General features: G+C 33.8%; 8 protein-coding genes and 1 pseudogene across 9 annotated transcripts; 7 read left to right on the top strand and 2 right to left on the bottom strand.

The window, feature by feature from the left end:
* Positions 1 to 4392: 4392 nt before the first annotated feature.
* Positions 4393 to 5073, bottom strand: LOC122597330. Its single transcript, XM_043769936.1, has 2 exons — positions 4921 to 5073; positions 4393 to 4674 (listed from the first exon to the last, which is right to left on the bottom strand). Exons 1-2 carry the CDS (start codon positions 5071 to 5073, stop codon positions 4393 to 4395), a joined length of 435 nt encoding a protein of 144 aa, XP_043625871.1.
* Positions 5074 to 15102: 10029 nt separating this feature from the next.
* LOC122598351 lies at positions 15103 to 16482 on the top strand (annotated as a pseudogene).
* A 2868-nt stretch (positions 16483 to 19350) lies between these two features.
* Positions 19351 to 20771, top strand: LOC122597329 (F-box/FBD/LRR-repeat protein At1g13570-like). Its single transcript, XM_043769934.1, has 3 exons — positions 19351 to 20115; positions 20231 to 20392; positions 20490 to 20771. Exons 1-3 carry the CDS (start codon positions 19351 to 19353, stop codon positions 20769 to 20771), a joined length of 1209 nt encoding a protein of 402 aa, XP_043625869.1.
* Positions 20772 to 28291: 7520 nt separating this feature from the next.
* Positions 28292 to 31578, top strand: LOC122597750 (F-box/FBD/LRR-repeat protein At1g13570-like). Its single transcript, XM_043770319.1, has 4 exons — positions 28292 to 28484; positions 30020 to 30785; positions 30893 to 31054; positions 31143 to 31578. The coding sequence occupies exons 2-4, from the start codon at positions 30021 to 30023 to the stop codon at positions 31422 to 31424; spliced, it is 1209 nt and encodes a 402-aa protein (XP_043626254.1). The 5' UTR covers positions 28292 to 28484; position 30020; the 3' UTR covers positions 31425 to 31578.
* Positions 31579 to 38193: 6615 nt separating this feature from the next.
* On the top strand, positions 38194 to 43714 carry LOC122597328. The gene is made up of 10 exons (XM_043769933.1): positions 38194 to 38228; positions 38728 to 39499; positions 39623 to 39781; positions 39879 to 40178; positions 41472 to 41565; positions 41756 to 42078; positions 42127 to 42212; positions 42319 to 42383; positions 42927 to 43099; positions 43281 to 43714. Exons 2-10 carry the CDS (start codon positions 38732 to 38734, stop codon positions 43566 to 43568), a joined length of 2256 nt encoding a protein of 751 aa, XP_043625868.1. The 5' UTR covers positions 38194 to 38228; positions 38728 to 38731; the 3' UTR covers positions 43569 to 43714.
* A 1654-nt stretch (positions 43715 to 45368) lies between these two features.
* Positions 45369 to 47742, top strand: LOC122598066 (F-box/FBD/LRR-repeat protein At1g13570-like). 2 transcript variants are annotated; one of them, XM_043770679.1, is made up of 4 exons: positions 45369 to 45759; positions 46213 to 46286; positions 46383 to 46945; positions 47218 to 47742. In XM_043770679.1, the coding sequence occupies exons 1-4, from the start codon at positions 45752 to 45754 to the stop codon at positions 47485 to 47487; spliced, it is 915 nt and encodes a 304-aa protein (XP_043626614.1). In that variant the 5' UTR covers positions 45369 to 45751; the 3' UTR covers positions 47488 to 47742. The 2 variants fall into 2 exon arrangements, with proteins under 2 accessions (XP_043626614.1, XP_043626613.1); XM_043770678.1 differs by having other exon boundaries at positions 46213 to 46945.
* A 755-nt stretch (positions 47743 to 48497) lies between these two features.
* LOC122597326 (protein ALP1-like) lies at positions 48498 to 51901 on the bottom strand. The gene is made up of 2 exons (XM_043769932.1): positions 51822 to 51901; positions 48498 to 49095 (listed from the first exon to the last, which is right to left on the bottom strand). The coding sequence occupies exons 1-2, from the start codon at positions 51899 to 51901 to the stop codon at positions 48498 to 48500; spliced, it is 678 nt and encodes a 225-aa protein (XP_043625867.1).
* A 1559-nt stretch (positions 51902 to 53460) lies between these two features.
* Positions 53461 to 54918, top strand: LOC122597325 (F-box/FBD/LRR-repeat protein At1g13570-like). The gene is made up of 3 exons (XM_043769931.1): positions 53461 to 54243; positions 54355 to 54513; positions 54604 to 54918. The coding sequence occupies exons 1-3, from the start codon at positions 53461 to 53463 to the stop codon at positions 54916 to 54918; spliced, it is 1257 nt and encodes a 418-aa protein (XP_043625866.1).
* A 4547-nt stretch (positions 54919 to 59465) lies between these two features.
* Positions 59466 to 61074, top strand: LOC122596081 (probable carboxylesterase 18). Its single transcript, XM_043768596.1, has 2 exons — positions 59466 to 60097; positions 60477 to 61074. The coding sequence occupies exons 1-2, from the start codon at positions 59519 to 59521 to the stop codon at positions 60915 to 60917; spliced, it is 1020 nt and encodes a 339-aa protein (XP_043624531.1). The 5' UTR covers positions 59466 to 59518; the 3' UTR covers positions 60918 to 61074.
* Positions 61075 to 71624: the final 10550 nt, after the last annotated feature.

Genomic DNA, 71624 nt, shown 5'->3' with positions numbered 1-71624 from the left:
ATCACCGTGTTCTTACTCTTTTTATGCATTTTACTTTATATATATATTTTATATAGCGTTTTTCTTACGATTATCGCTCATAACTTTACGTTTTCCTTACTTTAGATCAACTTTTACAAAGTAATCATTTTATCTATGTTCAAGTACATTAATTACTCATATTTTATGCTTTTATACTGTTTCTTAACGAATTTGTTAAATATCATCATGTTTTAACGTTTTTTATTCAAGATCTTGGCACTTTATATGTTCATTTATTAGATTTTACAAGTAGATCTTTACTTTTACAGTCTTATCTTGATAAAAACATTCATTTTAGCATTATTTTACGTGATTATTCAATATTTAGCAAATACGTTACATTTTCGCAATTATTTTAACATCTCAGTAAACTAACCTTTCAAGATCTTTAGGCAGACAACCTCACGAACGAAAGTTTGGTTACATTATTGATCTAAGTCTTCAACGTAGATTATCTTAGGTAATTTTTGACCAAAACACTTCTTCTCTAAGTTAATGTGTAGTCTTTGGTTATTTGCAGATATCGTAGAACCTTTAGCCACTTTCCAGTATGCTAATATGGGATTCGATAGTTAACTCCCAAGCATATCGGCTATATAAGCGATATCTGGACGAGTACAGACCTGAGTGTACATAATGCTCTTAACTAATTGTGAGTAATGTATCATCCTCATTTGCTCCCTTTTAATCTCAATGTTTTGGACTTCAGAAACAATCACATATGTTTTCTTTTACTACTAGATCTATAGTGGGTGTGTAGTGCTGCATGTTATAGCGTTCTAAGATGTGTTCATTATAAGTCTTTTGAGAAAGACTCAGAACATCATTACGCATGTCCTGATGTATTTCGATACCTATGACATTAGGGGCATCATCGAGATCTTTGATGTCGATATTATGCGAAAGTAAACGCTTCGACTCACGCAACATATCCAAGTTGTTACTTGCAAGTATAATATCATCTACGTGCAAAACAAGGATTGAAAATTTACTCCCATTGATCTTAAGATAGGTGCATTAATCCACTCGATTTACTTAGGAAGTCTTGTCCTTTTATGACTTCATTAAACTTAAGGTACCATTTTAGTGATGCTTGCTTCAACCCGTACATGGACTTATTCGACTTGCAGACCATGTGCTATATACCTACTGTAACTTCAGGTTCACATGTATACGTCTTATCGCAAGTTACCATTTAGGAAAGTGGTCTTAACATCCATCTAATGTAACTCTTAATCATAATACGAATGCCATGATAATACTTAAGGATTCTTTAACAGAGACAAAAGATAAGGTCTCTTGATAATCGATTCGTTCCTTTTGAGTAACGCCCTTCGCAACCAGTTTTGCCTTATAGCGTTCGACGTTTTCATTCGGGTCAAATTTGGTTTTGAAGATCCATTTACAACCTACGGGTTTGGATTCTTCAAGACAAGTCTCAAACGTCATTATGCTACATGGAATTAAGTTCTTAAATAATGACTTCATTCCACTAAGCGGCTCGATTGCTATTAATGGCTTCTTAATAAGAGGTAGGATCAGTAAGCTTTCCAATGTTTCAACTTCAGTAAATTAAGTTATGAAATCATCAAAGTGATGGCCTTGCGTGACCTAGATGATCTCCTAAGTTGACTTTCAGGTTTAGTAAGGAAGATGCTTTAGCATTATTAGTATCCTGATTAGGAGGGTTAGGATTTTGATTAGGAGAAAGTAAGTCAGTGTAATTAGGAGCAGCGTTAGGTACAAGAGGATTTATCGGAGGTTTAATAATAACTGACAAGTCGTTTCCCCCGCTTCTTGTTCTTCTTGCAAATCTTAAGTTATGATTCATCGTGCTCCCACTGATCTCTTAGTTCTTGAGAAATGTGGCATGCTACGTGTCAATAATGCTAGGAGTGTAGGAAAAACAGTAAAACAATAACCTTTTATGATAAGTTATCAAGTTAACCAATAAAGAAACATGTAAGGGATTTTGGATCCAGTTTCTTTAAGATAGAATTATGCTTTGGCAAAACAACCTCACACTTTCATATATTTTAGACTCGGTTTCATTTCTGTCCAGGAGTCTTAGGTACAGATTATAATGGAACTCTTATTGAGTATATGAAAAGTTGTTTTAAGGCCTATGTTCAAAAGAAAGTAGGTAAGTTCGTGTTGGCAAACATATTTTTCACCATGTCTACAACTAAGGTTCCATTTATCCTTTTCGAAACATTATTTCGTTGAGGAGAACCAATCATGGTGTATTGGTTAATTTATGTCATGTTCTTTTCAACCGTTATGGAAAGGATCAGGAGCTAATTAACCAATATTAGTATGTCTACCATAATTCTTACCTTCTCTATTTGATCTCGCAACTTTTATTTTTCGATCAAGTTGGTTTAAAACCAAAGTTTTAAGATCAATAAAAGTCTCTAAGGGTTTAGATCAAATATAGGTGCATATAACACGAATAATTGTTAATGATTGTAATAAATGATGTATGTCTTGAGATGGATGCGGGATAGGAGCTACGAATTTCAGAGTAAACTATCTCCAACAGGTTGGAACTTCTAGTGGCTCCTTTCTTATTCCTTTTAGCCATTTCATTTTTTAGATATTGAATACATGTTTCAAAATCACTAAAGTTATTTAGCAAAAACCCTCACATATTCTCAACAAAACAAAACCTACCACAAAAGAAACCTACGATCGACTATCAAAAGGGCTTTTTTATTTATATACTTTGTCCATATTTAATCATTATTATTATTTAACATTTAATTCTTATGTTATTGTTATTATTATCCCTTTTAATTTAGTTTGTTTTGCATTATTGGTTCGTTATAGTTTCTTCTTCAACAACAAAAGATAAGACCACATTAGTTAATCTTGAAGATGTTAAGCCAACACATGTTAACCATCATTTAAAACTCTGTGTTGTGCATCTACAACAAATATGTCATTTTTTTCACACTTGTTTTTTAATACTTTTAAAAAGTGTGAAAAAATGTGTTAACTTAATCACATTTATAAGTGTATAGAAATAATTTACGTTTAAAAGTGTGAAAAAATTTAAAAAATCACAATATTTACATACTTATACATATGAGAAAGAAAAGTTCACACTTTCAAGTGTGTAAAAATATGTCAATTGTTCACACTTAAAAATGTGAATGTTAACGCCTATTTTCTTCACACATGAGGAGTGTAAAGAAACCATGTATTACAAATTGGCTTTCACATTTTTAAGTGTGAAAATATTTGACAATTGTTCACACTCTTAAGTGTTATTTTGTTTACACATTTATAAGTATGAAAAAATTATAATTTTTAAAATTTGTTCACACTTTTAAATGTAATTTTTTTCTACACATTTTTATATGTGATTAAATTTATAAATTTTTTACACTTTTTATAACCAAATATGAACAAATGAATTTTTTTTTTTTAATGTATAAACTGTTTTGAAGTAGATAACCCAAAAAAAATCAAAGCTCTTCAGATCCAAAGCTCCATCAAAATCCTCGCGCAAGTTAAACTTGAGTAGTTTTAGAACCTATAATTCTATTCCCCCACATTTTTGGTAATTTGGCCAAATTATTGCCTTAAAAACACTATTATACCTTATACGTGACGATGATAAATACACTTTCAGGAGAATAAGCCAACTCAATATAAACTCATTAAAAAGCCCAAATATAGTTTCAAAAACCCTGCGTTTATCAGGCCCCAAGGCCCCAGACATATTTTTTTTTTAGGTGAGTATCGATAATTCGATATGATATTATACTACTATACTAGTCAGTAGTCACACAAATCAATTAGTGAAGCATTAATCTCCAAATTCCTCACACAGGTACCAGGTGCGTTTATTATTATTAAACAATAATCTAATTAAATTTGCATGTTTTCAATCTATTATTGTTAGTTAATTGATACCTTATTATAAATTTAGCTAATTAGGGTTTGTTTTGGACTCTTGATTAAGATACTTTCGTTCTATATTTGGGGCTTCTGATTCGATGATTTTTGGGATAGTTTATATATAAGTGCTTTATACTATACATAGGCAGCGAATTATTGTCCGGTTTGAGTGGCCGGTTATCGATCGACCACAAATATACCCATGTGTTACTTTCAATACTGCATAAATAATACACTAAAATGCGGGGGTGGGAAAGATCACTGCATTATTATTTATTAAAAACAATCAAAAGACGTACACGCGATAGAGTCATTAAGACTACTCGATTACAGCATGTATCAATGAACTTAATTCATTGATATATACCGATACAGCAATATAATGCAGTTTTTTATTAAACACTACGTACAACAAAAAGACAACTGATGATGATCTTGTCATTATATAGCTAGCTAGCTAGATAGCTACACACATTGTCCATACTTGAGTGCATTGCACCTATAGGGATAACAACATGGTTCGGTGAGTCCGCCACACCCAGATTTGGCAGGAAGGCAATCTGCGTCGCGTTTGCACCTTCCGTCAAAGTACCCGTCACATGTAAGGCCTTCACAGCACCAATCAAGCGCGCCACACGGATCGTCAGGAGGAACGCAGCTATTCTCTTTTCCGTTCACATGCCGCGATAGTGTCACTAACCTCCCATCTTTTAAACTGAATCGTCCAAGTTGAACCGGATTCTGATCCTGGATAGATCGAGAAATTGTAGTAGAAAAAAAAAAACATAATTAATACATATGTCAATACATATTACTGTATATTTTCCATCAAATTAAAGATATATAACGCGAGAGGAAGTGTTAAGAATATACAATAATAGTAACATATGCATATTGTTGTATCTATATATAGTAAGCTAACTAACATGCATATATGTTATTGTAAAAGATGTATAGGTAATTAATGAAATATATATATACACACGTACTGACCATAATCCCTGATGGCTGCATGTAAGGTGTTTTTTCTTCCACGACCATGGAAATCACCTCATCATTGTTGGAAGAAGAACACAATACCAAACTGATCGTATTTGATATAACAAGTAGAAAAATCACCATTGCATACATATTATTGTTATTCATGATTATATAATTCCTTTTTAGTAATATTATATATATTTCTATTTAAGGAAAGTGTTTGTATTGTGAGGTAGTATGGTAACTCAACTATCTATTTATAGCCGTCATTATTTTCTAATGATTCATAGATAGACCCGAATATTTTGAAATTTCACCCGATTACCCGATACTCATTTTGATGTAATGAGACTACTAATAATTAATTGCTCGTAGTAATTACCATCACATGCATGCTCCCAAAACGAGGTACACGTAAATCATCGATAAATGTACGTGGATCTCAAAAAATGAAAATTGGAAATGATTTTGTTGACTGCCACACCTGACCGGCTCCACACTGGGTGTATTAATTTGATTTTTCCGGACATTACCAGTGACGGATCCAGGATTTCAAATTACGTAGATCCTTAATTTTGACTCGACGACTTAGTTCTGGGATGGAAAATAAATTAAATGGGTCAGGTCACAAATGAAAGAAAAAAAGTAATGGAGAGAACCCTAACCCCAATACCTCGTATAAGTTATATGATACCAATATAATACTTCATACTAATCTTCACATGATAAATTATCGGTTCACAAATGCATATATATATATATATATATATATAAACATGAATTCTATACAAAGGCAGTTTTAGATTATTAATAATGCATAATACCAAAACCATTATAAATTTCATATAAAATACGTAAATATATATGAAAACTACTAAAATTAACATAATGTTATCATGTTTGTTTTCAAATATAAATTGGCCCTTCAAAACGCACAACAATTTTTTATATGTTTTTTACTTTAAAATTAATTTATGTTCAATACAAATCCATGTTTTGAAAAATTTATATAATTGGGGCCTTAAATTAATAAATGATAATAGTAATTAATAAATCTCAGCAGTTATCCAAGATTAAAAGAAAACATCAGATCTTGTTTTGAACGATTTTATATAATTTCAGGCTTAAATTAATAAATGTAATATTAAATTAATAATTGCTACATGTTAACAAAGATAAAAGAAAAAAAACATCAAATCTTGTTTCATTCTTTATACCTTAGCTCTTATAGCTTGTACTTTTAGCTAAGAAAAATATACATCATAAGTTGGTAAGCAACTACTCGTAGACAAAAAAAAAAAAAAAAAACCGTTGGGGCACTTCTAAGTTTTAATAAATTTATTAAAAGAAAAGGAAAAAATAGCACTCTGTTGGTTTTTGTAGTCACACGTGCTTCACCATATTTCTAGTCAGGGAGTATTAAATAATAACTACTGCATCTTCTTTCTTTCATTTTCTTAAACGGCATGCCATCTTCATCCCTTTTCTTAGTTTCTTCTTTTACAGTCGCCGGAGAAAAACATTTCACCCAGGGAGGGAGGGAGAGGGGGGCTCGGGGGTGCTTGGTCCCCCTCAATGACTCATATTTTTCTTTACAATATTCCTTCATGGCTGATAGATGAAAATGAAATTCTCTCTTTTAGGTATGAAATGCTTTTTTTTTCTTTTCAAATTGGAGTTGTATATGCTAATGGAAGAAAAGAACTAGCTCAGTGAAGAAGACGACATTTTTTTATACTTTATTAGTAAGACCCTTAAATATGAATAAAAATACATTTTAAACCTTATACTTTATATTACACTACTTTGATCTCAAATTTAAGCAGCCAAAAACACCTTTCGCATCACAAGTTAAAAATACCTATTAGACCTTAAACTCTACATATTATATTAATTATAATATTATCTATTATGTTTAAATATTACTTGCATTTGTCTTGGGAGAAAAAAAACTAAGAATTATATGTTTAGCTTTATAAATATAATTAAGAAAATATTTTATGTTAGAAACAATTACTTTCTCAAATAAAAAGTGTTGTTCTAATTGTAGTTTTTAATAACAAGTTAGATATTTGTTAATGTCAAACAATTAAACATAGATTTATTTGGGGTTTTTTCGTTTTATTTTTCACAGGAAAAGTTTGTCAATAAAACGTTATATATTTTGTCATAAAATTTTATTTATATAATAATTTTTACGATATTAGTCTAGATTAAAAATTTTACAAAACGATTTAACATATGAGTCACAACTAACAACTATTCACACGACTATAGTGATATATGTACCGGACATGTAGATGCGTAGGTTGAAGAGACAAAAAAATGTCACATTCTTCAACCATAAACCAACTACGTTAAAAATGTTAGGAGTATATATGTCGTCACTCGGTTCCCGCCAACTCCAAATCCTGGCTCCGTCCCTGATTTCACCACCAAACCTGAATGTTTATACAACAATAAGATGCCAAGGTAGGTCCTAATCAGATTTTTAGGCATGTCCTTGAAATAATTATCATATAACCTCTAAATTTCTTCCAAAACTTAGGTAGGTCCTAGGACCTACCTTCTTGTATGTAGATCCGCCTCTGCCCATTACCCTTGGGCGCATTGTCAGAAATCGAACCAGTATAAACGCATCTGTATGAGGAATGTTAGTCATTTATACATTGTTGCCACTACAAATAATGTTGTATTTGTTCACAATTTTAGTTAGCTTAAACAAATTAAAAAATTTGTCACGCTTTTTATGTGTTTAAAAATTTGGATAATTAAATCCACACTTAAAATTATGGGATTTTAAAAGTTCACACTTTTTTATCGTGAACTTTCATATTTAATTTGTAACATCACATTTGTCCACTTGGACCATGCCAGATATTTAGTTAGAGTGTGGACAAATGTAGTTTTACAAATTAAATATGAAAGTTCACTAAATTGTCTATAATGTGACATGTATGTTAACCCAAAATCTGTTAGTTTAATTAAAACTTATACAAGACAAATATATATGTCTTTGCATGCCTTGATTTTATTAAACGGATTAGTGTGTAAATAACTTCTGCCCAATTTGAACTGATTAAGAAATAACTTCTGCCTAATAGATATGTAAATAGCTATATAAATAGAGAAAAGTGAGTATGGGGTTCTTTTGCACCAATTTGGGTGAAAAACCTTCACATACCAATATTTTAATATTTTGAATAAACGTTTGGCCCCTCATGATTTTTTATGGTTTAAAAAAGGTATGTGAGGAGTTTTTTACCCAACTTAGGTGCCTAACAGCCTTATATTCCCTTCCCCCATATAATTATGATGTTATATAGATTTTTTTTCTCAGTTAAAGGTCCACGTCAGCAATTTTTAAAGTCAATGTGACACTTAACGGAGGGTTAACGTTAAAAACTAACAATGTTATTTTATTGACAAATTTTAAAAAATGAGATCCTTTTAATAAACAAAAACTAAATAGGCTCCCTTTATTAAGAATTTTAGGTAAAAAGTTTACTTTTTTATGGATTTTTTCATTCATTCAAAATCTTTTATCTAAACCATAGATTAATAAATTATAAAAATTATATGAGTATTCTTAAAAATTCATACTCTTTCATTAGAAAGGTCATTCGATTTACTTTCGATGAATTTTTAAATCTGATGACGAAACTCGTACGGCTAAAGGCGGAGCCCGTCAAGTAGATCAACTTATCACTGATCACCCATATGACCTATCACCCTATATGATGGATCACCACCTCTATCACCGCTGCAACGTATGAGTATGTCAACTTTGAAATATAAACCCACCAAAAAATATGCACCAGATGAGAGAGGCATTTTTTTACCTTAAGGATGGTAATACTCTAATGTCATTTCTAAAGCCCAGGTATAAGTGGCCCAAATGTAGTTTCCAAAAACCCGCGTTTATTATCACTCTCAAGTTCCATTTTTTATTTCTAGGTGAGTCAGTGTAGTATCGATATGATATCACACAAATCAATTAATCAAGCATTAACTTAAGATCTCCAAATTCCCCATACAGGTTCGTTGATTATTAATCAATCTAAACATATATGCATTTTTTTATTTATTATTGTTAGTTAATTCATACCTATTTGTAAATTTAGCTAATTAGGTTTTTTTTGGGACTGTTGATTAAGATACTTTCGTTTTATATTAGGGGCTTCTGATTCGATTATGTTTTGGATCGTTTATATATAAGTGCTTTTTTGTCGGAAAGTTAAGTTATAAAAAAAATGAGCAGTAGGTTTTGTTATTGCTTATTTTCTTAATAAATCAAGAAATTAGCAGAAAAATAAGGACGCGTTTATTTCGTGAAAACACCAAGAAAACAAGGAAAACAGAAAACGCGTTCGAATTCAGTGGCGAATCCAGAAATTTTTTTTGCAAGGGGCACCAATCATTAACGACGTACACTTTAACGAATTGTAAAAAAATATAAAAAGAAAAATTCAAATATCGTGTCATACAATGATACTCCATAGTCCATATAGTATATGTATAATTAAATAGTATTTGCCCATTAGTTAATTTTTTCGCAAAGGGCACCAATCAATAACGACATACACTTTAACGAATTGTAAAAAAATAAAAAGAAAAATTAAAATATCGTGTCATACAATGATACTCCATAGTCCATATAGTATATGCATAGTTAAATAGTATTTGCCCATTAGTTAATTAAATGTTAATTAAAACTAACTTTTAGTTTTTAAATCTTAAATGATTTTAAAGAAATATCATTATTATTAAAAAAAACTCAAAATAAAAGTTAAAGGCCCAATTGTTAATTTATTTATAAAAAAACTTAGAATAATAGAAACAAAATACCTATGCAAAGCGCTATATAAGAATTTTTGATAAAAATATGGAATAAAATTATTTTGGTGATTTATTTTATATTCAACGTATCTTAAGTTCTTAACCTCCAGCACTACAAGACGTAAAACGGTAAAAGAGTAAAAGAGGGGAACTGTTTCCAGATATTTCAACTAGCAAGTGGGCTTGGAATTTTATTTTTTTTCTTGGGCAGAGACCCTTTTATAACAATACAAAATACAAACTGAATACGTAGGATCGAAATATTTGATATAAATGCGAAAAATTTATAACATTTAAGCAAACTTGAAGAAGGGCATGGGACCACCCTCATTGTAAGGTGGATCCGCCACTGCCTCAAATTGCATTTTTCTAAAACAATTTTTCAAGAAAACAAAAATCCTTGTTTCCACTTTTCAAACTAAAATTAGAAAACTACTTTTTTTTGTTTTATTATTTTTCAAGCTAAAAAGATGGAGAAATAGAAAACAAAAACAAGTGAATTTGAACATATTTTCTAGTTTTCTAAGATGGGAAAATGAAATTTGCATCTTTTATTTTGAACACGTTTTCAAAATTTTCAAAGGTTTTCTAGAAATGAAAAACCCTTTTCATTTTCTAGAATATTGGAAAGGGAAAACTAGAAAACATATTCATGAACTAAATGCACCCTAAGCAATCCCAAACACCCATTAAGCCCATCCGTCTTTTACAATTAGGAATATTGAGATTAATTATAATAGTTATTCTACACGTTTTTATTTTGATATTTCAAAGACATTGTTAAAAAGATTTATAGAATATAAAGATATTATTGTAAAATACTTATATTAAAGAATAAATTAACGAAAGAGCTGAAAGATTAATTAATCAAGATAAAAGGTTTAATACAAAATGTTTTGAATGAACAAACCCTAGCTACCATAGACGATTACATCGAAAATACTTGTGATTTAACACAACGGTAACAAAAAGAAAGAACGGGATTTTCCTAGGTTGCCAAAGCGACATATATATAGAAACAAAAATAACATCTTCAGCCCTCCTTCTTTCAACTTGTAGCTTTCCAGTCCCTTTCTTCTATAAGCTTTGGAACTTGACATCTTTAGTCCTTGAAAGTCCAATGAGCAACAACACCAGTCCATGCAAGAGTTCCTGCATATCTTATACAATAAAATAAGTACAATTAAGTTGATAAAATAACACCCCCTACAACTTAATTGTGGAAAATGTCAACAAGCCCAAGTTTGGAACACAAAATGTTATGCTGAGCATTAGATAAACCCTTTGTAAGTATGTCAGCAATATTATGATCAGAAATAACTTTTGTGATCTCAATAATTCCATCAACAATCTTTTCCCTAGTAAAAAAATAAATCAAGCTCAAAGTGTTTAGTTTTTTCATGAAATACAAGGTTGGCAGCAATTTGCATTGCTGCCTTACTATCACATTTGATTTAAACTGTTTCATGATAATCAATACCAAAGTCCATAAGGACTTTCAATACCCAAATGATCTCACATGTAACAGAGGCTAGAGCTCTAAACTCAGCCTCTGCTGAAGATCTGGATATTGTAGATTGCTTCTTACTTTTCCAAGAATCAAGGAACCACCTAAGAAAAGATTGAACCCAATAATGCTTTTCCTGGCAGTAACATTCTTGGCCCAATCAAAGTCAACAAAGGCACTAAGAACCAAAGATGTATTGTTTTTAAACAGAACACCCCTGCTTGGTGAGCCTTTCAAATATCTGAGCACTCTCAAAGCAAGTTTAGGATGTGTTTCATGTGGATCATGCATAAACTGGCTCAATATGTGCACAACATAAGATATATCAGGCCTAGTGAGAGTAAGATAAATAAGTTTACCAACAAGCTTTTGATATTCAGTAATGTTGTCCAATGGTTTGTCAGATTCATCATTAAGAGAAAACACAAAGTTGCAATCAATTGGAGTGTGAGATGGTTTGCATCCAAGCACCCCAAATTCAGAAATCAAATCTAAACAATACTTTCTTTGTGACATGCATATACCATCTTTAGTATCAATGACCTCAATGCCTAGAAAATATCTTACCTTTCCTAAGTCCTTAATGGAGAACTTAGTGTTAAGAAACTGTTTGCAATTTTCAATTTCATTCAAGCAACTACTAGTGATGACAATATCATCCACATAAACAAGTAAAATAGTAACATTGTTATCAACATGTTTGGTGTAAAGGGAGTAATTACTTTTACTTTGAATGAAGCCATACTCAGTCAATGCTTGAGTAAGCTTTTCATTCCACTTTCTAGGAGCTTGTTTAAGTCCATAAAGGGACTTTACAAACTCGCAAACCCTAAGGTTAGACTTAGAGTGATAACCAGGAGGAGGGATCATGTAGACATCCTCTTCAAGATCACTATACAGAAAGGCATTATTGATGTCAAGTTGATATATAGGCCAATGGTTATTAACAGCAGTGGTAATAAGGATTCTAATAGTGACCATTTTGACAACAGGGAGAAGGTTTCATCAAAATCAATCCCCATTCTTTGGGAGTAGCCCTTGGCTACAAGTCTGGCCTTATATTTATCCACTTCACTAGTAGATTTGTATTTGATCCTATAAACCTACTTACACTCAATGGGTTCTCTGTTAGAGGGAAGGTCAGTAAGTTCCCATGTCCCATTTTTGTACAAAGCTTCCATTTCAGAATTTATGGCATCAACCCATTAGGGGTCTTTACAAGCATCAAGATAAGAACTAGGTTCATATAATTTATTCAGGTTGGACACAAAACAGGCAACATCAGAATTCAGTTTAGAATAACAAACAAAGTTGGCAATGCTATGCTTAATTTTTTTTTCCAAGAACATAATCACCATATTTTTTGAGAGTTCTAAAGGTTCTGTCAGACCTTCTAGGAATAGAAGGGAGTGGATTATCAGCCTCATGAGTTGTTTCAATGTTATCAGTATGAGTTACCTCAAAGTTGCCCTCAGAGTTGATTCTTTCATCAACTGGAAGTGTTGCAGTTTGCACTTGTTCCTTGGCAGTTATATTGATATCACCAAAGGAATCATGTTGATTCCTGGCAGTATCTTGATTGCTACAAAAGGGAACAAGGTTACTACCTTCACTTTCAGGAGTATGATGTCTCCTTTCATCATTGGGTCTTGGGTTTAGGTTGATAGAATTTTCATTTTCTAAGAAAATAGATTCAAATTGAGTAGAAGAGTCATTATTATTATTCTCAAGAGTGAAAGTTTTATGAGCATTATTAATCATCTTCATAGGGAAGACATTCTCATAAAACTTCACACTCTTGAGAAGAAAATAGTTTTATTTGCCAAACTTAATAGTTTATAACCTTTTTTCACATTTGAGTAATCAATGAGAATGCATTTTTCAGCCCTACTAGAGAACTTATCATGATTATTGAGAATAGTAGAAAAACAAAGACAACCAAAAACCCTTAAATGGGAGAGATTAGGTTTACTTTTAAAAAGCAACTCATAAGGTGACTTTCCAGCTAAGACAATAGAGGGTAACCTGTTGATCAAATAAGTAGCAGTAAGAACATATCCATTTCAGAGATTTAAAGGTAACCCTCAAATTATGTTCGAGATTAAGGGCAGATATAAAGATGTTCGAGTGTTCATGTAAATCACATGATTTTTTTCAAGCAGTGTAAAATATTGTATAAAATATTGATTTTGATCACATATAAAGAAAAGCCAATAAGATTAGTGGCGCATTAATAAGGAATTTGACTTTTGAAAGATTTATTTGGGTTCGAGTCTCATCTCAAACCCATATCTTTATTTTGTGGGGATGAATTAATAGGGAGTTTTCGAGTGTGAGTTTCATCTTAAGCATTCGTGTAATTTAGGAATAAGAATAGAATAGCACGTCGTCTAACACATATACGACACCTATTTACTTAAAATTATAAACGAGGAGACTAACCTAGAAGCAACCTCTTGACCTAGGTAGAGGTAAGGTTGTCTACATCTCAACCTCCCTCACACACCATCGAGGTATTAGCACTCAAAACTCGTGAAAGACAGCATTACGTGTTATATTTTATAAACGAGGAGACTAACCCTCGATTCGTAGCAAGATTAAACTATATATAAATACTAAAATGTAACTTGGGTATGTGAGGGGGGAGTACTGTAGCTAAAAGTACCTCCCTAAGTGCTTAAAGTACAAGTTGTTATTGCACAACCAAAACAACTAACGCCTTTAACGACCGTTTAATGTTACTTGGTTAACTAACGTTAATTACAAAAACATATTTAACGGAGTTTGTTTTCACGTTTAAGTTTTTTAACTTTTGCCACCAAAGTTTTGCATTAATTACTTTTTGTCACATAACTTTTTGTTTATAAGCTTTTCTCATGAAAAATTTATTTCTTTCTTATTTTTATCACATAACTTTTAATTTTTAGACTTTCATCACGGAAACTTTTTCTCGCTCCGAAAGTTTTTTTTTTTTTTTGCTTTTTACCTCATAACTTTTGGTTTCTAAATTTTATTACCAAAGTTCGTTTTCTTTAGTTTTTACCACAACTTTGATTTTCACTTTTGCCACAAAAAATTTATTTTTTGGCTTAATGTTTACTAGAGTTTTTGTTTTTCTTTCGGGTAACGCCCCGGTAGAAATACTTGGGTGAACTATATTTAAAGTTTATTTTAACCTATAACGAAACCGTAGTAGTACAAATAACGAAAGCCCAAATATGTGGCCCAAATTTACAGCACCAGCTTTAGAAAGCCTGGGTCCATTTTCTGATGAATCATCCCCTAAATGAGTAAATTCATGGTTTCCTAATTTCTAGTGAGTGAGAGTGAGTGATATGATATTAATATACTACTACTAGTCACACGGATCAATCAAGCATTAGAATCTCTTAACTCCTCACAAAGGTACGTTGATTATTAATCAAATCAAATATGCATTATTTTTTTAAAATAATTATTATTTGTTAGTTGATATTTAATTGTAGGTTTAATGAAATTTAGCTAATTAGGGTTTGTTTCGGACTTTTGATTTAATTTGTAGTATCTTAACCAATTAAGCTGCTTTCGTATTGATTAAGTTTGAGCTTCTCAATCGATTGACTTCAAGGGGAATTTTCAGATTGTTTATTTATAAGTGCCTATTTTGCTTAATAATTTGGGATACCTTAATAATCTGCTTAATAATTCGTCTTTTATTATTATTATTATTAGGAACATGAAAATTAATCAATAATTATTGTACGTCTTTCATTTTCAATGACATGCCTTAATAATTTGTTGATTTGGGATGGGTTCATACAGTTATAGCTTAAGTCTGTTTTGTTTGTTAGAATAATGGAACCCGTTGAACGGAGACATCCTAAAGCATCCAAATTTGCACCAGAAGAACAAGATGTTATTAGCAACATGCCTGATAACGTGATAACTAACATTCTTGATCGTTTGCCTATACGTCTTGCGGTGAGGACTGGTATCTTGTCCAGGGACTGGAGGTTTAAATGGAATATGCTCACCCACCTTGTATTCGATAACATTTATTTTAGCAAAAAATGTTACACGGGGAACGATATAAGTAGACTTCTCTTTCAGCTTAAAGGTACCGTCACGAAGTTTGTCCTTTATTTACCATATCCCACGGGATTCAAGGTCGAGGATGTTAGTCTTTGGATTCTGTTCTTGTCCAGAAAAGGAATTCAGGATTTGACTCTCCTTAATTTCACTAGGGCACCACTTAAATTGCCCTACCCACCTTTTTTCTTGTCTAGAGTTGAAACATTTGAAGCTCCGCAATTGTCATTTTTTTCCTCCACCTAGTTTTCGTGGTTTTCCAAATCTGTCGAGCTTAGAACTGACGTGTATGAGATATGAAAACGTCGTTGTTGGGGACTTCATCAACTGGTGTCCTTCACTTGAGATTCTGAAATTTCGTGATGATGATGCTGCCAACAAAATGAAATCAGTTGAGATTGCGAAGTTTAGAAATCTAAAGACGTTGGCTTTCCCATTATGTATGCTTGAAATTATAGCTATCACAAGTTTCAGTATCGTTCAGTTTTTTGGTTTTCTTCCAAAACTTCAGAACCTTGATTTGGATTTTTACTGTTGCAAGGTAAGGCTAACGTAAGTCCTTTTATGAAAGATACAGCAAGACTTCATGAATTATCGAACGCATTACTTGTTCTCTTTTTCTTGTAGGTTGTGCCAGAAGCACGTACTAGAAACAGACTTCCTACCGTCTTTTCGTCCCTCAAGACTCTTACATTAAGTAAGATAAACATGACAGACAGTATTATGCTATCATGTGGTTTTGATATCATCTGTGGCTGCCCAAATTTGCAAACGGTTAAGATCACTGTGAGTGAATGCATATGTATTATATCTTGAGTCTTGAGATCTCTTTGTTGTGCTTATGAAAACTCTTAATTTTGTAGGCTCACAATAATCATGTCCCACCACCTGGAATTACTTCTTTAGAGGTAGACTGCAACTCAATGGGGCAGTTTCAGTTACAGAGTATTGTGTTTGAAGGTTTTATAGATACAGAGGATGTAGTATGTTTGATAAAGTTTTTACTTGCTCGTTCCCCTTTGCTGAAGAAGGTCTCCATCCATCCTGTCTCATCCCTGTCGTCAGAGGAGAACTTGATTTTTGCTAGAAAGTTGTTAAAGCTCCATCGAGCTTCCCCTGTAGCCGAAATAGACTTCTACTAGTTTTAATATTGTAAGTTTTTTTTTTTTTTTCCTATAGTTGTTGTGTAATGGGCCCTCAGTTCTAGAATAGTTCAATATCATGTGTTGTGTTAAGGTGATATTTTGTATTTTGTGATATGATATGTATATTGTACACTACCAAACATGTTTTATCATGTTGTACTGTACCATGATGTGAAATATGTTTGGTGGTTTGAAAAAATAGTGGTGTTCAGGTCATCACTACACTGAAATCAAGAGGTTTCTATCTAACATAATAGGGTTCTTGTATTTATTAACACTTCTGTTTTGCTCCATTGTACTTATGATAGTAGTTTTTTAGTTCTTTCAATTTAGTTGGTTATTCTTTTTGCCATGTTTGTATTTTCTTACTAAGGTAGGACAAGTGTTTCATAGTATGATTTACAGTTTCTGTATGTCTTTATGATAGTAATTTTGTAGATGTGGTAAGAAGCAAAGGGAAATTTTTTTCTTAACAAAAAAACAAACCTGAGTGATTGATTCATATATAATCTGTTGAACAAACAAAGATAAACAATTCAGCAGCATACACATTCATTAACAGTGCATTTCAACAACCAAAAAAGGGCAACAAATAGACAAAATGAATCCATCAGGCCCTTACAGTCTTAATTTCCTTTCGAAACGGTGACATACTGACCATATTTAATTATCCGTGCAGCACTTGATTCTTCTATTCCAACTGATCTCCTTTTAAGATTATTTTTTTTTTCCGAACATTCAGTCGGTATGCGACATCAAGGAAACCTCACCGTATAATGGTGAAGCCTTGCACGTACCCTAGACAACGAGATGTTGACCATGGGCCGTTACAATTATTCGGAGAAAAAAACCCCAAGACTTGTCATTCCTAAGGATCGAACTCAAGACCCCTTTAACATTAACATTCTATTCTCGGACAGACTGGGATAATTTTTTTTTTTAAATATATATATATATTTTTAATATGAACCGGGATAGGACATCACGAATAGACAGTGTAGGTAAAACGTGTACAATGATGCTATTGATTGTCATCACCATTGCAAGTATTAACGAACACCTCAAGTTTTTGAGTTTTGGGCTTACGTTTACGTTATAGGTTAAGACTTGTATATTTACTTTTAAAAAAACTAAAATAAACTGTATAAGTATTCTAAACTTTTTTTTTTTGCACATAGAAAAAGTGGATTTTTTAAAACAACCTCATTTATATTATCTTTAGTTTATCACTTTCGGAAAAGGGCTTTTGTTGGAGACTTTAGATAAAGGCCTCATAAATTTTCCAACTTAATTTTTACTTTTATCAGAAGATATAAAAGAGTAAATTCTTTTTAACCATCTACCAATAAACTAAAACATGATTGAGATGTTCTTAAAACGACAAGTGACGTAATCCTTGATCGACACATGTCCTTTTAATTTATATATTTTTATTAAATTAACTAATTTAATTGTACATGGATTCAACTTCCTTAATAAACATAGAATTAAACTCTAACTCTAAGCTTATAAATACGAAACACATTATAACCTTATTTGATTGATTGTTTTTCTCATTAATAAAGTTGTCTTATTGTCTTTCTCAAATTTTCAATTGTATTACTTATATTACTTATAATAAGTTAATAGCATGAAGACTTTAAAAAGTTGAGTTTACGATCCGAAATCACAAAGTCATTTGTCGTCATCTTCTATGCTTACAATTTCCAATTTTGATATGATTTTAAAAATTTAAGGTAAATATAAAACTTTAACTAAACATATCTTATATTAATCATTATTGTTTATAATTTAGTTTTGATTATCCGTTTACTTTAACCAAAATTTATTTCATACTCATAAATCATGTATAAGGTATCTTCGAAGTTCTTTATGATACAATCCATATATAACTACCGTACATTGTACGGGTATTAGGACTAGTATAACTATATAAGGGAGTCAATGTTAAGTTTTGTGAAATCTAGGGGATAAATACAAGTATTACACAATACACAGAAACAGAATCACAGTATCACACACTCATTCTAACGGAAGGTCAAAATAATTGAAGTTAACCCTAATCGATCGTTTTGATTGTCGATAACTAATTACTTTATATTGAGGTATTCCTAACTCTTTTGTCTGTCTAATTTTTTTATTCAGGGCATAATGAGAATAGGGGATTCTAATTCTAATAATATATGTTGTAACTTGTAACTGGTTTTACATAAATGTTTTGATTGCACTAGAGTTTAGTTAACGGGTAACTTGATCATATTTTTCACTTTTACATACTCTATACCCCGCCCTTCACCGGATTGATATGATCATGCTTGGATTGTTAGGACTTTTATGCGGAACCCGACAACCCATAGGACCGTTATAGTTATGGCTAGTGTTCATTGGGGCCTCAGTCCCTGGCTCCTCATTCATTATGTCACCAGCTCCTCATTCATTAGGCAGTGTTGGTTTTTTGTAATGTTAAATAACATATTAAAGTAATTAAGGTTAGTATCAGATCTAGAAACAGAGTTTCGATGATCTATGTAATCAGTTAAGATGCGTTTAGTTACAGAAAAGTAGAAAAAATTTTCTAATTTTTTCATTTGCATTTATTAAGATATGACAAGGTTTTTTTTTTTTTTTTTGTATGCTAAATAAATAACTAATCTGTTCATTGCTTCATTTCGTTTCTCCTTGTAATTTATATAGTGAATAATCTGCCATTAGTCTTAAGTACTTGCAATGCAGATGCAAATTATTAAGATGCCCATTTATATTAAGGTCGTCATAGCTAATTTACAGTCTTCATTATGGGATAAGAGTTCGTTGCTTTTTCGGTCTTGTTTTTACCATACTTTTGTACTTAATACTTGTCCTTGTCTTTTTTTATTCAGTAGAATGGAACCATTTCATGGACACATAAAGCATCATCAATATATATCAGCATCAGAAGTTGACGTTATTAGCAAGATGCCAGAGAATGTGGTAACTCATATTCTGGATCGTTTGTCTATCCAAGATGCGGTAGGTACTAGTATCTTGTCAAAATCCTGGAGGTTTAAGTGGACTATGCTCACTCAACTCGTATTTGATACTAAGAAGTATTATGATGAGAGGAATTTAAGCAGACTTCTCCTTCAACTTAAAGGTCCCATCAAAAAGTTTGTCCTCCATATACCAAATTACAAAGTATTGGATGTGAAGGATATAAATCATTGGATTATGTTCTTGTCTGGAAAAGGAATTCAGGAGTTCACTCTTATAAATTACCATCAAACACCACTTAAGTTGCATACCCATCTTTTCTCTTGCCTAGACTTGAAACATTTGAACCTTCATAACTGTTGTTTAAGTCTTACCCCAACTTTTAGTGGTTTTCCGAATCTATTGACCTTAGACTTGTTTCGGGTAACTTTTGAAAGCGGTAGTTGTTGCCAACTTATCATTCAGTGTCCGCTACTAGAAAATCTGAAAGTTAGTTATCATAATTATCTTTCTGGAAATCTCAAATTAGTTGAGATTGCAAAACTAAAAAATCTTAGAGTGCTGTCTTTGCCATTGTGTAAGCTTGACTATATGGTGATCACAGTTCCTATAATCCTTCAGTTTGGTATCCATTTTCCAAGACTTCAAGAGCTCAGTTTGGATTTTCAAAATTGCAAGGTAACTCTAATTCGGTCCTGTAAAATTCACTATTCGTTTAATCACAGAAAGTGCATGTGTATTAATTAGTTGTCTAACTAATTGAATTGATCTTCTAAGTACATTTTTCTTACAGTGCTCAGGAGAATTGGATGGTAACTACAAAATGATCCGTAACACCTTTCCCAGCCTCAAGACTCTTACAATATCACAAATTAATTTTAGTGGTTTTGCTGAGGTGGCATGTGCTATGGGAATCATTTCGACGTCCCCAAATCTGCGGACCCTAAATATGACAGTGAGTGAATTGACATGTAGTCGTAGTATAATATATATAGATTTTGTCCTAAAATTTCATAGTTGTGCGTATTAATACTGTTCGACTATTCTTGTAGGCTGCATATACACAAGCTTTTCTGCCATACGTCTTTTGCTCTACTGATTCAGCCCAGAGCATATTGGGACAACTGCAGCTTCAAGATGTGGTGTTTAGATCTTGTAAAGGTTCACGAATTGAAGTAGTTATGATAAAGTTTTTACTTGCTGGTTCCCCTTTGCTAAAGAAGATGGTTATCCATTCAGACTCATCTCTGTCGTCAGATGAAAAGTTGGTGTTTGCTACAACATTGTTGAAGCTTAGTCGAGCCTCCCACACAGCCAAAGTGGACTTCCTCTAGTTTTAATGTTGTTTTTGACCTATCTTGGATTTATTTAGGTACTACGTTATTAGTGAAGTGAAACTATTGACTTAGATATATGGTGAAGGTTTTTGTATTGTTTTTATGGTTCATCTATATCTATATCTATACCTATATACAGTATATACTAGTAGTTTTAGTTTCCCTTCAGCTACAGACACATTTCAAGTTTAATTCAACGAATAAATTTGGTGCTCGAGTCCTAGTATTGGTCCTGAACTTTTTAAGTACTAGGTCAGTTACATACATGGAGTAATTTGTCTTATCATGAAAATAAAAATTATCCACCCATGACCATATTGTTTTTAATGAATTAACTAGATGTTGACCCTCGTTAACACGCGAGTTTTATAAAGTTTTTTCTTTAAAAGTTATATATGTGAGTAGAAAACCAATGAATGATTTCAATATTTGCAAAGTAACAATGGGCGGTGTTCCAATATTGAGTCAAAATAGAAGAAACCCATACAATGGGAGGTGTCTTTTACTCGTAATATTTTCGCAAACTAATATCTCTTGTTAGAGCTATTATTCTAACTCAAAATAAGAACACCTACTGACCGGTACGTAAACACTACTTGTTAGCCACTGTTTATATGTTTTATTTGTAATCAAAAAACAAAGAAAATCATTTGTTTTTTATTCTACCAAAAAGTAACCCAATAAACCTAAATTTAGTTGTAGACCACATTTCTAGTCCTTTTAGATGGCTTGTTTTCATCATGAATCAACATCTTTAATTCTTTTTTTTTTCTCTTGACACGTGAAACGACTACATATAATGGTCTATGATTAAAATCGATTTTTTAAAAATAAACTCGATCACTTGGGAAAGTGACTGCCTCTTGTTCATAGTCGGAAAGATCAGGATAAATACATGGCAATATAGAATCAATAGCATCACCTTTGTGTTCAAGTAGAATGTCTTGTGAAATTTCAATCATTACTTCTCCATAATTAGGTCCACCCAATTTGCCCTCACTCACTTAATATTGATATATGTGATATGCATATTTTAGAGGGAAGTAAGTAACTGCTCAGTGTCAACTTGTGCGGGTTTTGAGCCTCAATACCTTGACGGTGTATGAGGGAGGTTAAAATGTAGACAGACCTTACCTCTATCTAAGTAGAGAGGCTGCTTCCAGTTTCTACCTAAATGGTAGAAAAGGCCCTCCAACCTTTGCATGGGATGAGAATCGAACCTTTGACCTCTGTCTCAAGAGGCAAGGGTGTTTACCACTGATCTAACCATGCTGCTTTAATATGCATATTTTAGAGGGAAAAAAAAATAAAATCAATTGACTTTGTTTTTTATATTGTTTATTATTAGATAGATAATAAGATCAAATACCACAATTCATAAAATAAAAAATTATTATACAGCCAAATCAAACGAAAATTTAGAAAGTCATCATATTAGTTATTCCAAATCTTAATAACATGTCTTCATCTCACAAATTGTATGTTTTCATAAACCAGTACTTGTATACAAAATTGATGGTGATGGTAATGATGATGGTGATATCTAATATCGTTTCAATAAGTTGTCAATCTAATATCTAAATATTAGTATTATAATTTTAATTGTCAATTGTAATGTGTTATAAGATAAAAGAAGAAAAGGGGGTGATGAATTGAAGATTGGGCAGGTCGATTTTTTGATTGGCAGGGATGGAATATAAGGAACGGAAGTAATTAGGAGAATCTTTGATTTATTATTGATTAATTTTAAAAGATTTAAGTTGTATTTAGCAAATCCCATAAGAAAATGGGTAGATTGAATTTCAATGAGTGATAATTATTTGGAAAAAAGGCTTGATTCCTTTAAGAGAGAGAGAGAGAAAGGTATTTTCACACTATACCTTTGTATTATCAATTTACAATCTAAACCTTTATCTTTTAATATATCTTTTACATAAATTACATTTATATCAATTTACATCACCCAACCCCGGCCAGTAATTGTCGTTACTAACAAACCGCCGTTACCGCCATCGTCACATTGTGTAAATATCATGCTAGTATATGTGTATGTATGAAATTAATTTGTCTATTGCTAAAAACTTACTCGTAAAAGATGCATTGGATGTCTCTTGTGAGTTTCTTTTGGAATCGTCTTTTGTGGAGGCATGCAACATAAAAGCTTAATTTAGGAGTTCAAACTCCAACCCATGTTTCTTTGAATCTTTGATCCTAATCGTACGTGATTTACTTGTTGACTATAATTAGATAGCGGATCGGTTATCCAGGAAAATTAGGCCCAGTGAAGGCCTCAAACATTAGACAGATTTATGTGTCCAAACAATCTTTTTCTAACAGGCCCAGACCCATAAAAAGAGGCCCATCCAATCCAATACCTTTTGGCGCCTTTTATTTTTCTTTTTGAAAACTCTTGGCGCCTTTTTTGCAATACATCTCAATCCAATCCCATCAGTGATTTGGGGTTTTTTATTATTTTATTAGTTTGGTTTCAAATTGAAACATATGGTGGATAAACAGATACCCCCAAAGGGTTTGGCAAACATTATTTACCGTCTTTAAAGGTGTGTTATTACCTACATCGATCTCTTTATCAATCTATATAAATATATATGACTGTATCTATGTATATGTATATATTATATTTTTTCCGTGTACTATCAATTTTGACAATTAATTAGTTATGATTAATCAGTACTAATTCTCATGGTGTTTGTAATTGGCTGATTGCTTGCTCATTATTATGTTTTTTGTTTTTGTTTTTTTTAATACTAATAAATTAAAGCCAATTTTACTTTTTAGTTAATCTCATATACAGTACATGTATGCAATTATGTATTACTAGAATTGCTTTAAATAAGAATAAAAAAGATTAATTAATTTTTGGCTCATTATTCATATTATAGTCTCCGTGGAAAATTTCTAAATAAGTACTTGTATAGAAAAGAACATGTCTTCATCTCATGTCTTCATCTCACAAATTGTATGTTTTCATTGATTTATTTTTGGCTCATGACTTTTTAGGTAATCTTGTTAGAGGGCTCCCTATGGCACTTGTCGGTTGCTCCTCACTTAGGGTGGACGGAGTGGGTAGGGGAGGGAACCGGTACCAGACCGGTACCGGTTGGCACACCGCGCTGACCCTCCGGTACCGGTGGGGTGGGGAGGGAAATGGGGAGAGTGGTGCCGGTTTTGCTGCCGATGTTGTGAACGTTACAAGTGACCGTTGGTTCTGTTTTTTCTTTTCTTTTCTTTTTTTTTAAACAAGCTACCATTTTCATACATATATACACATTTTTGTATGTAGATGTTGCAGGAGAAACAAGACGGACGCCCCACATGTCCATCAGTACACTATTAATATTAATTAATTCAATTCAATTTTACAATTTATACCCTAAAGTTTAAACTATTTATAATATTGGTTCAAAAGTCCTTTTTGTTTTTATTTTTGTTTTTTATACATTATATTATTATTATTATTACAATTATTATTATTTAAAAATAGTTTTAGTTAATATTTAAAATAAAAATAAATATAAATTAAATTAAATTAAATAGAAAAGGGTGGGGAGGGAAGGGGTGGCGAGGTGCTCCTAGCAAAAGGGGAGGGGAGGGGAGGAGAAGAAAAATCGGGGAAGGGAGTGGAGGAGTGGGGAAGCTCTCCCCCACCCGTATTAGAATAAAATCAACACCATAGGCACGCCCTTGTTTGATTTTAAAACTTGTCCCCCGCGTCAGAAAAGGGACAAGCTAAAGAAGTGGGGTGTTGGGTCCTTTATGTTATTTTTTTTTTTTTTTTAATTTTATTTATGTGTGTGGATATGTGTATAAATTAATAAAATATAAAATGATGAGGATAGAGGAATGTCGGTGAAGAGTACTACTGAAGTAGTATATAAAAAAAGGATAATTGGATGATAACTTTTGATTACATGTACTATTTGGTACCCACTAATCCCCCAGTCAAGCTAATGTCCAGGTAAATTTCAACAACTTAATAATTCTCTGATTATTTCAAGTTTGCCTTTGGTAAGACTCGATCCCAGGTTCCTTCCTAGGAAGTGGCGGCAGGTGGCCACTGGGCTATTACCCAGTGGTTACTAAGGTGGTATATGTAGTGGTGTGTTAGTTGGATTTCAGTTTTAAAAGTGATGAGGTGGAGCTGAAATGACAAAATTGAAAGAGGAAGAAAAGTGTACCATAGGGAGCCCTCTTAAGATCCTGTTAAATGATTATGTGCCAATACACCTTAAACATGGCCACACGAACTGCTTACCGGCCTGCACATCACTAAACCATAAAAAATATCAACCACCGTGTTAAAAAATAATGTTACATATGTCATTTAAGGAAAATGGCGATGGATACGAGAATATTTATTGTCTGATATATGTTAGAATTTGATGATTTACATGTGTCTTATTGTTAGAATAATGGAACCGGTTCCTGGGACATGTAGTAAAGCAGCCAAGTGTGGAAGTGGAACACAAGAAGATGTTTATTAACCGCATGCCTGACAATGTGATAACTAACATCATGGATTGTTTGCCAATACAAGATGCTGTGAGAACCAGCGTATTGTCTACAAAATGGAGGTTTAAATGGACCATGCTCACCCAACTCACCTTTGACATAGCCTACTTTCGATGTACAGAAAGAGCTTCAGGTAGCACAGAATATTTTGGGAGGGTTATAAGCCGGATTCTTCTTAATCTCAAAGGAGCAATAACAAAGTTCTCTGTTTGGATATTTTCTGAGTGTTGCTTTGAAGATGTTAATCATTGGGTTTTGTTCTTGTCTGGTAAAGGAATTAAGGAGCTTACACTTCAAAATTTGTGTGGAACACCACTTAAATTGTCCACCTATATTTTCTCTTGTGTAGACTTGAAACGTTTGGAGCTTCATAACTGTATTTTTCCTTCCATCCGCTGTTTTCATCGGTTTCCAAATCTGTTGTACCTAGAGATGTTTTCGTTAATGTTTGAAAATGACAAATGCAAGGAATTTATCTCTTGGTGTCCGTTACTTGAGACTTTGAAATTTGGCAATCTCAATCTTACAAGCAAAATCAGACAAAGCGAGTTTGCAAAAAATGAAAATATCAAAGTTTTATATGTTCGATTATGTCCTTTTAACAATATGGAAGTGATCTCAACTTCAAGTATCTTTCAATTGATCGGTCTTCTTCCCAAACTTCAAAAGCTTACCCTAGATTTTCTAAGCTGCAAGGTAAGATAAGGTTGGATGTTTAAAGTTCATTTTACATATTATCTCAGTAAGTCTTCCATAATTTACCTAACTAATTAAAGTGCTTTTCTGTGTAACTTTACTGATAGATATTGGCAGATTATCGAATGAAGGTTGCCACCACCATACCCTGCCTCAAGACTCTTGAATTAGAAGGAATAGATTTTCGCAGTGCTAACATGGTGTCATGTGCTATTGAACTTATTTGTGGATGCCCAAAATTGCAGACCCTTAAGATCAAAGTGAGTAGCATGTATATATATTAGAATCTCATGATAATACGTATAATTGCAACTTATTTTGTAGGCTAAACATGATGATGTGGTTCCACCATTTGTACTTTGTTCCTCAAAGGTAGACTAGAGCCCTTTGTTATTTATATGAAGTATGTATATCTTCGACTAACAACGTAGTGGGACCAGATAATAGTATTCATATTCACAAATATGAGAATTTAGTCTCATCTCATAGCTTGAGATTATTATTTAATCTTTTTTCTTTTGAATGAATATTATTAAATCTTTTAGGTTAAGCAAACGTGTGACTTCTTATCACACGCACTTCCTTCTTCAGGGGTACACCCCACGATAGCAGGGCAGCTACAACTTCAAAAAGTCGTGATTGAAGATTTGAAAGGCTCAGAGAATGAATTATGTTTGATAGAGGCAATACTTACTTGTTCCCCCTTGCTAAAGAAAATAGATGCTGTTTTCAACTCATCCCAAGTGTGCAATGATGGCAATGTGAACCTTAAGATGGCTAGCAAGCTGTTGAAGCTCCAACAAGCCTACCCCAAAGTCGAAATTGCCCTCCACTTAGTTTAGTTTATTTTAAACTATTCTTATATTGCCTGGTTTTTGGTTGGCCTTTTACCTTGCTTGTGCAAATGATTGTTATCACAGTGGAACTTTTTTTTTCTTTGATTTAGTAGTGATTTATTTGAAAGTTGGTTATTCTCAAAATTTATGATATCATTGATATATGCTCACATAGCAGACCATGTTCTTGATATAACCATATAAGGAGGTGATTGTATTGTTCACACTCAACTATACCATATGTATTGCTTCTTCGCGTCCACTTTCAAACATCAGTATGCGACTAGGTTTATTGCTTAGATGATCTTGTTTTTGTCTAGGTCTCCTTTGTATCTTTTTTATTGTTGTTGCAAAGAACTTGTTTTCATTACTCTAACCTGACCTATTCTATCACTAAATTTTTCTTGTTAAGTTTCTGTTTGGAGAGTGTATTGGCAAGTATTTGGCCAATTGAAATCAACGACATGTGTCCATCTTAATTTTATTATCTGCAATATATTTACTTTTTACCCTTTTTATTCATCAGTTTTAACTAATTTATAATTCCTCACACACACCAAAAAAAAAAAAAATCTCGTTATCAAGGTCTAAGGTTTTTTTTTTATTATTATTATTTTCATATGTAGACTCATTTTTAGTAGGATTAGTCCTAATCAGTGTCACATCAACAAAAAATCATTCAAATACTAATCTCATCAAAATCAACCTTATATCAAGGATTAGTCTTGGACCCACCGTTTATTTAATTATACACTCACAAAATTAAAAAAAATAAAATCAAATAAAATAAAGGCTTAGACAACTCGTCCATGGGGGGACGAGTAATGGATGACGAGTCCAACCTTATTGTGTTCTATCGTCCTTGGATGGAGAACGAATGGAGGACTAATCTCGTCCTTGGGCATAAGGCTTCTCCTAAGTAACTACTTGCCAACAAGGCTGTGACATGTTGAGAAAGTTTTTATTCTGATTATTAGAAATTTTTCATAAGTTCGAAATTTCATCCTAAATTTTATAATAATAATTTGATAACATTTTAAAAAACAAATCAAGTAACATTGGTGTAATTTATAGCCTTCTCTATGGGATAAAAGTTCATTACTTCTTTGTTTTTAACATGATTTTGTACTTAATAATTATACAGTTGTACACGTCTTTTACAATAGTAATATAAAATAGAAAAATGATTAATGTGTTTAAAAATAGGCATAAAATAAAGATCATGCCATGTGTCTAAGATTAAAAATATAGATATGAAAAACATGTGTCATGTTGTATGGTGTAGACATATTATTGGGCCTAAAAAATACAGTAATATTAATGCGTCAGAACAAATACTCCGTATATTTTAGTGATTGAATGGTAATACTTTGTATTTATAGGGGTTATTTTGTCATGTTACAGAGTTTAAGAAGGAAGTATAAAAAAACTGCTATTTCACACACACAGTAGTTGAAATTCACCATTTTTTTATTTTCTTCTTTTTTGTTTTTTGTTTTTGAACTGCTATACACATTAATCACCTCAATGTAACCTATATTGGAATGAGAACAAAGGAATCGAATTAAAGTTCAGCTGGAAGTGAGGATTATTGAGTTCAGAAATGTTTCGATTTTTGTGTTTGATATTCATCCAATCCAATTAGGTAAATATCCTTTTGCTTTGAAATCATATGTATATTAATAATTGCTTAGTTCGTGGTTGCTTAATTGTGTGAAGATACAAAAATGAGATGATTTTGGATTAGTTTGATATTAATTTTACTCGAAATCGAGTTAGTTTACCAGATTGCTCATAAACTGTTTGATCAAATGCCTGAAAGAAAATAAATGCTACTAGGTGTTGTTTTTACTTGATTTTTGCTCATTTACTCAGTGTTGCTAATTGTTCAATTGCTTAATCGGCTGTTTGTTTACGTGTATCGATTTAGTGTTTGCTTTAACTGCTCGGAGTTAAAATGGATAGTATGCTACGAGTTATACGTGAATAAAACCTGGACATTGGTATTGTGTTAGTATCTTTTGACTCGGTGATTAGGTAACTGTTCAGTGTTTAAAGAAACTCTGAAACTGTATTCGAGCGTTGTTTAGCCTGGTACATTTGCGCTCACTCTTTGTAACCACAACATCCATCCAACTTGCTCGGTGTGGTTTTCGCACGATGTTTAGGTAACTGTTCAGTGTTTAGAGAAACTCTGTGTTTAGTGTGGTAAATTTGCACTCACTCTTTGTAAGCACAACATCCAACTTGCTCGGTATTTGATAGTCACCAATAATCATTTTTATCTGTTTATGTTTAAATCTGCTCAGAGATAGTAATCTGATACCTGATCAGATTTTGATTAGTTGTACACTGTTTTGGCTCAGTGGTTAAGCATTCTACTCTGTGTTCTACCAGTTTTAGCTGTCACTTGTTTACTCAGTTTAGCTTGATATTGCGTCCGGTGTTTGGCCGGTTGAATTCCGCTCGGTGTTTATATTTGGTGCACATTAGGCTCGGTGTTTAGTGTATTCACTTAGTTTATTCAGTGTTTTGTACTAAGTGTTTACATAATCTGCTTGGTATTTACATTACGGTGTTTTCACATTAGGCTTGGTTTTTTGTTCAGAGTTCACATTAGGCTCGCTGTTTTTGAGTTTAAATCTACCCGGTGTTTACTTTTTGCTGAAAATTGGTTGTTGCTTTATATGGTATTGGATGATTACAAGTTTTGGCAAAAATTCTGATTGGTGCTTTATTAAGTGTTAGTCAGTAGAGATTGCATTGTTTAGATACAGTTTGTTTGATTGTTTTTTTTTTTTTTTTCCTTTTTTGTGTTTCGTTGTACTCGGTGAATTGTGCTCAATGTTAACATAATCTGTTTTGTCATCAGTTTTTGCGCTCAGTGTTTACTTAATCTGTTTTCCTGCTCCATTTTTGCGCTCAATGTATACATAATCTATTATAGGGGGTTTGTTTGTCATGTTTCAAAGTTTAAGAAGTATAAATACTTCCATTTATCCTGTAATATATAACTGAGATCACATTTGACAGCAGTAGTAAAACACTTTTCCTGATCTCTCTCACCCTAATCTATTAAATGCCATTTTACTTACTGACCTCTCACCTATAACACACTACTTGAAATCCACCACTAATCACCTCAATCTAACCTAAATTGTTATGATGACGATTGTACAGAATGGAACCAATTCATGGACACATAAAGCATCATCGAAGAATATTGGCATCAGAAGATGATGTTATTAGTAGCATGCCAGAGAATGTGGTAACTAATATTCTCGATCGTTTGCCTATCCAAGATGCAGTGAGGACTAGTATCTTGTCAAGAACCTGGCGATTCAAATGGACTATGCTCACCCAACTCGTATTTGATACTAAGAAGTATTATGATGAGAGAAATATAAGCAGACTTCTCCTTCAACTTAAAGGTCCCATAACAAAGTTTGTCCTCTGTATACCAGATGACAAGGTATTGGATGTTATGGATATTTATCATTGGGTTATGTTCTTGTCCGGAAAAGGAATTCAGGAGTTTACTCTTATAAATGAGCATGAAACACTGGTTAGGCTGCCTACCCATCTTTTCTCTTGTATGGAATTGAAACATTTGAAGCTTGTTAACTGCTCTATTAGTCTAGCCCCAACTTTTTCTGGTTTCCCACATCTCTTGACCTTAGACTTGTTTCGGGTAACTTTTGAAAGCGGTAATTGTGGACAACTTATCACTCAGTGCCCACTACTAGAAAATCTGAAAGTTGGTTATCATCATGATCTTTCTGGAAATGTCAAATTAGTTGAGATTGCAAAACTAAAAAATCTAAGAGTGCTGTCTCTGCCATTGTGTAAGCTTGATTGTACGGAGATCACACATTCTATAATCCATCAGATTGGTAGCTATTTTCCAAGACTTCAAGAGCTCAGTTTGGATTTACGAAATTGCAAGGTAACTCTAATTTGGTTCTGTAAGCTAGTGATTCATCTTATCATAGCAAGCGTGTATTAGTTTTCTTAACTAATTAAATTGAGCTTCTATGTGCATTTTTCTTGCAGTTCCCACAAGAATGGCATGACAGGAAGTTATTGCTCCTTAACGTCTTTCCCAGCCTCAAGACTCTTAAATTTTCAGAAATAAATGTTGGTAATCTTACTGAGGTTTTAAGTGCTTATAAAATGATCTGTGGCTCCCCAAATCTGCGGACCCTATATATGACAGTGAGTGACTTGATCTTTATCATACATGCATAATTGCATAATCATCGTCTTAAATTCTCTTATTGATATTGTTCAACTGTTCTTGTAGGTTGCTAGCACACAAGCTTCCCTACCATATGTCTTTCGCTCTACTGATTCAAACCAGAAGACATATAGGGGACTGCAGCTTCGAGATGTGGTGTTTAGATCTTGTAGAGGTTCTCTCCGTGAAGTATCTTTGATAAAGTATTTACTTGATTGTACCCCTTTGCTAAAGAAGATGGTTATCCATTCAGACTCATCTATGATGTCAGATGAAAAGTTGGTGTTTGCTACAACATTGTTGAAGCTTAGTCGAGCCTCCCGCACAGCCAAAGTGGACCTCCTCTAGTTTTATTTTACTAGTAATATTTTGAACTTTTTATTGGATTAATTTCGGTACGTTATTAATGAACTGAAACTATTGATTTAGTATGGTAAACGTTTTTGTTTTGTTTTTATGATGGTTACCTATAGCTCTAAATAAAATGGTAAAATGATCCGTACTGCAGACTTTGTCTAAGCTTAGCAACTGCCACTTTAAAATAAGTTACAAATTAAACCTTTGAATTTAATAAACATACATAGTCCCCCTACTTTACCTTAGATAGGTACTGCATGCTTTACTTAAGATAGGTACTGCATGTTTTACCTAACCTTTCTCCAAATAAAATATAATATAATGAAAACTTATTTGTATTAGATGAGAGATAGTGCTCGCGCGTTGCGGCGGTGAAATGGTGGGCGTGACAGGTCAAGTTATAGAGTATGATAGCCAAATGCCTTAGCCGTACGGGCTCCGCCCTTGGATTTAAAAATTCGTCGAAGTATATCGAATCACATCTCTAATGAAAGAGTACGAAATTTTAAGAACACCCATACATTTTTTATAATTTATCAATATATGGTTTTTGAGATTAAAGATTTTGAATGAATTAGAGGAATAAAATGATTTATGAATGAGAGAGAAAAGAATGAGTGGTTGAGATTTAAGGTTATTAGGTATATTAGATAGAGATTTTTAAATTAGTTGTAATAAAAAATAAGGGTATTTTGGGTAATTCAAATCATCTTTTCATAAAAAAAAGAGGGGGGGGGGGGCGGGGAAATGCTTTATAAAATAGTATTAGAAGTATTAAATAAATCAACCTGTAAGGTATTAAAATAAGTGGTTTTATATGTGAAAGATTGTGATCTCTATCAAGTAGTAAACCCACAGCATTCATTAGATATTGTAGAACAGGGTTGAACTAACTTAAAATTTTCAACTATGCTGATATTGGGCCTATTTTTGACTTGATGGCCCAACTGGGGACTATTTTTAGTTTTAATAGAGTATTAAATCTATCAATATATTAAAACATGATTGAAGTATTTTTGATGTGACATGTGACACATTACTTCATCGATACGTGTCAATTTAAAAAAATAGTTTTCCTAATTTTAATTAAATTGTAATTGTCAGTTTCCATATTTAATATTAATTATTAAGTATTAAATATGTACATAATCTTATGGATAATAGAATAAATAAAAATAAGAATATATGAATCATGTGAGCTTTACATAATAACGTTTACTACTCCCTCCGTCCCATTAAAATTGTCTAATTTTATTTTGTCAAAGTCTTTCTTTTGTATCTTTGACCGTAAATATTTTTGTTACATTATATAATATTTGATTAAAGTTATATTCAATGAAAACATATCGAAACCTCTATCAATTCATAAAACTTTTATCAAATATTATACATTATAAATAAAAATATTTAAAAGAAATAAAAGGAAGATTGGATAGGAGATGAAATGATAGAAAATTACATTAAAAAAGGCATTCTTGAATTAAATAGAATAGATAAAAAAAGAAAAAATAAACATATATAATTTTACAATTATACCCTCATTATATCTATAATACTAATAAAAATTCATACACTTGAAAAAATAAACACCGATCCATTTTGTCTAACTAATATTAAATATCGGATGAAATGATAAAATTGGAATTGAGAAAATTTTATCGCATAAAAAGAGATCCAAGCGGCTAGCATTCTTATCCATTGAATCATTGATTCCATCAATAATAATTAAATTAAAATAACTATTATTAGTATTATCTTTCAAAAAGATTAAAAAACCTCACCACCTACTCTGCTCCTCCGCCTTTTGAATTCCACGGTTGTCCACAAAGAAATTCAATCCCCTACCATGCTCAAGAAGTTGCAGCAGCAAGAAATTGAAATGTTAGATTAGTACTTTTTTTTATGCAAACTTTTCCATCCAAATCAGGCCAGATTTGGCTGGAAAACTTTGGAACAAAAATCCTTTGAGTTTTCTTATCATTCCTTTTCTTTTCTCAGGTAAAAAAACTCAAAAATGAAAAAGATAGTTATTTTCCTATCCTTTCTTTCCTTATCCTTCCCTAAAAAAACTCAAGAATACAGTGTAAGTATTTAATTGAGTTAATAATTATTTATATAATGTTACTTGCTTTATTTATATTAAGTTTCATTTATATTGAACTTTTTATAGTAGTAGCTAGCTTTTATTGATAACTAGCATGGTGTTGGCAGCAATGCGGTGATGACTTGTGGCGGCGACATCTGATGGTGGTGACAACGAGCAATGTAGGCTATTCATGTAAATGTATTTAATTAAAATAATGGTTAGTGTAGTTATTATAAAAGTTAAGAGATTGATGGTGTAACTTAATTCATTAAGGGTATTTTAGGTCTATTAGTGAAAATAAATAATTAATGAAAAAAAAAAGATGATTTAATAAGGGGCATTTTAGTCATGTTACATAGGTAACTTTCAACATTTCCAAAAATAAAGTAGTCAATTTCTTTTATATGTAAGCATAGATATAGATATTTGTCTATTATAATGATGTGCGTTTTTATTCTGTGTCTTTAAATTTATGTTGTATAAGTAACTATCTAACCTAAACACACTTTAACGAGTAGAGAACCCGGTCAGTGTAAAATAGCCTAGTGGTAAGTTACATGATTATTCGCAGGGACGCGTTGTTTTACCTAATCTAGTAGTATGTGTAATTCTAGTTTGTTTTGGGGGTTTGTCACTAACTCCTAATAAACTAATACTTTTAACAGTAAAAAAAAAAATCTAGCCGCAACCGTTTTTCAGCGAGAGACTAATCTGAAAATATTGAAGAAAAGCTAATAACAGTAATTAAATTAAAATACTTGTTTGACATCTCCGATCTCATGGTACGACCAAATACTATCCTACTGGTTTGCTAGTCTGTTGGAAACTTAATCATGGCTCAGATTCTCGTTAGATTTACTTTGCCTAGTTACTAGTGTTATCGCTAGACTCTCACTACCCTATAAACAAATTCTCGCTAGATTCATTGTTTAAGCATTAAAAACCTAAAGTTTGTGTTACTAATTCATCTTTTAGTTACCCGGCTCTTAAGCCATGATCAAATATAATTCCCTCCGGTGACCACAGTACTCGGTTACAAGTCAAAGGATCGCGTCTGGCATTGTTAAGCTTCATGTTCAATTCATCCTAGTTACTATGGTTCTGGATCCCTCGGTTACAAGTGAATCACTTTTTACTTCTAGTTATAGACTGACTAGTTGTTTTCTGTCCTAACATATTAGTCCTAGTATATGATCATAGACAACCATCAGAATTAAACTAATATGTTCAGATATAAAACCAATAGCAACATGAATTACTAATAAACATGGATCTACGATAAACAGTAAAACACACTCCAACAGAATCTAAACAAACACAGTAAAACAATAAACGTCTACATGACCACATCGATCCAAACAAGTATACTAGCCTAGCATTATTAAAGGAATAACAAAGTCTGAAAAGATTAAAGACATTGTTTGATAATATAAAGTAAATAAAGATGAAAGATCTAGACCGTGGATGAAGATCAGAAGGTGTTAGAAGCTCCAAAACCTTCTTGGAATCTGCAAGATCGACCTAGGGTTGTTGCTGGGCGGCTAGGGCTGTTGAATCGGCTCTCTCCTAAGGTTTTGAGGGTTAGTTCGACTTAAATAGTGATAAAAGTCGGTTTCAAATCTGGGCCGACCGGCGACGCTGGTGGGCTGACCAGCGGCGCTGGTCCTGGGCTTCCTTGGGCTAGCGGCGCTGTTGACTAAAGGAGCGGCGTTGGTGATGGCCAGTAGCGCTGGTGGCTGCTGTTCTTTTTCTTGCGTCTTCGTATGGCTCTCGAATCACTTCCTTGTGTCTCGTAGCTTTATAGGCTTCCTTCGTGAGTCACTTGATGTCATTTACCCTCTCTCGCATCTTCCGTGAACCTGCATAAACACATCATTCATTAAGTACCAATAGTTCCGGAATAATAACTCATTTAAGCATAGAAATGAAGCCTTTCATTAGGGGTTTTTATCACAAAATGGACGCTCATCATATAATCAAAACCATATAACCTTCACTTGCTTAAATGTCATTAGATCATTTTCTTATATTTCAAAAGATGCATACATGATTAGATTATACATAGTATTATATATTTCGTACATCGTAGGGTATAGATTATATATCGTATTATATATATCTTTTGCTTCTGGTATGATTTTCTTTAATTTATTCTTATTTTCTGGTATTCTAAATTTTTATTTATATTATCTTCTGTGTCAGGATTCTGCATATAGTTAAGGTTATTATCTATCGTTGTTTAAAAAAAAAAAAAATTCTACTTGGCACTTTGAAGTGTTTGGATAGCTCCCAAGATTTATTTTTATTTTTTTTTTTGAGAACACCATAAAATAAGAAAATATATTCAAATATAATGGTGTTCCATTCCATTGATCATGATGGATTGAATTATGATTTTTTATATTTCTCTTTCTTTGTTGTTAGAATAAATGAAGTCTTTCATGAGACATATTGTAGTAAAGCAGCCAAGTTTGGAACACAAGAAGATATTATTAACCTCACGCCGGATGATGTGATAACTAATATCATCGATCGTTTGCCAATACAAGATGCTGTGAGGACTAGCATCTTGTCGAGAGTTTGGAGAAGTAGATGGACCATGCTCAGCAAACTCACATTTGAATTTCAATTCTATAATTACTTAATGAAAAAAGGACACAAAAAATCTTATGGGTATATTGTAAGTAGGATTCTTGCTAATCTTAAAGGTACCATAACAAGGTTTAGCATACAAATGTATGAAAAAATTGAGTTTGAGCAAGTTAATCATTGGCTTTTGTGCTTGTCTAGAAAAAGAATTGAGGAGATATCTCTTGAAAATATGTCTGAAACACCACTGTACTTGCCTACCCGTCTTTTTTCTTGTCTAAACTTGAAGCGTATGAGGCTTAGAAACTATCTTTTGAGTTCGCCCGTACCTACTTTTCATGCGTTTCCAAATCTATTGTACTTATATTTGCATAAGGTTACATTTTTCGAATACTATTGTAGGGAGTTTCTTTCTCACTGTCCATTGTTCAGGGGTTTGGAAATTAGCGAAGCCAGTGTTATAGGTGAAATAAAACAAGTCGGACTTGCAAAACTTAAAAATCTCATAATTTTAGATATTCCGTTATGCAAGTTTAAAAATATGGCAATAATCACGAGTTCAAGTTTGATATTCTAATTCAATTTACTTTTATAACTTTTTGCTACCCAGTTTTTGCGAATTATTATCCATTGATGAATAAAGTGACTTTTACGTAACTTTTCTTATAGATATTGGCAGATTCTGGTGAGAAAGTCACGAATGTCATTCCTTGCCTCAAGACTCTTGAACTGGAAGGAAGGGATTTAAGTTGCGCTAACTCAGTATCATGTGCTTATGAATTGATTCGTGGCTGCGCAAATTTGCAGAAAGTGGTGTTGAAAAGTATAAAAGACCTGGAGAACGAAATATGTTTGTTAAAGTCAATACTTGTTCCCATTTGCTAAAGAAGATGGATGTTTATACTTTCACATGGTGCAATGCTACTCGTATTAAAGTACTGGCTAGCAAGTTGTTGGAGCTCCAAAGAGCCTACCCCAAAGTTGAAATAGTCCTACACTAATTAGTTGGGCCTTTTGGAACTTATCTTACATTCCATGGTGTTTAATTTGTTGACCCCTTGTATATCCTACGATACTCTTATCTTACATTCCGTGGTGTTTATATTGTTGACCCCTTGTATATCCTACGATACTCTTACCACTCTTACCGCCCTTATGCATATGATTGTTATCAAAGTGAAACTTATGTTTGGTTATAACTGTGGTTCTGGTTTAGGTTTTTAATGGCCTGCCATATTTGATGAAATGTCAAGTAGTGTAATGCTAATTAGATGAATATGTTTGAAACAAGCACATTTAGCAATTTCAGTTTTCTTATGAATATGTTTGAGGATAATTGAAGATGGGATACTAAATTGACTGTAGATTAATGGTGTGCCCATTATTTATCATCCATTTTCTTTCGCATTTTGAAATTGGTAAGTCTATGAATAGGCAGGTAGATGAAGGTGGGATCTCTCTCTCTCTCTCTCTCTATATATATATATATATATATATATATCTTTTGGATCGACCAGGTTTAATGATAGAATATATTTGTAATGTCTATCTTAGTTTAACAGTGTTAGCCCTTGGCTCGTATATATTGTTCATTGAAGACATGCTTATAGCTCTTCATTTGTGATAGGCCTCTGTTCCATCCCTTGGCCCATATATATCTAGTTTCTAATAATACCATTATAATCATTACATACAACAAAAAAGTTTGTCACTTTCAAGATAATTACATACAATTACTTATAATGGTTTTAGAAATAATTTGATTAACTAAAAAAGCACTCAATCTACTTACCTTAAACATTTGTTAGTCAAGTATAGACACTTGTTATAGGACGGAAAGAAATCTTTTTACTTGCAACCATGCCCGCATTAAACGCCGATTCTTCCCATGCAACGTGACGTATACGTCTTTTGATTATATTTATGTGTGTCAAAAAAAGTCAAACATGTGAACATATTTACATTTTAGTTTGTTTTTTAATGTCATAAATGTATGATATATTTTGCGTGCACGGCTCTTATTCATATACCGGAGCAACAAACGTGTATATATAGCAACTTTGGGTGATTTGAAACTCGATTTAACTGATCACTCACACTCGCCGGAAAGGATTGTGAAGGTTAAGGTTTGTATTTTTAAATTATGTTTTTATTATACAGATTTGCACGTTGTAGCACTAGCTTCACTTACCTGATTTCAGATTTTAGTGAAAATGATAGGTACCATGAGGATATATGAAAATGAGATCATACATTGACTGATTGACATACAATTTGGGGCACTTTAGAAAATTACCCTGTTTGGTCATGAGTAATTGGTTCCTTTTTATATATATCCTATAAAAGCATGTTGTCAGGTCTTTTGAATGTAATGACATCTTAATTGTCTAATTTATTCTATTTGGTAAAGGGTTATCCCGGTGACCTGGTGAATTTTATACCACAACAAATATAAGTTTAGTATAGTACAAGTGATATGGCTGAATGTCATATCAGTTCATATATATGACATGTCGTATAGATGTAACAACCTAGATCTACTTAATTATCTGGTTTATTCATACCATTAATATCAATATGTACTTGGATATATGTAGCTTATACTTGTCTTGTTTTTAGTCTAATGGAACAGGTTCATGGGTCACATAGTAAAGCAGCAAAATTTTCACCAAAAGATGTTATTAGCAGCATGCCTGATAGTGTGATAACTAATATTTTGGATCGTTTGCCATTAGAAGAGGCGGTCAGGACTAGTATTTTGTCAAGAAACTGGGGATTTAAGTGGGGCCTGCTTAGCCAACTCATATTTGATGATGAATTTGTTGAGCAATTAGATATGAGGGATATAATAATTAAACTTCTCCGTCATCTTACAGGTGCCATTACAAAAATTTATCTCCATATACCAGGTGAGGCCGACTTGGTTGTTGAGGATATTAATCGTTGTTATACACTCTTGTCAAGAATAGGAATTAAGGAGTTCACACTTATTAATGAAGCTGAATTACCGTTTAAGTTACCTACCCATCTTTTCTCATCTCTAAATTTGGAACATTTGAAGCTTTGTTTTTGTTCCTTTCATCCTCCGCCTACTTTCCGTGGTTTTCCAAACCTATTGAGCTTACACTTGTATGTGGTAGACTTTGGAGACTACACATTTGGAGAATTAGTCAGTTCGTGTCCCTTACTTGAGATTCTGATTATTAATGATAACCATCACAAACCTCAATTCCAAGTGAAATTGGCTGATATTGCAAAACTTGGTAACCTGAAAAAGTTATCTTTGTCGCCGTGTTTTCTTGACAATACAACAACGATAAGAAGTTCCAACGTCTTTCAGAATACGTCTCCTTTTTCAAAACTTGTGGAGCTTTATCTCTTTTATAGATCGGTAAGACTGATGAATTGGCCGGGTATTTGAAATTCACTTTTTACATATATATTATTTCTGTTAAAGATTTATGAATTCATCTAACTAATTGATATGGATTTGTATGTACAACTCTTCATATAGAATCACACAGAAGCTGATGTTAAAAAATGGGTCCCTACTTCATTTCCATGCCTCAAGACTCTAGAATTGCATTCAATAAATCTGGGCCGTGGTAGTATTTTACCATATGTTTATGAAATGATCTGGGGCTTTTCAAATTTGCAGACACTCAAAATCGTGGTAATTAGTGGGAAGCATATATATAAGATATTAATTAATTAATGGTTTTTAAATCTCATAGTTCTGCATTTGAATACTATTTTTTCTTTAACTGCAGAGTGCATACAACCCACCACATGTCAAGGCTTCTTCAGAGGTAAACGGCAGAGCAATGGGGACGTTGCAGCTTCAGAATATAGTGTTGGTATCAATCGAAGATTTAAAGAATGAAGTTGGTTTGATAAAGTCTTTACTTGCTTGTTCACCCTTGCTAAAGAAGATGGAAATTTATCCCAGCCTGTCTCTGGGGCCCGATGAGAGGTTTACGCTTGCTACAAAGTTGTTGAGGTTCAATCGAGCTTTCACAGCTGAGATAGCGTTATACCCGGATTTGGAACCATATTACTTCGGGAAAGCCGTATTATATTAATAATAAGATGTCTAGCAAGATGATAGAGATACAGAAGATTAATTACAGTTTACATGTTTGAAGAGTAAAAAAAGTCGTTACAAAAAAAATATGAGTAATAAGTAGCAAGAGATGGGATTTATTAAACAAAAGAGCTCAGCCCAAGATGCTTTAATTTTAAGTTTTTAATCCATTTTTGCCAAACATTTAACAAATCCAAGTATTAAGCCCAAAATTGGGTTAGCTAGAAAATAAATATATATTATTGCAATTGATCGAGAAATGTTTACTGGGCCATAATATAAAGAGTCCGTGATCTTTACGTGTAGGGATTTATATATATATTTATTATTTATTATATATCTATATATATATACCCCCAAATTAAAAGAGCATAAATTCACCGTCTGCTGTAACCTACTATATATGGCTCGTACGAAGAATTCCTGGAGAAATTTAAGGGTTGATCTGCTTCGCCGTTGGCCTCCGTAAGTTTTAGTCATTTAATGTCGTAGGATAAAGATCGAATGCATACAATATGAGGTTTGAAAGATAAATGCATTCAATAGAATAGAAAATGGGTGCAAATTGAAATTAATCAATTGCCCTTATTATAAAGGTTGATTTATAGATGTATTGAGTAAGTCCCCCTTTTTTTTTAATGTAGCACAAACAGAGTTGTTATGTTCAAATGATGTTTGCTAGTGAATCATGATGATGGTTAAATAATGATCAAATTTCTCCTTCTTATATTAAGACTTATGTCTTTCATTGTTAATGTATGGCAACGACACGTGGAGACTTGTATTTTCGCAGGTAAGACTGCTTCTGATCCAAAGGCTAGGGAGAATGGGGTTTCCCCATTGCTTTGCTTGGGTGTTGTACGATGTGCCCAGAGTACCAATGGTAATTCATCCACCCAGCCACTATGGCTACGTCCCAGCCTTTTTTCCATGCCTTTCACAATCTGTTTGTTGATTGCTTCTACTTGTCCATTGTCTTGTGGGTGATATACTGATGTGAAGGATTGCTTTATGTTTAGCCTTTGACACATTTCTGTGAATGTACCCTCCGCAAATTATTTTCCATTATCTGAGACTATCATTTGTGGTAACCCAAATCGGTATATTATATATTCCCAGACGAAATTCTCAATTGTTTTTTCATTTATTGTTGCCACAGGTTTTGCTTCTACCCATTTTGTGAAATAATCAATAGCCACAATTAGAAACTTTACCTTTCCTGGTGCTTTTGGTAGTGGCCCCACTATGTCAATTCCCCACTTTGTAAATGGCCATGCAGATGTCACCGATGTCATATCTTGCTTTGGTAGCCTGGGGACGTTTGCGTGCAGTTGACCTGCTTCACAATTTTGCAAAAGCTTGGCTGCATCTCTGTGCATTGATGGCCAAAAATACCCTAGGCGTAGCGCTTTTGTCGCCACTGACCTGGGTCCTGCGTGTAGTCCGCAGATTCCTTCATGAATTTCAAAAATTATTGTTTCTGCCTATTTGGGTCCCACACAGCGTAACCATGGGGTCAAAAATGCCTTCTTATAAGGTTCCCCTCCATCAACTTGTATGCAGATGCTGATTGGGCAAAATGCCCCAGTACCAGAAAATCTGTTTCTGGATTTTGTGTTTATCTTGGAAATTCTTTAATTTCTTGGAAAAGCAAGAAGCAAGCAACTATTTCAAGGTCCTCTACAGAGGTTGAATATAGATGCATGGCTTCAGCTACCTGTGAAATTATCTGGATTTCTAGTGTCTTGTCTGATCTTGGGTTAACAGATTTGCTTCCTATAAGTATGTTCTGTGATAACAGTTCTGCTATTCAATTGGCTGCTAATCCTGTCTTTCATGAAAAATCAAAGCACTTTGAGATTGATGTTCACCTTGTCAGAGAAAAGGTAAGTTCAGGTATGATCCAAACTGTAAAAATTGATTCTTATGACCAGGTGGCTGATATTTTTACAAAAGGTTTGGGGGAGGCTCATCATAAGGATCTTTGTAAGAAACTCAATTTGTGTGACATGTTTACAAGGTCTTAATTTTTCATTCCTCTGTTCAAACTTATAAGTTTGAGGGAGGATGTTAAAATATATATATTTACATTCATGTCAAACTTATAAAGTTTGATATTGTTCAAGGTCTAAACCTGTTTATTTGTTAAAGTATAGTATAGGGTCTATTTCTGTCTCAGTCTATTGTGCAGGTACTGAAGCCGTAATTATCTCATACCCCCTTGTCTCTATATAAGCATCATATTCACTGTTCCTAGGGTTCAGAGAAATTGGGCGCATAACTTAGGGTTTTCTGGTTTTGTACTTAAGATGTAGTAATTTCTCTCCTATTTGTAATCCTTTATTTTCTGTCTTGAGTCTTGATTGTATTTAGGATCACACACGTTTGTGGATGATCCCAGTCCTTTAGAATTGCACACAGTTGTGGACAATTCATCTTCATAGAGTCTGTATTTGTATTTGGGATTGATTAATCAAAGTCTGAGTTGATTCGGTCTATTTTGGAGTTGATTTCATATTTTAACACGAATCTTACTTTGACGATATTGGTAATTGGGTTATGTTCTTGTCCCAAAAAGGAATTGAGGAGTTCACTCTTTTAAATTTATCTGGTGCAGAACTTATGTTGCCTACCCATCTTTTCTCTTGTCAAAATCTAAAACATTTGAAGCTTCAAAACTGTTGTTTTCCTCTCATGTTTGGTTCTTGTGGTTTTCCCAACCTATTGAGCTTAGATTTGCACAAGGTAAGAGATGCTGGCGACAAATGTGGGGAATTTCTCAATCAAAGTCCATTACTTGAGATTTTGAAAATTACCGGTAATAGTCTTGAAGGTTCAAGTATCGTTCAACTTTTGGGGCTTTTCCCAAAACTTCGGGAGCTTACTCTAGATTCTTCGATCTGCAAGGTGATGTTGAGCTGTAAATTTAAAGTTCTTTCACAGTATACTATCATCTTTTATATTTGTAGGCTGAATATGATGATGTATTTTAAAGCCTTACTATCATCTTTTAAAAGTTCCACTATCTGCACTTTGTATTTTAAAGCCTCAATGTTTTGCATTTGAAAATTATTAATTAATCTTTTAGGTGGAGCAAATGAACGAGTATGACATCTCATCGCGCACACCTCCTCCTTCAGGGGTACACCCCACAATAGCCGGGCAGCTACAACTTCAGAAACTGGTGTTCAAAGATCTGAAAGACTCGGAGAATGAATTGTGTTTGATAAAGGCAATACTCAGTTGTTCCCCCAAGCTAACGAAAATGGACGTGTTTGCGGACGTTTTTAATGGTGGCGATGTGAACCTTATGCTGACTAGCATGTTTTTGAATCTCCAACAAGCCTACCCGAAAGTTAAAATTGTCCTCCACTAATTTTTGAACTGCGTTCTTTTAGTGACAATAGGCATATTTTTGTAAGACAACTTTTCTTTTCTTCTATCTTGTAGAGGTTTATGAGTTTATCTGAAAGTAGGTTCTTCTCAAAAACTAAGATATAGTACAATTAATAGATCGAAAATAACAACAGATACATGCTCTCCTAGCAGACCATGCTCTTGATGTCACATATGATTGTTGTTGACACTCAAGTGTATTGTATGTATTGCTCATTCCAGATTCAGTTTGAAACATTAGAATGTACGATAACTGTAGTTTAACATTTACAACTAATAATGGCCCTTGGATTATGTGTGTCTGTGTACGTAGAAGATAAAGATTACGATTTACATGTAGCAAGAGAACACCATGACATATTGATCGACATGGTTAATTAGATACACAGTTTTTGGTTCTTCTCAAAAACTATAATATACTCGTAATAGAAAATAACAACAAATACATTGCTCTCATAGCAGATCGTGCTCTTGATCGATGTCACATATGATTGTTGTCCACACTTAACTGTACTGTATGTATATATAGATCCTTCCAGGTTCAGTTTTAAACATTAGAATGTACGATGACTGTTATTCGACGTTTACAACTAGTGGCCCTTGGATTATGTGTGTCAGCTAGTAGAAATCAGAGTCCATCTTGGATTGGGGTTGAAAGGCATAGCATTCAACTCCCTTGTCAAAAGTCTTTATTTCTACTGTCTTGGGTTTGTTAATTAAATGCTTAGATCTTAGTAATATATATATATATATATGGGATATATATATATATATATATGGGAGCCGACACACATGTCCATAGTAAAAACCTGTTAATGTTTAATTTGTAGGTCTTGTTTCTTTATACCTATAATATAGACTTAATAGAAAAAACTTGATACATTCAGTTAAATTTCATGTTTATTCTTTGACTTAATAAACATAAATAACCAAAAGTAACCATTGTTAGTGGCGGCGAAATTGTAGTGGTGGGGGCAGCTATTAGTGGTAGTTGCGGCATCAAGTAATGTTACATAATTAATGCAAAATTTATTTTATGTAAAGGGTTAATGTGGATATTTAAAAAAAAGTTGATAATGTTATATACTCATAAGGGTATTTTAGCCATTTCCCACTATATAACTTTCAACATGAATACTATTTTCTTTATTATATAGTATAGATATAGATATAGATTTATAAGTATAGATTATCATTGCATGACCTCGAAGACATTATAACATTCATTTGAGAATGTTGTTATCTATAATCTTATATAAAAGAACTTCTTTCCCAAATCTTAAATTATAACACAAATTATCAAAAATATCTCTTTTCTTTATTTATTAATTTAAATGTCTTTATCTAATATACATATAATATCTTTAATGGAAAAATTTACAACATAAATCATCAATTCTTATAATAACTACACAATCAATTACTTATACATTTACCACCATTGTCGCCCCCACCACCCGTCACCTCGTGGTGCTATCACCATCGGCGATGCATTATGCGAATATATGACTGTCTATATTAATATAGTTGTGGGTATAAATGTTTACGATTATTGTTTAAATTTATACAATAAACTTCTCTTCAAAATCTCGTTATATTGAAAAGGAATATTTATGGAACGAGATATGACAAAATGGGGAGAAATTGATTGGGATGATGTGTATGCCTGTGTGGGACCTGGTAATTATTTTTAAATTAAAAATTAAAAGAAATTTTTTATAAATTTAAAAAAAAAAAAAAAAAAAAAAAAAAGAAAAAGACAACATACTTCTTCGTTCACTCACCCATCTGCTGATCTCCACTTTCATTTTCACTCCCCAAAACCACCACACACCACAACCACCTATCGACCCCATCAACCCACGCGCTCTAATCCTCACTATCATCACTCCATGTATTGTGTTCCCATCTCATCAAATCCGGCCACACTCTCTGTAAATTCTGTAATCATCTATACAAATACAACTAGAACCAAATCCAAAGCCCGAAAGTTGAGGCCCATCAACATTGTTTAATGGGCCGTGTTATGATTAAAGAGTACATGATGATCTTTAGGTCAGGGATTATATATACAGTATTATTATTATTATTGATAATAATTTATACCCTCCAAACAACGATCATAAATATCCACGGCGGCCGGCTGCAACCTGCTAATCAGCTATGAGGAGGTTATATTTCTTCCATCTTTCATACTTTATGCAAACTTTCTATTATTTTCTACGTTCATTTTTATTATATTTCTTCTCAATTAACGTTTGAATTAACTTTGATTTATCAGATGTATTGATCAAAAGTCACCTTATTTTTTATAATGTATCAAAAACAGAGTTGTTATGTACAAATCATGTTTGCTAATGAAATCATGATGATGGTTAAATAATGATGAAATCATGAAATATTCCCTTTTTATGTTTAATGTACGGCAACGACAACTTTGCTGGGCAATGTAAGTAGATAGCTGTTTCTGCAAAGTTTTCTCTGTGTAATGTACTCTTTTTTTTTTTAGCAAAGTGGTGTAATTTCTATGTTTTTTTTTTGTATAACCACCATGTAGGTTGGTATGATAAATTGTCTAGAATATTAAATGCATATTACTAAAATATCATCCAAGTTTGCATCAGATGTTGTAGCGTTCGCGGTGGGTGTCGTAGAGGACCAATCGGCGGACCAGCCGGCAGGAGAGTGCATGATAAAAGTAAAGCATCCAAGTTTATATCAGAAGATGTGATCAGCACCTTGCCAGATAATGTGATAACTAATATTCTCGATCATTTGCCTATCCAAAATGCAGTGGGGACTAGTATGCTGTCGAAAAACTGGAGGTTTAAATGGACAACCATGCTCAGCCAACTCGTATTTGACGAAGATTTCTTTGAGAATTTAGCGGAAAGTTATCATGGGAGGATTATTATAAGTAGGATTCTTCTTCTGCACAAACATGCAATAACCAAGTTTTCCATCAATATAGAAGACGAAGATTATTTTGAGGATATTGGTAATTGGGTTATGTTCTTGTCTCAAAAAGGAATTGAGGAGTTCGCTCTTCGAAATGCATCTGCTGAAGTACTTATTTTGCCTACCCATCTTTTCTCTTGTCAAAAGCTTAAGCATTTGAGGCTTGAAGATTGTTGTTTTCCTCTGGTGTCTGGTTCTTATGGTTTTCCAAACCTATTGAGCTTAAAATTGTTTCTGGTAAGAGATGCTGGTGACAAATGTGGGGAATTTCTCAAACAAAGTCCATTACTTGAGATTCTGGAAATTACCGGTAATAGTCTTGAAGGTTTAAGTATCCTTCAACTTTTGGGGCTTTTTCCAAAACTTCGGGAGCTTACTCTAGATTCTTCGATGTGCAAGGTGATGTTGAATTGTAAATTTTCATGCTCATTTATCATATATCGTGGCAAGGGTTAAACAATTCTCTAACAAACTACAGTTAATCTGGTCCCACTGTTTGTACCATGTTCTTCATATGATCGAAGTATGTATTCCTTTGAAGAACACGTAGTGGAAACGCATAAGAGTAGTTTTATTCACAATTATGAGATTTTAGTGTCATTTCATAGAGTGAGATTAGTGGAAAGCACATGTCTCAAAGTTTTGCATCTGAATATTGTTTAATCTTTTAGGTTGAGCGAATGGAAGACTTCTCATCAGGTGCACTTCCGTCTTCAGGGGTACACCCCTCGATAGCTGGGCAGCTACAACTTCAGAAAGTGGTGTTCAAAAATTTACAAGACACGGAGAATGAATTACGTGTGATAACGGCAATACTTACTTGTTTCCCCTTGCTAAAGAAGATGGATGTGTTTTTTGAAGCTCATTTAGAAGAATCAAACAAGTTTTCGAAGCTCCAGCAAGCCTACCCCAAAGTCAAAATTGTTCTCCACGAAGATTAGTTTTTCAGCTTTCTTTCTTTTCTCTTTTTTGTTGAACTTTCCTTACATTGCCTGGTTTCTTGGTTGGCCTTTTGACTTCAGCGACACTCAGCTGCTACCTTGCTTTTGCAAATAATTGTTATCACAGTTCTTTAATTTTGAGTATGACAGCAGGTCTAAATTTATCCTTTAATGCACCATAATTTATCTCGTACGTGATATTCGGCAATAGGCAGATTTTGTCCCTTAAGTTTTTCTTTGTGAAAATGTTTGTCAGATAGCTTCTTTTTTTTTCCTTCTATTTAGTAGTCGTTTATATATCTGAAAGTTAGTTCTTGTCAGAAATTGTTATAACAGAAAATAACAAATATATAGTAATGTTCACACTCAACTGTACGGTATGTATTGCTCCTTCCAGTACGGTATGTTATAACTCAACCTCTGACCTTCTCTTCCATCACCAAGTTTTTCTAGTTAAGTTTCTGTTTGGAAACTGTAAATTATTTTGGCCCATTGAAATATTCAAAGATTTTAAGGGTAAAAAAGATGGTCTTTCTAACCACAAGGGTGGTGGGTTAGTGGTAAAAACTTGGCCCCACAACCTGCACTCTGTTCTTCAGATTTAGAGGACGACACCCATTGGGCAGTCGCAACTTCAGAGTGTGGTATGCTTAAAAGGTTCAGAGTGTGATATGCTTAAAAGGTTCAGAGAAACAAGTTTGTTTCGTAAGGGGGGACGGAGTGGAAGGGAGCAAATTTATGAACCCTCTCAAATTCCACCAATAAAATCACTCCAACTCAATTTAACCTCTAAACCCTCTCAACCAACCCTCTCTACCCTTTTTACTGGCGGCCGATAAATTTTCAACCCTCCCAAAATATATTTTTTTTCTTTTTTTTTTTTAACTTAAACAATTTAACATTAAAACACAACATTTTATTTAATATTAAAAAACATAACATTATATAAACTAGAAAAAGAAAAATACAATGCAATATATTTTTAAAATAAATGATTAAACTACATATTACTAAATCAAATCCTCGATAGGAGGTGGTTGAGCTGCTGGCTCATCGAGGTATGCCAAATCCAACGTAGATACATGCTCCATTAAATCATACCGAAGACGATGATGGACGTTTTCGTCCTGTAACTCCCGTAGAACTCTAGGATCGTAAGCTGCAGGCACCGGTGGATCCATTATATGAACCGATGAGATAGTCCTCCCATCGTCTTTTATGATCATGTTGTGCAATATACAACATGTGTCGACGACTTTCCCAATCTTCTCCTTATCCATAATCTGGATTGGACGTTCCAAAATCTTCCATTTTCCCTTAAGCACCCCAAAAGCCCGTTCTACATCTTTTCTCGACGCCTCCTGCACTCGCTTGAATTTCACTTCCTTTGGATCAACTAGATGTGGATACGCTCTTACAAATGTAGACCACTTAGGATATATTCCATCAGTAAGCAAATACCCACGTCTGTACAAGCGGCCGCGTAAAGTGAATGACGTGTTTGGAGCCGTTCCATTTCTAGTAGTATCATACAACGGCGACCGATTCAACACATTAATGTCGTTGTTTGATCCGGGGGACCAAAAAACGCATGCCAAATCCACAAATCTTGTGACGCAACAGCTTCAATCATGATAGTTGGCACTTTGTGATCCCCTCGCGTGTATTGCCCTTTCTCGCCCCTAGGACACTTCCTCCATACAACATGCGTACAATCAAGGCTACCGAGCATACTTGGTAGATGATGTTGCTCCTCATGCGCATTGTACAGCATGGCAACGTCGTGGGATGTCGGCCTGCGCAAATACTCGAGAAATTTAATAAGTGGACTGATCTCACTGAACTCGTATTTGATAAGAAGTTTGTGGAGAAATTTAAAAACCGTAGAAGTTTTGTTGCTCGAAGAATACTAAGTAGACTTCTTCATATTAAAGGCGGCATTAGAAAGTTTATCCTCCATTTACCATATGGTTCTTACTATACAAAAAGATAGATTTTGAAAAAAAATCAATAGTTGGGTTATGTTATTGTCCTCAAAGGGGATAAGGGAGTTCACTCTTGAAGATATGAATGAAGAACCACTTGATGAGTTATCCACCCATCTTTTATCCTGCACAGAACTGGAACATTTGACTCTCCGTAACTGTTATTTTCCCGATATGACAAATTTTCGTGGTTTTCCAAAGCTTTTGACATTGAAACTTAATCGAGTAAGTTTTGAAGACAGCAGATATGGGGATTTGATCAGTTTGTGTACATTACTTGAGGTTTTGGAAGTGCATAATGCTGAACTGACAGACAAAGTGAAATTTGTTGAGATTGCAAAACTTGAAAATCTACACTCTTGACAATCCGAAGGTCACAACTTGGGATATGTTTCGGCTAATGGCTTCTTTTCAGAAACTTCGGATTCTTACTTTAGATTTTTTTTCATTTCAAGGTAATATATTTTCGGAATCTTACGTAAATATTTTTTTGAGAAATTATAATTGCTTTTTTTTAACAGAATTAAAATTGGTTTTATTATTACCACTTTTTTTGCAGTTCATGGAAGAAACTAATACTGGAAACAGGGTCTCATCCGGTTTACCTAGCCTCACATCTCTTTCAGTGTGCAATTTGAATATGAACAGTCGCTCAATGGTCTTATTTATTTTTGACTTGATTCAATACTCCCAAAAATTGCAGACTGTTAACATCATGGTGAGTGTTTTGCATATTTATAATTAATTGCTCTTAATGACTTCCTATATATTCTTATTTGTCTGAATACAATCTAATATTGTAGCTGGCATACTGGAGTCATATAACGCCTGTTACTTCTTGGGAAATGGATGTGGAATGCTCTATACTCGGTAACCTAAAGCAGCCCCCGATTGTGGAGTGTAAAATCATTATACGCTCAGAATTTGAACTATGTTTGATCAAGTCTTTACTTGCATATTGTTCCTCATTAAAGAAGATGGTAATTTATTACTGCGACGTCCCGCGGCATGAAAAATGGTTAAATTTTGTTGGAAAGTTAAATGCATTCCCTCAAGCCCCCCCCCCCCCAACCCATGGTTGAAATTGATTCCGTGCATGCAGAGACGGCCGAGTCTATGATATTAAGGGATTTTTGTATAGTTAGGTTTCGTACTTGTTTGGGCTTTGTATTAGGTACTAACATATAATTGCATTACAATAACACCCTTATTGATTTTTACATCTACCTACACTTTTTTTACTAGCTGTTGAGCTTTTCTTTTTTATTGCTTCTTTGTTTACTATAAATATTTGGGAGTTGTTCGAGAATCCTGGGTTCTGTTTCATACATACATGTAATTTAGAAGTATGGGTAGATTAACTTACCTTTGATAAAAAAAAAATATATGTTAATAAACTAGGCCCCTAAATTTGATGTCGCTTAAGGCCCCTAAAAACATTGAGCCGACATTGTGTGTACGCCTGTGCCCTTCCAATCAAAAGGCGTTGACGTAAGGATACTTAACATGGGAGACATGCCTCGAATACTGTCAAGAGTATAATTCAACCCATGAAGTCAGATGAGAGGTCATGACTCGTATTGTCGGCCTAAAGCTACTTAGTTATTGACCTGAGTTAGTTTTGAAATTTGATTCTTGTGGTTTTGGTAAAAACTTTGCTTACTTTTGCTATGTAACACCCCGAGCTAAGCTCAAAATACTACCGAAAAGATATAGCATATGCATGGAATTATCGTAGAATAAGACTAAATGGATACAAGGGATCTAGTGAATCCAAACATCAAATATAAAGTACAAAATGCACGAGGAGCAAGTAACCATCAAACGTATACAAAAGACTATCAAAAGATGGTTATCGATCCTAAGCATAATGCAAAGCAATGGGCAAATGAATCCTTGATCCACATAAGTCTGGGCCCGAAACAAGCATAAATCAAACTTCACCTCTTGGATTCTCTTGAATACCTGAAAAGTTTACTAAACAAGGTCAACACTAGGTTAGTGAGTTCGTAGTAGTGACTCACAAAGTCACAAGGAACCATCGTCAATCAATCACAATAAGAACAAGAATAAGGCAAGTAACAACTTACGAGACGCTCATCTATCGTCAATTTTTTTCTTTTATTTTTTTTTTGTCTACCATGTCCATCCCTGAGACCCTGACCATATATATTTTGTTGAAACTAACATGTTTTTATGTTGTGAATTAAATTGCTTTAGCACGGTCACATAATCACGTGTGATGTGATAACTATTTAAGATCATGTGAACAAAAAGATTTTTTTACATGTTTCTGGTATAGGGTCACAAATTAAGGAAATGGATATATCAATACACATCCTAAGTTACTTTCCGAGCAGACATGTAGGTACTCCATCTAAAACTGAAGCTCCAATTACGGTGCTAAAAACTGCAATTCCTTCGGCCATGCGGCCCAAGCCTAATAAATCATAATCATGAATGAATGACTAGTGATCGATTTGTTAGGACTCGGTCCATGGGTCTTGTGTGGGTGATTTGCGGAGCTTATGGTTAACCTCTCATGTCACCAATGGTGGCTCACGTATTACATGTTTAATAAAATTAAGTCTCCAAAATTTTGATAACTACCTAAATTTTCTGATCATATTAAGCATGTAATGACGCTGACGCCCCTTTTATTTATGACTAGCAATACAATTTTTATTAACCGATTACCATGAGCTGAAAGCTCTGCATAGGGCCTATAAGTTTAGCCGATTTAAAGGCCCAATCAATTATTATCTACGTACAAATTCGACATTAATTTTAGTGACCTAATTTATTTTTCTTCTTCTATTGAATAAGTATAAAAAAAAAAAAAATCGTGTTTATTGTTGATCATCTTCAGAGTACGCTCAGGCGGCTCAGTATATATGTTAATATGTATAATTTGATTTGATATCATAGTGTCACACCAAAGCTGTTTATCAGGTATGCATCTTCTAAAGTGTTCCTTTTTTTTGTGTTTTTTATATTCGAATTTAGTTATAATATGTTATCTTTTTAATCATTCAACTAGAATATAATGCTGATGATTTATTAGTGGTATAAAGTAATGGGATCCAGTGGTATGTATAATTATGAGTAATTAATAGATACTTCGATGTCGACATAATTCATAAAAAAGTAAGCAAAGTAACACTTAATGTCTTTTTCAATGGGTTAAGGGTTTCAATACCGTCTACGTGTATGGGAAAGATAGAATGTAGATAGCCTTACCCCTTCAGAAAAGGACCTCCGGCCTGGGCATGAGGATCGAACCTTTGACTTTGTCTTTAAAGGCAAAAGATCCAATCACTTGATCTAACCCGGCTGGTTACCGCCATATTAATCACCTTTAAAGGTGGCCTAGTAGGTAGTTAACATCCTGGACCACGTTCAAAACCCGCAAGGTGCAATCCGAGGGATGGTCATGGCGGGAAAGGTCTGGTTACAAGATATCCTGGTTAGGCGGCCTTCATTTGAGTATTAAAAAAGACTCGGCCTTCCAACCCGAATAGGTAAAACTTAAATTGAGGAAGAATGATTAGATAAGAAGCCTTTCAATTTTCATGTTAAGAGCTTAGAATGCCTACATTGTACTAATGGTACAGGTGCCCTCCAAAACACAAGGACGACCCTGACTGTTTCAAGGCTAGCATTTTTATAAGTGTCTTATATAATCGTTCGTTTGTTGTTTTTAATTTTTATTTTCACAGTTTTCTGAAGTAACCCATTTTTCAGATATAAAAACCGGGTTGTGATTATCAATACGTATTTGGTAGTTTCCACAATGACAGTATTTTTACATGATACAGAATCGCTTCCAACTTGTTTACTTGGTAGTGACTTTTGTTGAATTTAGAGGATGGTATCATGTTGAAACGAACATAAACAATTAGAAATAGTTGAATGAAAATAAGACCCATTGATCCGATACTGATTCAAATTAAACATAACAGCTTATTTTTGTCTTCTTTTCAGAGTAATGGAATATATCCGTGGCAAGTGTAAAGCTACACCAGAAGATGCTATTAGCATCTTGCCAGAGGGTGTGATAACTAATATTCTTGATTGCTTACCGATACAAGATGCAGTGGGGACTAGTATCTTGTCGAGAAAATGGAGGTATAAGTGGACTGCACTCACTCAGCTCGTATTTGATGACAACTTTGTTGAGCAATTTAGAAGAGGCAGTGATTTTATACAATATGGAAGAATAATAAGTAGACTTCTTCTTCATATTAGAGGCAACATAAGAAAGTTTGTCCTCTATATGCCATATTGTTACTATTCGAGGATGGATTTTGAGGATATTAATAATTGGATTATGTTATTGTCCACAAAAGGGATAAGGGAGCTCACTCTTATAAATATGCATGCAGAACCATTTGAGTTATCCACCCATCTTTTATCCTGCACGGATTTGAAACATTTAACGCTCCAGAACTGTTATTTACGCCATATGACTATTTTTTGTGGTTTTCCAAATCTTTTGGAGTTGGAATTTAATCGAGTAAGGTTTAAAGACAGCAAAATTGGGGAACTGATAACTTCGTGTACATTCCTTGAGGTTCTGAAACTCAATACTGCCAAACGGACAGGCAATATTGTGAAACTTTTTGAGATTGCGAAACTTCAAAATCTCAAACTTTTATCCTTGACGTTATATGGACTTGACAACCTAGCGTTCACAGCTTCGGATATTTTTCAGCTAATGGCTTCTCTTCGGAAACTTCAGACTCTTGCTTTGGATTTTGAAAATTTCAAGGTAATTTGAGTTGGGTCTTTATTCACTTGAAAACATATATTGTGGATCAGGATTATGATTTATAAATATTATAGCAAATTAAAATTGGTTTTATTACCACTTTTAATGTAGTTCATGGAAGAAAATACTGCTGGAAAGAGGGCCTTGTCCGCTTTACCTAGCCTCAAGTCTCTTTCATTGTGGAATTTGAATTTGAGCAGTCGCTCAATGGTCATATTTGCTTTTGACTTGATTCAATTCTCCCCAAATTTGCAGACTCTTAAGATCATGGTGAGTTTTTATTAGCATGTTCATAATTGCTCAGAATAACCTCTTGTTCTTATTTACCTGAATAGGATCTAATAATCTAAAATATTATAGGCTGAATACCAGTATCCTCCGTGGTTAGTTCCTCTTACTTCTTTGGAAGTGGAAAGCTTTATAATGGGTAACCTGAAGAGGCTTCAGATTGTGGAGTATGGATCTATTATAGACTCAGAGATTGAACTATGTTTAATCAAGTCTCTACTTGCTAATTGTTCCTTGTTAAAGAAGATGGTTATTTATTGCGACAAAAGCCGTCATAGATCTTCTTATCTCTTACACCTTGCTGACAAGCTATTAGCATTTCCTCGAGCCTCCCCCATAGCTACAATGAATCTCAAGGATGACTGTGATCGGCCTAAAGCTACTTAGTTCTTGATTTGTGTTAGTTTTGAAATTTGATTCTTGTGGCTTTGGTAAAATAATTGCTCTACTCTTGCAATCAGACTGAACAATGTTTATCTCAGAATTAATCTTTGCATTTTAGTATTGGTACAATCTTTTGGTCTTTTTTAGCTTTTAGAAACTAGTTGAGTTGAATTTGAAAACTTACATGATTCTGAAGATGTAGAATTTTTTGGCATAATATTTCTGTATAAGGTTGTGCAAAATTGGACGTTCAGATAAAAAACTTGTAAAACGAGTTACTCTGGAATTGAAATGGATCCACGCGTTGAAAACCAGAGATGGCACCAGCGGTCCTTGAGGACGTGGACATGCCATGTGGTCGGTCAGTGTTGTTAACAGAGGAGGTGGAAGACCCGATATTACAACCTCGAGTAGTCTTTGCAGTCGGTATTAACATAAACCCCAAATGTATATATGTATATATAGTCGGTCTAAAAGCATCAGTAAAAAAAGAACAAACATACGCCTTTCCTATCAGATGGGCGAGGAGCCAACTCCATGGTCACAACATGACCCTCGTTCAACCCAACAAAAAGACCTGTATTAAGCTGCTTTAGATGCAAAAAGAAACACGTTGTTAGCTTCACTCCACTCATTAGTTATATAATTACATACATAGGTTCATCATATTTGCAAAAACTTTTTTTTTTCCAATAACTTTGAAAAATCCAAAATTATACATTAGAGCACATGTTGTTAAAAGTTCATTCAGATGTTAAACATTTTGAAAGTTCATGTCACTGAAGAAACTCTTTTCCAAAACCTTAGAAAAAAATTTCTATTTGAACGTCGGTTTTTGCAAAACACACTATTGCCATAAAATTCTGAAGATGTATGGTACAAGTACACATCGTTATGTGGCGTAAATTAAGTGTTTTGTTTCTGTATTAGAAAATGCTCTGTTTTGTAAAGAATACTTTTGTTCAACTACTGTTAACTTTTTATATGTTCTACACTAGTACTTACAAGTTAATACGAGACTCACTGGCAACAAGATAAGGAGAATTGAATGGCTTGGTTGAAATATTATGTCAAGTGTTAGTCGTTTAACATGTGTAGAAAAGCAACATATATATGCCAGTATCTGCCAACTTTATAAATCACCATGTGAAGAACTTGCCTAATTCTAGTTGATAACTTCACTCGTGTTTTCTAAATCGATATTAACAGCATCCATCCAGCTGCCTAATTCCAGAAATCGTATGAGTTCTTCCGCCTTCTTTGACAGCGTACATATGTTTTTTTCTGAATCTAACATGTTTTTATGTTGTGAATTAAAATGCTTTAATACAATGACATATCACATGTGATGATAACTAATTAACATCACCCGAACTTTCCTCATTAGTCGTCCTTACAAAACTCAAACAAAGATTTTTTACATGTTTTTGGTAAGAATATAAAGGAAATCGATTTGCATACACGTCTCTTTCAATAATTTGAAGATAAGACCCACATTCCACCCAACTGGTTGATAATCTGCACGTTTCGGAAAGAGTATTAACAAAAATGGAGATCTAGATCTTGATCATTTTCGTATCATGCCTATTTGGTCTGTACTCACATGCCATCACATGTTTCTTTATCTATTTGTAGTAAAGTTAGGTAAACATATTTTTCGGGTTATTTATCTACTTAAGGCCCATTCTTCATCGACTTTAAGCATCCTTCAACCAAGCTTTCACGAAAGAACTAAAGAAACATAAATATACAGCAAAGGATAAAAAATGTTGGCCCGTTTTCTACTTTATATATACACTTGATTAATTCTTTAATTCCATATTGGTTGACATAAAGCTATGTCTTCAGAAATGCTAGGCCAGTTGTCAAAAGCTATGTTTCAAGATGATTTTGAAGACCTGCCACACATGGAGTTAGATGAAGAGCTACTCAAGGCATTACTCGAAGAGATTAATGATGACCATATTGATCAAACTTCAATCGTGGAAACGGTAGTTGACAATGTGTTGCCCGTGAAAGAAAAGGCAGGGGACTCGTCTTATTTCTTTCATGATCATGAGTCTCGACTACTGTTTGATCAGGACAATCAAATACACGATATTGATAACTGGATTGCCCAAGATATTGTTGAAACGCCTTACACTTTTCCTGGATTAGTATTTGAGAACGAGATGATAGATTTCTGGCATGTGGAGAATCAACCCGAAGAGGATATGATTGATGACATTGCTTATGTCGAGTTATGGGAAAAGTAATAATTAACAGGCAATACTACAGAAAGATGTACTTGATCTATCCAAAAAAACAAATTGGAACCTTATATTATTGACTCAATTAAGAAAATGTTACATAATCTATTCAGTACAGATTCGTTTATATATCTTTACATTTATACAGTATATACTAGGCAACCATTGTTTGACAGTCATTTCTTGGTTGATCTCTAACAACTACAGATTCTTAAAAAAAATGTTGGATTTGAACTTTTACTCAGAGAGTATAATGATTAACACGGATTGGGTCCATTTGTTTTTAAAACCCCTCACTTACACTACAAACAATATTGCATTTGTTCACATTTTTAAGTGAGTGTGAACAAATTAAAAACTTTGTCACGTTTTTTAGTGTGTAGAAATATATTGAATTAAAAGTGTATGGAAATTTCTACACACTAAAAAGTGTGTAGAATAAAAGTTTACACTTTTTAGTGTGAACTTTCATAATTATTTTGTTACACCTCATTTGTTCACGGTAATTTTTTTAGTTAGCGTGGATAAATGAGGTGTGAGAAAATAATTATGAAAGTTCACACTAAAAAGTGTGAACTTTTATTTCAAACACTTTTTAGTGTGTACCGAAATTTCCACACACTTTTAATTCAATATATTTTTACACACTAAAAAGCATGACAAAATTTTTAATTTGTTCACACTCACCTAAAAATGTATACAAATGCAATATGATTTGTAGTGTTATGGCTTAAACAGGTGGCCTAAAAATGATTGACGTTTTACCCGGCTGACAAGTATGGCCCATTTGACCCATTTCCATTCAAGCTTGTTTCTTTTACAAGTAGCAACCAAGTCTTCTATAACTATTTTTAGTTGTTCAACTAGTAGTAACTTGGTTTTTTGAACCATTATGTCATGTGTTATTGATATATCATGAGTGGAAAGATAAGATATACCATAAGTCCATAATCTAGCAACTATATATATCTAGTACTACATGAAGAACTTACCTATTTCTGTTTGTTTTTTTTTCCTTTCGTGAAATGAACTTTATCCTGATCTGAAAATGGGCTTAGATCATTCACCATGTCCACAAACCTATTGTCTATATATTATCTTTCCCAGTGGAATGTAACCTCAGGTATTGAATAGAGATTTTCTGTCGTTAGATCAGATACACTACAAGAAAAAATGAGCTAATATGATTGCATGGGTCGGGATATGTCGGGTTGGGTTAGGTTACCTTCCCGACCCATGCAATCATATTAGCTCGTTAAACAGGAGACACCAACTGGAGTGTACCTTCCCGACATTGCACCAGTCTTTTAACATAACTTTTATAATCATTAGACCTTTTACATGAAATCTAGCTTACCAAGTTAGACCAACTGCTTTTTTGGAAAACATATGTGTGTGTGTGTGTATGCATGATCAATTGATGATGTGGCATGGACAAATTGAGTTTGTTGGAGGCAAAATAGATGCAATGTAATGATGTATTGAGTTTTGATACATGTTACTGAGTTGGCTAATATGTTTGGGCAAGTTGTTTTTTTCATTGGAGATGGCCTTTCTTCAGGCACGTATTTTGATAAAACTAAAAACAAAATATAAAAATGAAAAGGAAAAAAAAGTGATGAACTATTGGGAGTTGGCCCTCCCACCCTGGCAAATGGGCCGGAGTAGAATATGTATGGAATAGATAATATAGACCATGTGATTGTATTGAGGCTCTGACCCATTGTCTCATTCGACGTATAGCCATAGTACGAGGTATTGATAATTCCGTTACGTTCGATAATGAGACAGTCGTTATTATTCGACTTTTAATATTTTATTTATATAAATAGTTTACACACACATTTCATATGGTATAAAACTATAGATTAGTGTCTTATCTGATCTTATTTATTGTTAAACCTCTGTACCATTGTAACAATGAGGAGTATCTCATTAAACATTTTTAAAATTACTAACACGTTACCCGCGCAATGCGACGGTGGTCGTGACAATGTCGTTGTAGTGGGGGGCCGAGTGTTGGTGGTGGAGACGGCGTCAAGTGGTGTTGATAATTGATGTAAATAATTAATGAAAATATATTAAAGAATAAATGATTAGTAGTATAAATTAATCATTAATGTTATGGGATAGTGTATGTTGAAATATTTTAAGGGGTGCTAAGTGAAAATATTACATATTTTCAACACTTACAAAATAAAAAGGGCTATTTCTTTTTATAATATAGTATAGATTCTATAAGCCGCCTACAAACTTTTACAACTAACAATTTATTTCTTTAGTCAATAATTGCCGTCCTAAAAAGATATTTAATCCCTAACTTCTTTCCTTCAACTCCCACCAACCCAATCATTATGGATCAAAAACCTGAAACACCCTCACTCCCACTAATCACCCGTTTCAAGCTTTGGGTTGTTTCCACTCTCACAAACTGGGGCATCCGACGCGATGGCACCCTCGATAGGCGCTTTCGCAACCTCATTGACTTCAAGTCTTCTACGACACCAACACCCGTTGAAGGTGTCAAGTCCTATGATGTTTCCATTGACCCGAATCGTAATCTCTGGGTCCGTGTATTTGCCCCTGTTGTAACCAATGACAAATTGCCCGTAATAGTGTACTACCATGGGGGCGGGTTTTCATTTTACACCGCGGACAGCAGTCCTTTTGATGTGCTGTGTAGACGATTTGCTAGTATGATTCCTGCTGTTATTGTTTCTGTTAGTTATCGATTGACTCCAGAACATCGGTATCCTTCTCAGTATGATGATGGACTTGATGTCTTGAAGTTTATTGATGATGGTTTCAATGTCGAGAAATTGCCAGAGAACGCTGACCTGCGGTATTGTTTTGTTGCCGGAGACAGTGCTGGTGGAAACCTTGCCCATCATGTTTGTGTTAGAGCTTCTCAGAACAAGTTTCACAATCTTAAGGTAAATTGACTCTATACAAGTTTTGTTACTATTTCTTATACTTTCACCACTATTTTTATGGTTGTATGTATAATCAAATTATTACATATGATATCTCTAACCAGTGGTGGAGCCGGTATTCAAAGTCATCCATAGCACAAATTTTTCTATCACTGAGCGTATAGTGACGATAACGACTAGAGTCTTACAATTTTTAGCCTTTTTAAGAATTTTGGGCTATTTTTAAGCAATTTTTAGCAGTTTTTGGTATTTTGGTAGTTTCCGTTTCTCATTTAGTTGCACATTGTTAGGAAAATCTTTTAAAATTTTAAAGATATTTGACCCATAGCACCAATAAAAATTTTATTACATATAATACCTCAATTATTTATAACTGAAGGTTATTGGACTGGTGGCGCTACAACCTTTCTTTGGAGGAGAGGAACGAACCGAATCAGAGTTATCACCTGATACTTCGATAGGCCTAGCACTGAACCAGACCGATTTCTATTGGAATGTGTTCAAGCCACTCTCCTCTTCAACCGACGAAAAATGGGACAGAGACAATGAAGTGATCAATGTTACTGGGCCGAGGGCAGCTGACATAACTGGTTTGGACTTTCCAACAACGTTAATCGTTCTGGGAGGACGTGATATCCTCAGGGATCGGCACAAAATGTATTATGAGTGGCTGAAAAAGTCAAAAAAAGATGCATATTTGGAGGAGTATCCATACATGTTTCATGGCTTTTATGCATTTACAGAAGTGTCTGAAGCCACACATGTTATATCTGTAATAAGGGACTTTGTTCACAAACAAATGAATACATCTGCTGAATAGATGGACCCGGCACAAGAAATGTTCACAAGCATATGTTTTTGTAGTAATTGATGAGTTGCAATTAGCTTAGGTAAAATAAAAGTTGTATCCTTTCGTTGTACCATAAAAAAATGTTGTATAATTCACAAAGCATTTCTGAGATGTATTAAAAAAACAAGAGTTTATCTCATAATGTCGTTTTAAAACGTTTTGGTTTAAAAAACAAAAATTGTTATGAATTAATTGTGTGGAAACAAAAATAAATTGTTGACCCATGGTAATCAAAATTACTCAGTAATAATTTAAGGTGCATTTTTTTTTACTTATTAAGTGTTAAATATATTAAGTGACTGAATGTATAAATAATGTCTTTATGTATTAAGTAAAAAACATGTAATTAACGGTTATTTCTGTTTATTAGGTCAAAAAAAAACATGATATTTGACTGAATGTATTAATTTATTAATTATTAAGTTAAAAAAAAAAAACAAAAGATTAGCGCCTTATAAAATGAGAACGTATATGCCCAACATATTGAGAACAAAATGATGCCTTTTTGGCTCATGGAGAATCAAAGTTTAAGAGGATATAAATTGATGGGACAATAACATTGCTTATGTTGAGTTGTGGGATATATAATCGTTAGATAGATGGAAAACCAATAATACTTTATTTCCCATCAATAATAATACTAGTATCATAAAGTTATACGGTATAACTTATAATGCAAACAATGTTGTGATGAATAAAAATTGTTGTTAGTTTATCACCTCTCTAAATAAAACCTTCCTAGCCATTTTTTTTCAAGCATTTCATAAGATTCTACTTCGAGAAGTAACACCATGTTGTTAAATGTAACATTTCTTATAAGGAAAAGATTTGCGCAATTTGTTTAACAGTAATGAAAATGGATTAATATCCTCTAAGATTGAAATGAACTTTATAAGTAAAGTTAAAAAACTTTGAACATTAGATTAAAATCAATGGTTAATTTAGGAGAGGAAAGGAGAAGAGAGAGAAAGAAAGTTTTCCTTCCTAATCACCTCAAAAATGAGAGGAAAACTTTTGAAGCAAAAAACAACTACACTCCCCCTCCTGATCCTTTCAACTCCTTCCTTTCACACACTTAAAAAAATCTTAAGAATGTATTTTATAATTTTCCTCTCTCTTCTCCTTTCCTTTCCACTTTTAAATAAACTAAACAATACGGTGTAAAAATCAACTTTAAATTTTAACTTTTGATTTTAATGCAAGGATTAAGATTCCTTTAACTTTACCTATAAAGTTCATTTGAATATGTGGTTGTTTGATACCTAACCTTATATATATATATATATATAACTCCTCACATTTTGATTTTTAATACATAAAAAGTATGAAGTTCAATCATTTATTATATTATACAATTAAATATTTAAAAAATAATATACGTAGGTTTTATATTTAAACTTAGATTAGATATATAATATTTACTTCTCTCTTTGTTTATATATGAATTCACGAAAAGCACTCCAATAGTATTAGACTATTCAGAGCAAGGCGTTACTTTTCTCTTTTCACGCGAGAGAACGCCATCAAACGCCATGCACATTTCCCCAAGGGGCGTTCTCGGACAAAGAAAAACGTTAGTCCGTTACATTTAGAATACCTTCTGTTACCTATGGCTTTGTGCAAAATCATTGTCCCCTCTTACTTTTCATCCGTCACTTTCCCACTTTCTTTTATTTTCCCCACTTTTTAATTTAATTTATTTATTTAATAATATATAACTAAATAAATTGTGGGTCCCCTAGAGGAGATTCTAATAGATGTCTCACTCCCACAATTAAAAAGTAAAGAACGCCCCTTGATAACTAAACTATCACATGTCGCGAGATGCTCTTAGGGTGGACGGAGCGTATAGGCACTCGACCGACACCGTTCCGACCCTCTGGTACCGGTAGGGTGGAGAGCGTTTTGGGGAGGACGGTGCCGGTTGTGGTGCCTATGTTATTCGACCGTTATGCAATTAAAAAAAAGATAAATGGACCCTACATGCAACGTTAACTTTTCTCTTCTTCTTCTTTCTTTTTCTCTTCACACTTGTTGTTCTTAATTTTTTTTTCCACCATTTCTTTCTTTCTTTCATTCTTTCCATTCTCTCATAACACCACACATATGGACCTAAGGGAAATCAAGATGACGATGCAAGCTCACAGGCTCAACGATGACAAACACCGATCCGAGGTGAACACCATTATTCAGAGTGTATCCAACGAGAAGGCGACTTACCAAGCCAAAATCAACCGAATTGAATCTCCTGATCGGCCTTGAAACATTGTTGAAGCTCAGTATATTGTATATCTTCAACAGAAAATCGACTGGCTGAACCAAATTATTTTTCAGCTTACCGCTGTCTCTTCCACTTTCACAGCCACACTTGACCACGCGTTATTCATGCAAGGCAATGTCGGTGGTGGTCAGCATGTAGACTACTATTCTGACCCGGAGGAGGAGTACGTATCTCGTCATCCAGGCGTTGCTATCGGGTCTCCTAAACCGTATCAATACATTCATCGTAACGACGACGACATTACCGTGGACTCAGACTATTTCGAGTTTTAAGTTAATGTAATGTTTTTAATAATATTGTATTAGTTTGGTGTTTTAGCTTAATATTGTATTAGTTTTAATTTAATAAATAAAAAGTTTTAGTTATTATTTTAAATAAAATAAGTAGAAATTTAATTAAATAGAAAAAGGTAGGGAGGGGTGGCGAGGCGCTTCTAGCATTAGGGAGAGGATAGGAAAGAGAAGAAAAATCGGGGAAGAAAGGGGAGAGGGGCGAGGTACTCCCTACCTTTAGAAAAGACTTTCTATTAAGGCTTTGATCCGGATAGCCTTTTAACTATTCAATTAGTGTGTGAGAGTTTTTAAAAGATCCAAGATGTCGGCCCATCTTGGGTCAAAAGCAACATTTAAATAATCAAAATTGCGATAAGGCTTTAGCCTTTACCCAACACACCATATTTTTTCATCATTTTTTGGGTTTGTCCTCAAAAGACACCGCTGGCATCTCTATTTTCTCACTATTGTCATACTGCGTTTTTTTTCCTTTTTTTTTTTTTTTATGGTTTCAAATAAAATAAATTGTATAATTATTTTCTTTTAACTGTAAATTGTTGTTTATTAAAAAAAATTCTTACATCAGTTTTAATATAACTAAATGGTTAAACTATTATCTTATTAGTTTTTTATATGAATAATGTTTTACAATAATCAGTCTCATTATTTGAAATTTGACAAGGAATGAGAGTGGGAGCTGAGGCCTTTAACTTTTCAACCAAGTAAAAAGAAAAAAGATTTTTATTTTTTTTTTCGATAATAAAGTAGAAGAAACAATAAAAAAGGATAGAAAGAGATGTAATTGATAGTGGTATATTTTGAATTATGAAATTAAAAGGAGATAATGTGATGCTGGTTTTATACCGGAATTTAAAGTGAAAAAAATGGGTTAGGTTAATAATTTTATCACCTATCATTAAAAAAAACATGAGAAATAATTAAACTTTATTAATAAATAAAGGGTTTTGTTAGTGACAGCCCTTATGGTTGTCAGTAAAAATTAATTTGGTGCATTAAAATTTATACCTTGCTGTTAGAAAAATCAGGGGGCGGTTTTTAATAAATATTGTACAAGTTTTTAAGTATGTAATAAGTTGTTAGTGACAGCCCTAAGGGCTATCATTATCATTTTCCATAAATTAATGATTTTCAGAACAGGAATTTTTTGGACATTAATTGAAACAGAATCCTCTTTTCGAAAAAATAAATAAAACAGAATCCTATTAAAAGACAATACTTCCAAAATTCCAATTAGAGACACATAAAACCACGAAAACTTAGAGTTAAGACTTAAGAGTTAAGATTTAGGACCATCGAAATGATAAACAGTTTAGAGAAACAGGGCCCAGCAGAAGTGGTACTGGATTCATTGGGTTTAACAGAGCCCAAAAAAGTTTCTCCACAGTCCAATATTTAACGAAAATTTTATTTTCTCCCTAATCTTTTATCCACATTTTATTTAAACCCTAATTTTTATAGAAAAAGTGCTAATTAATGTCCTAAAATTTGTTGTTAATTGGGGGGCTTAGCATAGAACGAGGTGAGCGACCGTACAAGGACCGTTTTTAAAATTATATATATATACACATTAGTATATGCAGTATCGATATTTTTAATAGTTAACTATAAGCATTCTGATTAGGTAAATAAGATGCTACGTATGCACGTATAATTGTTTTTAACTCGTCGGGTCAAGTTCGTCGCTCCTAGCCTAGGGTCTTTTTCTTTCTGCTAGTCCTAGGCCCAAAGTTCTTTAAAGCCGGCCCTAATGTTAACGTACATAAAATTGTATCTTTCATATCAAAATTTCATCCCTGAATTTTATGGTAAGTTGCAAGACCCGAATTATAGCATTAATACAATAATTTCACAGTTAACATCAATACGTCGGTTTCGGGTTTTTTTTTCCCGGGCCAATTCAACGGGTTTCACATGCTGGCCCGTATTTTGATCACCCCTATTAATAACCTTATTTAGTTACCATTAAGAAAAAGTGGTCACTGTATTTGGTTACTAAAGGTCCGTCACTAATTTTGTTTAAAGACAACAAAATGTTAGTGATCACTTTTTTTTAATGGTAACTAAATAAGGTTATTACTCATTAGTGACCAAATTTTAGTTGTCACTAAACAAAGTGGTCACTAATTGACATTTTTCTTGTATGACATCTTATTATTATATTATTCCTTAAAAAAAATTTAATTGTTATTACTACATAGTTAGTTGTCTTTGTTAAGATTTGTGGTCGTATATTTGACATAAATTTGGGTTCAAAACCTTATCGTGTAAAATACGTATAATGTGGCAACACGCGGTTAAAAATAACTAGTTAATTACTAATTTGATAATAACTAGTTAACTATACAATAAAAACCGAGTACTGACACATCATATATCAAAGGTTAAAAACTCATTTTCTCACTTAAATTTTAACATTTAAATTGTCTTGTGTCAGCTGTTCCATATTTATTGACACATATTTGGGCTTATGAACTTACTCAGATATATCGTTATCAAAGATCACCAATGGAATATTTTACAAATCTTTTTGTAAATTTTTTTATTTATTTAGAAAAGCTTGACATACAAGCTTTTTCTCATAGAAGTGAAAAACTTTTATGAATAGTTTGAAGATTTTCTAAGTTTTTGACATTTTTTTTCTTGGCTTTGTTACTAATAAAATATTTAAAAGTTTTTTTTAAAGCTTTACTATTGAATCAATAACTTGATAAAAAAAATTAAAAAAAAAAAAGTTAACAAATAACTCAACTATATGAGATCCTTTTAGCATACATGCATTTTCCAAATGAATAGTGAATCACTCTTTTTTCTGGGTTGCTAGTTGCGTAGTTGCTTATCGGGCTGTATTTTATTTATTTTTTGTTAATTATATAAAGTTACAGCATTGGGTATGTTTCTATCATTTCTCGTTTTCTAGATACAACTATCACAGATCACATATATACGTTGTCATTTTTAAACTTTTAGCATCGGGTATGTTTCCATTCATTTTTTGTTTTGTACAACTATATATATATATCATGAATGATATACGTACATTATCACATTTAATTAACTTTTTACTCGTATGCGATATCATGTTATATATGGACGAGAAAATCTTAAACCCAGTACCCCACGGTCATTTTGAGTTTTTGACCTAACCAAGTAACCAACCATTCTCCAAAATCAAAAAATAAAAAAAAAAAAGAATGTTAAATGTTGGATAACCTGATCGACTCGGCACTTTGGATACGTGACTCATGCTGAAGTTGGTTTGATTTAGTCTTTCCCACGTGTTTTAGAATAAGTTGCAGTTTGCAAGTGTCTTAGACGTGGTCATCCTAAATGTCCAGGCCTCTAGGAACGTTTCCCATTTTCTAGTACTTCGTGTTATTTCAGTTTTACTTTCAGTTTTTTCATGTACTCTATTTAAGGCCCTGCCTTTGTTTAATGAGATGATCAGTTTACAATTAAAAGCATTATATCAGTGATAAGCATTCTATCATCTGGTATCAGAGCGGGTTAGTAAACGATCACGAGAGAACACAAAATGAGTGAAGAAAAGTTGAAAATTCCATCTTTTGATGGCCATTTTGAGCATTGGAGTGAGGTTATGAAAAATTTACTGAGAGCAAAGAAACTGTGGAACTTGATTGAGACGGGAATTGTGGAGCCATCCCTGGGTGTCGCACAATCAGATGCTCAGAAGAAGAAGTTGGAGGAACTGAGGTCAAAAGATTTGCAAGTAAAGCATTACCTATATGAAGCCATTGATAGGGTAACTTTTGAGCAAATCTTGGACCGAAGTTCAGCAAAGGCAGTTTGGGACTGCATGAAAAGGAGATTCCAGGGGAATGAACGTGTAAAACGTTCAATGTTGCAGAAGTTACGTCGTGATTTTGAGCTGTTGGAAATGAAGACCAGTGAAACGATTGCTGAGTATTTTGGGAGAGTTTTGGGTATTGTCAATCAAATAAGAAGTAATGGTGAAAACACAAGTGATACCAAGATTATTGAGAAAGTTCTGAGGACTCTACCTGAGAAATACACGTATGTGGTGGTCTCGATCGAGGAGTCCAATGACATTGACAAGATGTCTGTAAATGAATTACAAAGCACGTTATGTGTGCACGAGCAGAAATTCAAGAAAGTGGAGAAGGAAGAGGAACAAGCATTAAGAGTACACTATGATGACTTCTCGGGTTCCAAAGGTCGTGGTCGTGAACGAATCAGAAGTAGAGGACGTGGACGAGGCAGAGGGCGTCTTTCTTATAACAAGGAAACAGTGGAATGTTTTAAGTGCCATAAATTGGGACATTTCCAATATGAATGCCCAGATTGGAAAGAAACCAATTTTACAAATGCTGAAGGTAAAGACATGATGCTGCTGATGGCACAAACAGATGAAGCAAACAACTCGTCATGGTTTCTAGACTCTGGGTGCTCAAACCATATGTGTGGTAATAAAGAGCCATTCATTACTTTTGATCAAAGCTTCTCACAAACCGTGAGACTTGGAAACAACATGAGAATGAATGTTAGTGGGAAAGGGCAAGTGAAGCTGGTCATTGAAGGAACCCCGTATGTAGTAAGTGATGTTTACTACATACCCGAATTGAAGAAAAACCTGCTTAGCGTTGGACAGCTGCAACATAAGGGTATGTCTTTCTTGTTTCAAGACGGTATTTGCAAAGTATTTCATCCAGAAAAGGGTTTGGTGTTTAAGAGCCAGATGAGTGCCAATCGCATGTTCCCCCTGTCTCATCAGACTGTAGAAGTCAGTGACAACAAGGGCTCAACCAAATGTATGTACTCTACTGATGATGATTTTCCCAAATTATGGCACGAAAGATACGGGCACTTAAGCAACACAAGCCTGGAAATTCTACAGAAGAGGGAGATGGTCTCAGGCTTGCCAAGTTTCAAGGTTAAGGATAGCGTGTGTTCAGATTGTCTTGTAGGGAAGCAGTCAAGAAAACCTTTCCCAAGAGCGAGTACATGGAGAGCTCAGAAACCTTTAGAGCTTGTTCACGCAGACATCTGTGGTCCCATTAGTCCAACGTCCCAAGGAAGGAACAGGTATTTTCTCAGTTTCCTAGATGATTACAGTAGGAAGGCCTGGGCCTACTTGCTTGTTACAAAATTAGAAGCACTTGAATGTGTATTTTCTCAGTTTCATAGATGATTACAGTAGGAAGGCCTGGGCCTACTTGCTTGTTACAAAATCAGAAGCACTTGAATGTTTTAAGGACTTCAAAATCAAAGTTGAAAATGAGTCTGAAAAAAAGATCAAAGCTCTACGTACCGATATGGGTGGTGAGTTTAACTCTGAGGCTTTTAATAATTTTTGTAAGGAAAACCGTATTTATAGACAACTTACCACTGCATACACCCCACAGCAAAATGGGGTGGCCGAAAGAAAGAACCGAACAGTGGTGGGCATGGTAGTCACTTTGTTAGCTGCTAAAGGAGTACCAAGGGTTTTGTGGGCTGAAGCAGTCATGTGGACTTTTCATGTTCTTAATCGCTGTCCAACCAAAGCATTAAATAACATCACACCACAAGAGGCTTGGAGCGGGTCCAAGCCTACTGTGGATCACTTCAGAGTGTGGGGGTGCATTGCACATGTGCTTATTCCCAAAGAAAAACGCACCAAGCTTGATGAAAAAAGTGTAACATGTATCTTGAGTGGGATCAGCAAGGAGTCGAAAGCTTACAGGCTCGTTAACCCTCTCACCATGAAGGTTATTGAGAGTCGAGATGTAGTGTTTGAAGAAGATAAAGCATGTAGCTGGGAGATAAGTGAAAGTGAAAAGGAAACCGCTTTAACATGGGGTAACACAGATTGGGATGATACCCAATTTGATAGCGATGTTGAAACTGGTGAACAGGTTTCTGCTCAACCTCTTACCACGCAAGCTACTACTCCAAATCAAGTCATAACAGAGGCTGAAAGCAGTACTTTAGGTTTAAGGGAGGGAAGAAACAGACGTGCACCGGGTTACTTACGAGACTATGTCACAAACAGTGTCGATGAAGAAAAGTTGAATGTCATGGAGATCAATCATGAAGACCTCGTAACATATGAGGAGGCTGCCAAAAGCAACAAATGGAGAACAACAATGGATCTTGAAATTCAATCCATCATAAAGAATGAAACGTGGAAGCTTGTTGATTTGCCACAGGATGCAAAGTGTATACCAGTAAAATGGGTGTACAAAACTAAGCTAAATGAGCTTGGAGAAATAAGCAAGCACAAGGCTCGATTGGTGGCCAAAGGCTACTGCCAAGAACATGGTGTTGATTATGAAGAAATTTATGCTCCGGTGGCCCGTATGAACACCATCAGGCTAATGATTGCTGTCGCATCTCAACAAGGCTGGGATGTGCTGCAAATGCATGTGAAATCAGCTTTTTTGTATGGAAATCTGGAAGAGGAGGTATATGTTCAGCAACCTGAAGGATACGTGGTTAAAGGGTGTGAGCACAAGGTGTACCGACTTCACAAGGCGCTGTATGGACTAAGACAAGCACCACGTGCTTGGTTTAGTCGTATTGAAGCTTATTTTTTAAAGGAAGGTTTTCAAAAAAGCGAGAAGGAACACACTCTTTTTATAAAGAAGGATGAAAAAGGAGGTATATTAATCGTGAATCTCTATGTTGATGATTTGATATACACAGGGAATTGTAACAAGATGCTGCGAGATTTTAAACTCTTAATGACCAAAGAGTTTGAGATGTCGGACTTGGGAAGGATGAAGTTTTTCCTTGGTATTGAGGTGACACAAACTAATAGTGGAATTCACATATCACAATGCAAGTATGCTAAAGAAATTCTAAAGAGATTTGATATGGTGAACTGCAACCCTGTCGTGAATCCTATAGTTCCTGGTCACAAGCTAATTTCAGATGTCGAAAGGAAGGTGGATGCTACTCTGTTCAAACAGATCGTGGGAAGCTTGATGTATATCACCACGACTCGCCCAGATATTCAATATGTGGTGAGCTTTATTAGTAGATTCATGTCAAACCCTACTGAATTGCACTTGGCAGCAGCAAAGAGGGTACTAAGATACCTACAGGGTACTCTTGATTATGGAATTTGGTACAACAGAGGAGGAAAAGGTGCACTGGATATCTATACGGATAGTGACTTTGCAGGTGACTCTTTGGACAGAAAAAGCACTTCAGGTTATTTATTCCTTTGGGATGGTGGAGCAGTGATATGGTCTTCAAAAAAACAAGATATTGTTGCACTCTCGTCCACTGAGGCCGAGTATGTAGCAGCAGCTTCTTGTGCATGTGAAGCGTTGTGGCTCAAAGAGGTTCTTGAAGAGTTCGGTCTGAAACAGCATGGGTGCATGAAGATTAAGTGTGACAATACCTCTAGCATCAAGTTATCGAAGAACCCTGTATTCCATGGAAGGTGCAAGCACATTGGGGTACGCTTTCACTTCTTAAGAGACCTGGTGAAGAATGATGAAATTGAGTTAGAGTATTGTGGTACTACTGAACAATTGGCTGATGGCTTTACCAAACTTTTGGGACGTGAAGCTTTCTTAAGAATGAGAACCCACTTGGGTATATGTTTTGTTCATGACAAACTTGAAGCTAATACCTGTCAAGTTTGAGGGAGGGTTTGTTGGATAACCTGATAACTCAGCACTTTGGATACGTGACTCATGCTGAAGTTGGTTTGATTTAGTCTTTTCCACGTGTTTTAGAATAAGTTGCAGTTTGCAAGTGTATTAAACGTAGTCATCCTAAATGTCAAGGTCTTTAGGAACGTTTCCCAGTTTCTAGTATTTCGTGTTATTTCAGTTTTACTTTCAGTTTTTTCATGTACTCTATTTAAGGCCTTACCTTTGTTTAATGAGATGATCAGTTTACAATTAAAAGTATTATATCAGTGATAAGCATTCTATCATTAAATGGGTGAGAATACACCGCATAAACAGTCAATTAATGACAACATGTTTTTGAGTATTATCTTATGAAGTTCGAATTTATACAATAAAGTCTCATATATATAGTAACCCACGTACAAAACATATATATCACGCTCTTATGATATAATAATTGGGAGAATTATAAATACGTCTTCCCACTTTACTTATGAAG

Source organism: Erigeron canadensis, chromosome 4 (genome assembly GCF_010389155.1).
Source record: "Erigeron canadensis isolate Cc75 chromosome 4, C_canadensis_v1, whole genome shotgun sequence".
NCBI lineage: Eukaryota > Viridiplantae > Streptophyta > Magnoliopsida > Asterales > Asteraceae > Erigeron > Erigeron canadensis.
The sequence above is the reverse complement of the archived record's forward strand: the minus strand, read 5'-3'. Positions and strand labels throughout refer to the sequence as shown.

Coding starts and splice junctions, on each gene's coding strand:
- LOC122597330 (XM_043769936.1), bottom strand. CDS start 5,073: ATGAATAACAATAATATGTATGCAATGGTGATTTTTCTACTTGTTATA. Junction 4,675..4,920: donor TGCAGCCATCAGGGATTATG/GTCAGTACGTGT, acceptor CGATCTATCCAG/GATCAGAATCCGGTTCAACT.
- LOC122597329 (XM_043769934.1), top strand. CDS start 19,351: ATGGAACCATTTCATGGACACATAAAGCATCATCAATATATATCAGCA. Junction 20,116..20,230: donor TGGATTTTCAAAATTGCAAG/GTAACTCTAATT, acceptor TTTTTCTTACAG/TGCTCAGGAGAATTGGATGG. Junction 20,393..20,489: donor TGCGGACCCTAAATATGACA/GTGAGTGAATTG, acceptor CTATTCTTGTAG/GCTGCATATACACAAGCTTT.
- LOC122597750 (XM_043770319.1), top strand. CDS start 30,021: ATGGAACCAATTCATGGACACATAAAGCATCATCGAAGAATATTGGCA. Junction 30,786..30,892: donor TGGATTTACGAAATTGCAAG/GTAACTCTAATT, acceptor TTTTTCTTGCAG/TTCCCACAAGAATGGCATGA. Junction 31,055..31,142: donor TGCGGACCCTATATATGACA/GTGAGTGACTTG, acceptor CTGTTCTTGTAG/GTTGCTAGCACACAAGCTTC.
- LOC122597328 (XM_043769933.1), top strand. CDS start 38,732: ATGGAACAGGTTCATGGGTCACATAGTAAAGCAGCAAAATTTTCACCA. Junction 39,500..39,622: donor TTTATCTCTTTTATAGATCG/GTAAGACTGATG, acceptor CTCTTCATATAG/AATCACACAGAAGCTGATGT. Junction 39,782..39,878: donor TGCAGACACTCAAAATCGTG/GTAATTAGTGGG, acceptor CTTTAACTGCAG/AGTGCATACAACCCACCACA.
- LOC122598066 (XM_043770678.1), top strand. Junction 46,946..47,217: donor TAGATTCTTCGATGTGCAAG/GTGATGTTGAAT, acceptor TTAATCTTTTAG/GTTGAGCGAATGGAAGACTT.
- LOC122597326 (XM_043769932.1), bottom strand. CDS start 51,901: ATGGCCGAAGGAATTGCAGTTTTTAGCACCGTAATTGGAGCTTCAGTT. Junction 49,096..51,821: donor CCTACATGTCTGCTCGGAAA/GTAACTTAGGAT, acceptor TTGCGTCACAAG/ATTTGTGGATTTGGCATGCG.
- LOC122597325 (XM_043769931.1), top strand. CDS start 53,461: ATGGAATATATCCGTGGCAAGTGTAAAGCTACACCAGAAGATGCTATT. Junction 54,244..54,354: donor TGGATTTTGAAAATTTCAAG/GTAATTTGAGTT, acceptor CTTTTAATGTAG/TTCATGGAAGAAAATACTGC. Junction 54,514..54,603: donor TGCAGACTCTTAAGATCATG/GTGAGTTTTTAT, acceptor AAAATATTATAG/GCTGAATACCAGTATCCTCC.
- LOC122596081 (XM_043768596.1), top strand. CDS start 59,519: ATGGATCAAAAACCTGAAACACCCTCACTCCCACTAATCACCCGTTTC. Junction 60,098..60,476: donor ACAAGTTTCACAATCTTAAG/GTAAATTGACTC, acceptor TTATAACTGAAG/GTTATTGGACTGGTGGCGCT.